This window comes from Myxocyprinus asiaticus, chromosome 31 (genome assembly GCF_019703515.2).
Source record: "Myxocyprinus asiaticus isolate MX2 ecotype Aquarium Trade chromosome 31, UBuf_Myxa_2, whole genome shotgun sequence".
Taxonomy (NCBI): Eukaryota; Metazoa; Chordata; class Actinopteri; order Cypriniformes; family Catostomidae; genus Myxocyprinus; species Myxocyprinus asiaticus.
Genome location: NC_059374.1, coordinates 32138361 through 32210449, shown reverse-complemented (window position 1 = coordinate 32210449; position 72089 = coordinate 32138361). Strand labels below are relative to the sequence as shown.

General features: G+C 39.4%; 3 protein-coding genes and 2 pseudogenes across 4 annotated transcripts in view; 2 read left to right on the top strand and 3 right to left on the bottom strand.

Moving 5' to 3' along the window:
- The window catches only part of LOC127422192 (olfactory receptor 2AT4-like), a gene marked incomplete at its 3' end in the record, with an annotated part of 6116 nt that extends 1191 nt beyond the window's left edge, over positions 1-4925 (bottom strand). The window contains exon 1 of the mRNA XM_051665522.1: positions 3986-4925. Within this exon, the coding sequence (XP_051521482.1) occupies positions 3986-4925 (940 nt within the window). The remainder of the gene's footprint in view (positions 1-3985) is intronic.
- A 24213-nt stretch (positions 4926-29138) lies between these two features.
- LOC127422153 (olfactory receptor 13-like) lies at positions 29139-38183 on the top strand (annotated as a pseudogene).
- Positions 38184-41074: 2891 nt separating this feature from the next.
- LOC127422061 (olfactory receptor 52K1-like) lies at positions 41075-45480 on the bottom strand. Its single transcript, XM_051665411.1, has 2 exons — positions 45467-45480; positions 41075-42065 (listed from the first exon to the last, which is right to left on the bottom strand). Exons 1-2 carry the CDS (start codon positions 45478-45480, stop codon positions 41075-41077), a joined length of 1005 nt encoding a protein of 334 aa, XP_051521371.1.
- A 9057-nt stretch (positions 45481-54537) lies between these two features.
- LOC127422380 (uncharacterized) lies at positions 54538-62406 on the top strand. 2 transcript variants are annotated; one of them, XM_051665859.1, is made up of 11 exons: positions 54538-54786; positions 56139-56236; positions 56398-56565; positions 56738-56856; positions 56992-57128; positions 57208-57301; positions 57460-57571; positions 57964-58187; positions 58333-58501; positions 59087-59214; positions 59501-62406. In XM_051665859.1, the coding sequence occupies exons 1-11, from the start codon at positions 54779-54781 to the stop codon at positions 59816-59818; spliced, it is 1575 nt and encodes a 524-aa protein (XP_051521819.1). In that variant the 5' UTR covers positions 54538-54778; the 3' UTR covers positions 59819-62406. The 2 variants fall into 2 exon arrangements, with proteins under 2 accessions (XP_051521819.1, XP_051521820.1); XM_051665860.1 differs by having other exon boundaries at positions 54539-54786; positions 56416-56565.
- A 6469-nt stretch (positions 62407-68875) lies between these two features.
- On the bottom strand, positions 68876-69810 carry LOC127422370 (olfactory receptor 52E8-like; annotated as a pseudogene).
- Between the last annotated feature and the right edge of the window lie 2279 nt (positions 69811-72089).

Below are 72089 nucleotides of genomic sequence, written 5' to 3'. Positions count from 1 at the left end.
CTGCGGTGGTCTCCACGCCAGGGCCGGGCCGAAGGGGCCTTTCAAAGTCCTCGACGGTGTCGCCAAATAGGCCCGCCTGGGAAATGGGGGCAGCAAGGAATCGTGTCTTGTCGGCCTCGCACATCTCGACCAGGTTGAGCAAAAGGTGGCGCTCCGGGACCACTAGTGTGGCCATCGTCCACCCGAGAGACCGCGCCGTGACCTCCATCACTCAGAGAGCGAGGTCGGTCGCCGAGCACAGTTCCTGCATCAATCCCGGGGTGGAACTACCCTCGTGCAGTTCCTTTAGCACCTTGGCGGACTTGCAGGAGAGCCATGGCGTGCAGGGCGGAGGCGGCTTGTCCAGCGGCACCATAGGCCTTGGCTGTCAGAGACAACATAAACCTACAGGCCTTGGACGGGGGCTTTGGGCACCCACGCCAGGTGGTGGCGCTCTGCGGGCATAGGTGCACCGCGAGCGCCTTTATCCACCGGGGGATCGCCGAATAACCCTTGGCCGCCCCACCTGCGAGGGTAGTGAGGGCGGGGAAGCTGAAAAGATCGGGACCGGGAAGTAAAAAGTGCCTCCCGCGACCTTGTCAGCTCTTCATGCACTTCCGGGAAGAAAGGAAGGGGGGCAGGGCATGGCTTTGAGCGGTGCCGCGAGCCCAGGAACCAATCACCGAGCCACGAGGGTTCAGGGAAGAGCAGTGAATCCACTCTAACCGACGCTCGCAGCTGCCCGGGAAAGCATGTCGTCATCTCCGCGTCAGCCTGTGACTGGGCGATCGACCCCGAAGGGAGGAGCCCAGCTGAGGCTTCCGACTGGACGAGCCCGCTCTCCGATGCTGCGCTCGAGAGCTCATCACTTTCGCGGACTCCGAATAAGAGGTCGAACTCGCCGTGAGACAAGCCGGCGGACTCATCCGGAAGCCCGATCGGGGCAGACAAGCGTGCTGGGGAATGGGAGGTCCGCGGGGGGATACCCGGCAGAGGCGGTCCCATTGGGGTCCCCAAATCGCCCCCACTGCTAGCCGTGCTGGCCTCAAACCCGTGGGTAAAAGGACCGAGGCGGGAGCCTGTGGGGTGGCTTGCTTTCTTACGAAGGCGAGCCGCGACCGCAACGTTGCCATGGACATATTCTCGCAATGAGAACATGACCATCCACGAACGCTGTCTCCGCGTGAGCAGTGCCCAGACACGAAAGACAGTGATCGTGACCGTTAGAAGGCGAGAGATAACGAGCACAACCAGGAATAACACACAATCGGAAAAGCATCTTTAAAAAGACGTTCCATGTGTGCGCTCTTTTAGAGAAATATATACTCTTTTAGAGGGGAAAAATGCTTTTTCAGAAAATATACTCTCTAGTTTTTCTGCCGAAATGCCCAGGGGCGTTCTCTGCAGTGCACCAGTGCAGAGGAGGGAGAAGCCGCTGAAATGCGCCATCAGATCCAGCAGAGGTGAATGAACAATGCTATTCAGCTCAATGAGCATGACCGTTCGGCTCCGAAGAGAAAATCTGAATGAGTGGTTGCATACCAGCTCCTTTTAAACCCGTACGTTCGGGGGAGTGGCATGCAAATACCACTCGCCAATTTTCATTGGCCTTTTATCAAAGACCAGAGGTGTCTCGGGCTTCCAAGAGTGACCCCTAGTGTCACTACATCGACACCAATGTCGAGTGAGTGACAGATAGGGAACTATAATCATTTAATAATTAGATCAATCACACACTGTTTTAATGTATAATTCATGTTTATTTGCTCACTTTTATTGTTTAGATACAGTTTAATATTATTGAAATTAATTGCAATTTTTCTGAACTGACTCTTTCTGAGTCTTTATCACAAACACACTCAAAATATCTAATAGTGCAGATCTGGAATGTTCTAACACACACACACACACACACACACACACACACACACTCACACACACACACACACACACCTTGACTCTCAATAGACAAACTTTATATTCTACCCCTTAACCCTAACCCTAAACCTAACCCTCACAGAAAACTTTCTGCATTTTTACATTTTCAAAAAACATCATTTAGTATGATTTATAAGCTTTTTTCCTCACGGGGACCAAATGATTGTCCCCACAATGTCGAAAATTTAAGGTTTTACTAACATTTTCATCGTACAATGTGGTCCCCACAACGTAGGGAATACCTGGACACACACACACACAAACTAAACCCCAGTATTCTGATTCTGACTCCAAAGCAGGTGTGGGTGTCTCATTGAACATTACAAAGCCTCTTCTGCTGTGTATAAGCAAGCATATTTATCATCATGAGCCATGACAGAAATCTAGGCAAAAGACCATGATTCATAATTCATTTTATAAATCAGTTACTCTCCCATATCAAATAATATACGAATACCTGTAGAATACATTAGAAAACTTAGAAAGCTATTAGTTCTACTTGTTTGCTAGCTAGCAGATTTAGAATATTTGAATATCTATGCTTCAAAATCTAAAAATACAAAGACCAGCAGTCATATATATTTTTTAATAATAATAATAATAATAATAATAATAATTAAATGGATATAGTCACAAAGGGGGAAAAATATTCTTGACAAAATTGAATAAATAAAAAATACATAAATAAATGCCAGGCATTTTGAGGCTTACATGGAATAAAGGAATTCAATGTGTGTGTTTTTATTATTATTATTATTATTATTATTATTTGACACCCTTTATGCATTTTAGGGTTAAGGGTATGGAAGTCAATCAGCTTTGTGTTGGTATTGCCTATTCTTCAGTCAGAGAGCCCACCAAAGCCCCAAGAATGCCTTGACTTATTTACTTTTTCTTTTCTATTTTTTCTTTTTTAAGAAATAACAATTAAAAATTATATATAATATGACAGGGATATAATTGGAAACACTTCTCTAAAATTCTTAATTGATCCTTATGCTGCTCTGTTTGAAAAAAGTCAAACATACATACACACATACATGAATACATCCATAGTATTTACAGTATAATGTATATATGTTGGGCTAGCTTAGTCATTCATTTATTTTTCTTGCTTAATTAAGCTTTCTGACTGAAAAAAATAAATAAATAAAAAATAAAATAAAAAAAAAGCTATCAAAACTCTAAAAAGAGCATTTGCTACCATGTTTCTCATGTCCAGGACTGTAGATAATGCGGTGAAAGGTGGTAATGATTCTACGGGTCCAAAGGGGGGCCCCACAACAAATTTTAAACTATATTTTTTAATATGAAAGGTGCCGTGACCAATATACAGTTAGGGGGCCTAGAATTCTTTGCTACTCTAGAAAATTTCTTAGATTTTGTAAATTGATTTAAAATACAAATTATATATTTTATTTATTTACAAATTTAGAATGAAAAAGTGTCTGTCAGTTACACAAATATATTGATAAAATATATTTATATGTGTAATAAAAAACTATATTTTGTCTTTAAGAGATTTAATTAAGATGCCTATACAACAGCCTATTATAAAATGTTGTTTAATTGTGTAATTATATCCCACAAAAGATTCAGCATGACCAAAATAATAAATTAGCTAAAATGTTCACCTTACCATACTATTTCCTAAAGTTCTTAAACATATTTTGTGTCTCTGATTTTTAGATTTGATGCTGTACATCATGTGCAATGTTACATGTGATTTACTTCATGGAAATTTAGTTTTTATACATTTATACTATTTATACATTAAAAGACTTTTTAGTGCACAAATATATATGGCCACACAAAGGTATTTAGGACAAAATGTCTTCTTCAGAAATGCATTAAAAATAAATTATCTTTGAAAGAGCAACTCAGTTAATGCTGGTTAGATTAATTTCTCTACACAGCATGTAGACAGGTCTAAATATGTGGGTGTGCACTAAATATGTGGGTGTGCAATGTGAAAAAAATAATAATAAACTTAAAATAAACATAAATCTAAAAAACTGCAGACAACATTAAATAGGCAGGGCACATCAGGGCAGCCTGGATTTATTGCCTATTTGTTTCCTTTGTACATGTCTTATTAAAACCTTTTTAACATCATCTGTTCTTAAACAATAAATGAGAGGATTGATCATGGGTGGAAGCAGGCTATAAATCATTATAATGACTAATCGCAAATCAGTGCTGAACTTAATGTTAATAATGCTTGATAAATAATTGAAACACCTGGGTAAGAAAAAGAGAGCAATTATGATGAGCTGAGGACTGCAGGTGGAGAAAGTCTTCAGTCTTCCTTGAGTACTTGATATACGCAGAACTGCCACAATGATTGCACAGTAAGAAAAAACAATAATGATAAGTGAGCCCAGTAGTACAACCATAGCAATAATGAAAGCTGGATAAAGATACTCTTCTCTGTCAGCACATGCCAGTGTTATAATGGCAATATGATCACAATAACAGTGCACAATGATGTTTCCTGCACAATAAGGGAGAGGGTATGCTCGAATGATTAACATCAAAGGGCCTACCAAACCCAAAATCCAAGAGCCAAGGATCAGAATGAGTAAATTTCTGTTTGTCATGATACTATGATATCGAAGCGGGAAACATATTGCTGCATAGCGATCTATAGCCATGACTGCCAACAGGCGTGCAGTGACTGAGCCAAAATAATGCACAAAGAACATTTGAAGAAAGCAGCCTAAGAATGAAATGGTGCCATCTTGGAACCAATACCTGCTGATTATCTTTGGCAATGTAGTGGTGCTGAATAGAACATCACACACAACAAGATTTATAATGCAATAATATACAGGTTTCTGAAGGCTCTTAGATGTTACAAACAATGCAAAAAATACAGCATTACCCACAATTGTACACACATAAACAAAGAACAGAACTGCAGATACAAGGCCATAGTAATGAGGCTGAAGTCCAGGAAAGCCGACAATGAAAAAATCCTTTACATAGCTTACATTTCTGGCTGGCATACTGTGGAATTTCCTTGGAGCAATTTTACAGCTCTGTATTCAAACAACATATAATTTCCAGTATTAATACACTACACAATTGGAATGCAAAAAATGTCAGATATTTTCAAAAAGACAAAAAAAAAAAAAAAAGCTGTATAATACTAACATCAGACAGTCACCGGATAGTGAAGAATTTAAATGAAAGGCACACAGAGCTTGCATACCTCTTTCATAGGGTCCTTCAAAGTGCATAAAGTTTCACACACACATGTCCCAAGTATCAGACAACTTTTTTATATCTTCAGTGAAGATATAGAAGAGCATGATGTAAAACACAGCTGACACAAAGGCTCTAGGGACAATAACAGCAATTCTTTCTATCTACAATGATTTGGGATGTAAATAACCTATTCCTGAGACAAACTAATTAAAAATCTAAAGTATTAAGTATTAAGATGTTATTTTTAGTGATAGTGTGTAAACTGAGAATATGTAAATGTTTATTTTGCACTGCTATTAATTTAGAACTTGCTGTTAATGCCAAAGAGAACATATAGCATACTGATGCTGCCATTAGTTGCACCGTAACACTTTGCAATAAGGTTCCATTTCTTAACATTAATGCATTAGGCATCATAAACTAACAATGAACAATATATTTTATACAGCATTTATTAATCTGTTAATGTTAGTTAATAAAAATTAAGTTTATTCAAACAGAGCAGCATAAGGATTGATTAAGATTTTTAGAGAGTTGAGGGGCCTAGGTAGCTCAACAAGCAAAGACGCTGATTACCACCCCTGGAATCGTGAGTTTGAATCCAGGGTGTGCTGAGTGACTCCAGCCAGGCTTCCAAAAATGCACTTTGTTAGTTTATAGTGCATTTCTGTAACTAATGTTAACATACAGTATACAATTTTTGATTTAAAACTTTTTTTATTACTATGTTGAATTTAACATTATCCAAGTTACTATGTTGAATTTACCCATGTAAAAGTATTGTTTGTTGTCAGTTTATGTTAACAAATGTTAATGTAGCATAGCAGCGTGAAGTGTGATATACCAAATTGAGTTTCTAAATTAGAGAAGAATAGGAATAAGTCAGACTATGCCACCTTGGGAATTTCACCCATGAATTAAATCCATGCACAAAAATGGGGACACTAGTCCAAAACAATTGTTTAATTTGTCACAAAAAAAAAAAAAAAAAAAAGATTTGGAGCTGCTGAAATTCACATCCAATAACAATCATACTAGAGCTGTCACAGAGACTGGTGAGATATCTCATGGTACTTATTTCAGTCATATCTTTCAGGGAGTAGGAACATTTTTTGCATACCTTTCCATGAAGAAAAAAAAAAAAAAAAAACCCCGTTTACAGCACCTTTAACGTTAAAATACAAACAGTTGGTATAAGAATGACACAGTGATGGGCTGAGACCCTCAATCAAAGCCCAGCACAGTTAGTACAGTACCCACACAAAAGTATGCATATATCCGTGTAATCATGTTTCAGAATCACTCAGAGAAAGGTAATCAGTCCATACCAAATTAATTCAACAAAATTAAAAGAAAACGTTTCTGGTTAAACATGTAACCTCGGTTCCCTGAGTTGAAGGAAACGAGACATTGCTGTAAGCACTATGGGGAGTCCATCTTAGACAACCTTGTTGAAATCCTTGTACAATCACGCCAATCCTCTGATTAGCAATGGTGTTTGAACCCTTTAGGCATGCAGTTGGCCTATATAAGCAGACGCTCACCATTTCTTCAGAATTTTCTAACTGAGGGACAAGAGTTAGTCACTTGTATTCTGAAACTCTGAAGTAGTATGGCGGGCAGCTTTCATAATGTCTCGTTCTCTTTCTCTCAGGGAACCGAGGTTACATGTGTAACTGGAGACGTTTCCTTTTGATTCAGTTCACTTGGCATTGCTGTAATCACTATAGAAATGTATCACATCACTGCGCACTACGAGACATCACGGCGCACTACATGACATCACACTCCCAGAGTTACGTATAACACTAAATAGAGATATTCATGAGGAGTCACAGGCCAAAGGCCGATGACTTATAATACACATCTAAGTGTATATGAACAGTCCCATGTAGCAGATGGCAGATGGAAATTAATGTAGTCTGGGAATCTATATGAACCATAAAGATATACACAGTATGGTTTATTAACCCTTTCACAACATGGTTGGGAATGTAGGTTTTATTTCTTTATTGGAGTGCTTATGACTTTTAAAGGGGCAGTTCAACAGCATATAAATAGGTGGCTGTGTTAATTTTAGATGGTAGCCCACCTGTAAAATGGCTTTGGCTCACCCGCTGAATGTAAGAAGCGCTCTATACAGAGAGGACTTGTGAGGAGATGGACACCATGTCCAGGTAATAAAACCTTGCAAAAGCACCCGTAGCTCAACAGATTCTAATGGCTCGAATGGGAGTTAGTGAGTGCCTTCAGCACCAGATTTAAGTCCCAAGCCGGCACCATAGCGGGACGAGGGGGGTTCAAACGCCTTGCTCCCCTAAGCAACTTTATGACTAGATCATGTTTGCCAATCGAGGAGCCAGCTTCTGGGGCATAGTATGCTGAGATAGTCGCTACATAAACCTTGAGCGTTAATGGGGTAAGACCAGCAACCAGCTGCTCTTGCAGGAATGTCAGAATCTCAGCTATGGGGCAATTCACCAGGTCTTTACCATTTGAAGAGCACCAATTTGCAAACATCGCCATTTAAGTGCATAGAGGTGTCTCGTGGATGGTGCTCTAGTCTGTAAAATGGTGTTCATCAGCGGCTGAGGCAATTCTGGCTAGTCCAATGTGCTCCATTCAGGGGCCACACGTGTAGGTTCCACAGCTCCAGCTGGGGATGCCAAATCATGCCTTATGCTTGAGGGAGGAGGTCTCTCCTCAGCAGAGTTTCCCACAAAGAGCCGTCTAGTATTTCCATCATCTCCAGAAACAGGACTGACTGGGCCATTTTGGTACAATTAACAGAACTGTTTCCTTGTCCACTTTGACTTTGCTGATTACAGAATGAAGGAGGCGAACCGGGGAACACATCCTTGCATTTTACCGGCCATTTGTGGGCCAGCGCGTCCAGGGCCAGCTGAGCTTGGGACATGGAGTACCAAAGGGGACAGTGGCTGTTCTCTGTGGAGGTGAATTGGTCGACTTCCGTTTTTCCGAATACTTCCCAAATCCTCATCACTGTCTAAGAATGAAGTCTCCATTCCCCTGGTGATGCTCCTTGGCGTGATAACAGATCTGCTCCACAGTTCAGACGGCCCGGGACATGTGTCACACGCAGTGAGAGGAGATGACACCCGATCCATTGGAGGAGGTATTGTGTCATGCTCATTAATTGTTGCGATTGGAATCTGCACTGGTGATTTATGTACGCCACTACTGTTGTGTTGTCCGAATGAATCAGAACGTGGTGATTCATAATGTCGGAATGAAAAACCCTCAAGGCTAGAAAGACAGCCAGTAGTTCTAGGCGGTTGATGTGCCATGCCTGTTTCACCCCTGTCCAGGTGCTGAAGTTGGGTATCCAGTGAACACCACACCCCAACCTGTGTTAGATGCGTCTGTGGTCACCACTTTCCTTCTGAAAATTTGACCCAGCATAACCTGTTGGTAGAAGGCCGGCACAGTCCATGGTGCTAGAGCAGCCAGGCAGAGGTGTGTTGCTGATATGCGCATGCACCCGTGGCTCCAGGAACACTGTGGTACATGTTGCTTGAGCTAGTACTGGAGAGGTCTTATGTGTAACAGATCTAATGGTATGATGGCGGATGCTGCCGCCATAAAACCCAGTATTCTCTGAAATGACTTCAGTGGCAATGTTTTCCCCAGTTTGAACTGATATAGACACCGAAGAATGGTCTGTACGCACTCGTTCGTGAGATGCACGTGCATGCTCACCAAGTCAAGGTGAACTCCTAAAAAAGAGATTTGCTGGCTGTGGAAAAGTGTGCTTTTAGCCCAGTTGACATACAGACCCAGACTTTTCAGATGGCAAAGCAGCAAGTCTCTGTGTTTACTCAGTAGTGCCTCGGATTGGGCTAGTAATAGCAAAATGTCGAGGTAATTCAAGACACGCACACCATTCGTTTTCAATGGGGTAAGCGCCACATATAAAGATTTCATGAATGTGAGGGGCAGTGTTGGGTGTAATGTGTTACAAAGTAATGCATTGCTGTAATTATATTACTTTTTCCTTGAAAAATTTAAGTAAGGGATTACTCTTAAATGTTTTTAGTAATTTAATTAGTTACTTATGATGTACTTGCGTTACATACTCTATAGACTTTCAATAATTCTATATAAAACAATACTGAATTGAAAATCTAAATTTAACGTGTAATGATAACATTTGTTTTCAAATTCAACGGCGCCCCTTTAAATGCATTAGCAATATGCCTGTGCGCTTGAGCTAGCGTCAGTATGTTGAGAAATCGCTCAAGTGAAAAGAGGTTGGAAGATATGAGTGGCTGTTTTACTAAATGGAAATATTCCCATTACTATGAGTTTATGACAAATGCAGATAAGAAGGCAAATGAAGATCTGAAGCACTTGACACAGCAACATAGATATACACTTTTGAGAGATCGCAGCTGTTCACACCGAACATGTTTTTGCACACATCTGCACTGTGTTTCAAATTATTTCTGATGTAATCAGATGGACGTCTTTGACTGCTGCAGCATGGCTTGCTGTTTCATTCAAGTATCACACAGAATAAATTATAAAGGGAGTGATTGATTTTAAGTTATATTTTTAGATTTTATTAACCATTTAGGAACAGTTTAAGAACAGTTCAAGAATAATTTATATGATGTTATAGGTTCCCTATCTGTCACTCACTCGATGTTGTGTCGATGTAGTGACACTAGGGGTCACTCTTAGGAGCCTGAGACACCTCTGGTCTTTGATAAAAGGCCAATGAAAATTGGCGAGTGGTATTTGCATGCCACTCCCCTGGACATACGGGTATAAAAGGAGCTGGTATTCAACCACTCATTCAGATTTTCTCTTCGGAGCCGAACGGTCATGCTCATTGAGCTGAATATTACTGTTCATTCACCTCTGCTGGATCTGACGGCTTCTTCCTCCTCTGCACTGGTGCACTGCAGAGAACGCCCCTGGGCACTTCGGCAGAAAAAACTAGAGAGTATATTTTCTGAAAGAGCTTTTCCCCTCTAAAAGAGTATATATTTCTCTAAAAGAGCGCACACACGGAACGTCTTTTTAAAGACGCGTCTTTTTAAAGATGCCTTTCCGATTGTGTGTTATTCCTGGTTGCGGTCGTTATCTCTCAACTTCGGATGGTCATGATAGCTATCTTTCGTGTCTGTGCACGACCCACACGGAGGCAGCGTTTGTGAATGGTTCATGTTCTCACTGCGAGAACATGACCATGGCAACGTTGCGGTCGCGGCTTGCTTTCGCCGCCTCGGTCCTTCTACCTACGGGTATGAGGCCAGCGCGTCTAGCACTGGGGGCGATTTGGGGACCCCAATGGGATCGTCTCCGCCAGGTATCCCCCTGTGCTGAATCCGCTCGTCTGCCCCAATCGGGCTTCCGGATGAGTTCGCCGGCTCGTCTCACGGCGAGTCTGGCTTCTTGTTCAGAAGATGATGAGCTCTCGAGCACAGCATCGGTGAGCGGGCTTGTCCAGTCGGATGCAGAAGCCTCAGCTGGGCTTCCCCCTTCGGGGACGATTGCCCAGTCACAGGCCGATGCCGAAATGAAGAAACATGCTTTCCCGGGCGGCCGCGAGTGTCGGGTTAGAGTGGAACCCTCCGCTCTCCCCTGAACCCTCGCGGCTTGATGACTGGTTTCTGGGCTTGCGGCGCCGCTCAAAGCATCCATGCCCTGCTCCAGTGCCATTCTTCCCGGAAGTGCATGAGGAGCTGACGAAGTTGTGGGAGGCACCTTTTACTGCCTGGCCCCGACTCCGCATTTCCCCCACTCTCACTAACTTCGATGGCGGGGCGGCCAAGGGATATACGACGATTCCCCGGTGGATAAGGCACTCGCGGTGCACCTATGCCCGCAGAGCGCCGCCACCTGGCACGGATGCCCTAAGCACCCGTCCAAGCCCTGTAGGCTCACGTCGTCCCTGACAGCTAAAGCCTACAGTGCTGCTGGACAAGCCGCCTCTGCCCTGCATGCCATGGCTCTCCTGCAGGTCCACCAAGCCAAGGCACTGAAAGAACTGCACGGGGGTAGTTCTGCCCCAGATTTGATGCAGGAACTACACTCGGCGACCGACCTTGCTCCCCGGGCAACGAAGGTCACGGTGCGGTCTCTCGGGCGGACGATGGCCACACTAGTGGTCCAGGAGCACCACCTTTGGCTCAACCTGGTCGAGATGGGTGAGGCCGACAAGACACGGTTCCTTGCTGCCCCCATTTCCCAGGCAGGCCTATTCGGCGACGCCGTCGAGTACTTTGCCCAGCAGTTCTCGGCGGTGAAGCAGCAACCGGAGGCAATCCAGCACATCCTGCCCTGGCACGGCTCAAGATCCCACGCCCTGTCTGCTCATCGCCAAGGGCATCCCCCTGCGCCGGCTCCGCCACTGCCCGCCCCTTCGGCCCGGCCCCGGCGTGGAGCCCACCGCAGGAAGCCAACGCCACCCATCTCACAGCCGGCGCCGAAGAACCCACGGAGGTCCTCGAAGCGCCCCTGAGACGGGCGACCCAGAGATGAGGGAACCCACTCACGTGGAGCTGGTAAGAAGACCACTCCATCCCCCGGTGGAGGGCCAGGTGGAAAATCTTTTGTTGCCTTTCTGTTTGATTTCACCACATGCCCAAGTGGCTGTGGTACCCAACAGTTCAGCAAAAGAGCGGCTTCCTTCCTCCCTGGGTCGCATACCCGGTGTGTACGGTCATCACCACGACTACCGTCCATGGGCTTTTTCTTGCAGAATTGGCGCTCCAGTGGTGGCCTTTCCGCCCCTGAGCGCCCAGCTGTGGCACTCAGCCGTCCCCGATGTGGCAGTCTCCACGGGTTACGAGGACAGGCCTCTTCCTCCCCCGTCCCAGGCTGTTCCGGGGGTGGTCACAAGGAGCCAGGTAAGTGCTTCAATGTCCCTAGACTCAGCACGGCCACGACGTGCTGTGGCAACTCGCGCTCCGCCCCACCGTGAGGCCCCACCTGCCGGTACATCTGATGACGTTGTCCCCTTGGTCCCCCTCGTGAGGAACTTGGACGCGTGGCTCGCGCTTTCTAATCCATCGCGATGGCTGATCCGGACCGTCCGACTCGGCTACGTGATTCAGTTCGCCAGGCGCCCGCCCAGGTTCAGCGGTATTCACTTCACCTTGGTCAAGGGCGAAAATGCTGCCACCCTGCGCGTGGCGATCACTACCCTCCTACGGAAGGACGCGATAGAACCTGTCCCTCCAGCCGAGATGAAGAAAAGGTTTTACAGCTCCTACTTCATCGTATCGAAAAAAGGTGGTGGGTTGCGGCCAATCTTGGACCTGCGAGTACTGAACCGGGCTTTACACAGACTCCCGTTCAAGATGCTGAAGCAAAAACGCATTCCGGCAAGCGACTGGCATCAAAATTGGTTCACGGCGGTAGACCTGAAGGATGTGTACTTCCACGTCTCGATCCTTCCTCGACACAGACCCTTCCTTCGGTTCGCGTTTGAGGGTCAGGTGTATCAGTACAAAGTCTTCCCTTTCGGCCTGTCCCTGTCTCCTCGCGTCTTTACGAAGAACGCAGAGGCTGTCCTTGCCCCGTTAAGGGAGGTGGGCATTCGCATTCTCAACTATCTCGACGACTGGCTAATCCTAGCTCACTCTTGGTACATGTTGTGCGCATATAGGGACCTGGTGCTCTCACACCTCAGCCGACTAGGGCTTTGGGTCAACTGGGAAAAGAACAAGCTCCTCCCGGTTCAGAGCATCTCTTTTCTCGGATTGGAGTTGGACTCAGTCTCCTTGATGGCGCGCCTTACGAAGGAGCGTGCCCAGTCGGTGCTGGCCTGTTTGAAGCCGTTCAAACAGGGAACAGCGGTTCCACTGAAACTTTTTCAGAGGCTCCTGGGGCATATGGCATCCTCGGCAGTGGCCACCCCGCTCGGGTTGATGCATATGAGGCCGCTTCAGCACTGGCTCCAGACTCGAGTCCCGAGATGGGCATGGTGCCACGGGACACATCGTGTGGCCATCACTTCAGTCTGTCACCATCTTTTCAGCCCATAATGCTGAACTACCCGCTGAAATGGCCGGACCTTATATCGGCTCCTCAGCATAAAACCTGAATGAGTGGTTGCATACCAGCTCCTTTTATACCCGTATGTCCGGGGGACTGGCATGCAAATACCACTCGCCAATTTTCATTGGCCTTTTATCAAAGACCAGAGGTGTCTCGGGCTCCCAAGATTGACCCCTAGTGTCACTACATCGATACAACATCGAGTGAGTGACAGATAGGGAACAAAAGATCGCAAATAATCATGCATTACACAGTGTCTTTTCTTCGCTTTCCTATCATGCTTTATTCTTTATTTCCCATCTTAATTTTGTGTATGGAGGTTTTGAGGATAGGCTCTTTAAATATTAATGGTGGGAGAGATAGTGTAAAGCGTGCTATAGTCTATGAAACAATTAAACAAAAAAAGCTTGAAATTGTCTTTCTCCAAGAAACTCATAGTGATTTAATGAATGAAGCTGAGTGGAATTTGTGGTGGAAAGGACATTAAATACTTAGTCATGGTACAAATTTAAGTAGAGGGTGGGCATCATTTTCTCTTCAACCATAAGGGTGGATATTATAAGTACAGAGGAATCAGTGAAGGGTCGTTTGTTGGTAGTTAAAGCTCAAATTCAAGGAATGCTTGTTTTCCTGATAAATATTTATGCACCAACAGTGGGACAGGAACACCTAAATTTTTTAAATATACTTAATGAGAGTCTTAAAAAGTGTTCTAGTGAAGGTAGTGTTGTCATTGGTGGAGACTGGAACTGCACTATAAATTTTACTATAGATCGTAATACTGAGGAACCTCATATACAGTTCTCAAGTGCATTGTCAAAACTCATAAAAGAATTCCAGCCCTTGGATATGTGGAGAATTAAACACCCTAATGATAGACAGTATACATGGATTAAGTCTTTTACTAATAGAGTTAGTGCTGCCCGATTAGATAGATTTTATGTGTCAAAATATTTTAATAGTAGAGTAATTGAATGTTGCAATTGTCCTGTAGGTTTTTCTGATCATCATTTAATTGTTATGACAATGACCTTGTCAAATGTACCTAGAAAATCGGTTTACTGGCATTTTAATGTTAAATTGCTGCAGGATGCTGCTTTTTGTGATAATTTTGTTTTCTTTTGGGAAAACTGGAAAAAGACAAAAAGTTATTTTGAAAACTTGAAACAGTGGTGGGATGTAGGCAAGACTCAAATAAAAAAAAAAATTGTCAGCAGTATACAGCCAACTGTAGTAGTAGAATAAAGAATGTGATTGAATCACTTGAAAAGCAAATTCATTCAATGGAATTGCAGTTGGTTGATGCACATAATTCTGTATTGTACAATGATTTACAAAAGAAAAAGAGTGAGCTAAGTCTGGTCCTAAATGAGAAAGTAAAGGGAGCTTTGATAAGGTCCCGTATCATGTCTTTAGCAGAAATGGATGCCCCAACTTCTTTTTTTTTAACCTGGAATATAAGGTGGCTCAACAAAAACAAATGCCTTGTCTTAAACTCCCTAATGGGAGGATAACGTCTAAGACTATAGAAATGAGAAACCATGCTGTGGATTTTTATTCAAGACTTTATGCTGCAGAAAACTGTGAAAATTATGACTGTATGACACAGCTTCTTCAGGGTCTTCCTCAGCTGGACTCTGGTTCTAAAACTGTCTTGGATGCTAGTATAACATTTAAGGAAATGACTGCTGTTGTGGGACAACTCAGTTCAGGACGATCCCCTGGAATAGATCGACTGCCAGCATTCTTTTATAAAAGGTTTTGGAACTGCATTGGACATGATTATTTTGATGTTTAATGCGAGTCTATAAGAGATGGTGTTTTACCTTCTACCTGTCAATATGCTGTTTTATCATTATTGCCAAAAAAGGGGGATTTAGCCTTTTTAAAGAACTGGCGTCCTGTTGCCCTTCTTACAACAGAATATAAACATTTTCAAAATGTCTGGCAAATAGATTAAAAATTACTTGGGTTTGGTTGTACACAAGGATCAATCATATTGCATTCCAAAGAGGTCTATTATGGATAATTTGTTTTTAGTGCGAGACATTGTAGATATTTGTAATGGTTTCAATGTGAATGTTGGATTAATTGCCCTGGATCAAGAAAAGGCTTTTGATCGTGTTGATCACAATTATCTTTTTAATGTATTGAAGGTTTTTGGTTTTGGTGAAACGTTTTTAAATTTGATACAGTTATTATATAATGGTGCATCATGTATGGTTAAGGTAGGGGGCGCTTTGAGTCATCCAATTCCTATTCTAAGGGGTATTAGGCAAGGCTGTCCATTGTCTGGTCAACTATATAGTTTAGCAATTGAGCCGCTGCTTTTTAAACTTCGAGAAAGATTGTCAGGTTTTAATGTGCCTGGTTTTTCTTTAGACTCAAGAATTTCTCTTTCTGCTTATGCTGATGATATCACAGTTTTTGTAAATCACACTGAGGATATTAAGTGTTTATCTGAGGTACTCATTCTTTATGAGAAAGCTTCATCAGCTAAAGTGAACTGGGCTAAAAGTGAAGCTTTTTGGGCCAGTAAAGGGGAGTTTGAGAGTCTCCCAAAGTTACCTGGGGACCTTAAGTGGGGTAGAGAGGGACTTCAATTGTTGGGAGTTTTTTGGGGGTCAAATGATTTTCAAAAGCTAAATTGGGTGGGTATAGTGGAGAAAGTGTGCAGCAAGTTGTCTAAATGGAAATGGTTGTTACCTCAGTTGTCCTATAGGGGAAGGATTTTAGTGACCAATAATTTGGTTGCTCCTACTTTGTGGGATAAATTAACTGTGTTACAGCCACCAGCTGGACTTATTGAGGAAATTCAAAGGAAACTTGTGAACTTTATTTGGTCTGGACAACACTGGATTTGTGCTGCTGCTTTATACCTTCCTGTTCAAGAGGGAGGTCAAGGATTGATAGACATCAGATCCAGAATTATGGCTTTCTAATTAAAAGCAGCTCAGAGACTGTTGTATCACACGGATGTATCATGGCTAAAGACAGCTTCTGCTCTTCTCGGGTGGGTCAGAAGTATGGGATTGGACAAACATTTGTTCTTAATGGAGCTCCAGAATGATGATCATGTGAATCTTACATCCTTCTATAAGTCAGTTCTGAAGGCATGGAAGGTGATTACCATTTCACGTTCATCAGATACACATGCTGGATTATGGCTTTTTGAAGAGCCACTTTTTCTTAATGACTTTCTACCTTCAAGACTTATGTCTGGTCCCAGTCTGTGTGCATGTTTAACTGCTGCTGAATGCACAAAGTTGGGACATATTTTGACTATAAGCTGAGTAAAAGGACTGGGGTGAGATCTTTGCGGCTGCTGAAACAAGCTACTACTGAAATATTTAAGTCTTTGCATGTGGATCATAAGACTTTGACAAATGATTCTGTAGCAATTGATCAATGAAGAAAGGGGGTTTCTTATGTTTTCCCCTCTCTTAATGTAACTATTGCTGTGGGAGAATGGCAAGATGACGGGAAGTGTCTTTTGTCTTTTAAAACCCCTCAGCTTGGAGTTTTTGAGGAAGTAGGGAGAAAAGCCCTCTATATTTCCTGTGTGAAGGCATCTAATGCTAATCTTTTAAGTGGACTTCCTTCAACAAAATGGATTGATTTTTTTGGAACTATTTCTTCCCCTAGAGGCTGCTGGCGGTCCTTATACAAACGCTCAATTGATAAAAGAACAGGCGACCTTCAGTGGAGGATTGAACATGGGGCGATAGCCACAAACAGATTTTATCTCAATGTTTTATCGAAATTGGTGAAACTTTCTCTTTTGAAATGTTTATATATAGTCCAAATTATACAGAAAAAAGAAAAAGTCAGTTGATTTTATTGAATTTTTTGTCTGGTACAGCAAAACTTGCTATTTGGAAATCTAGAAAAAATAAGTTGTCAGGACAGGGTTCTCTGGATGTGTTGAAGGTCTTCAAAGGCTTGGTGGCGGCTCAGCTTAGAATAGAGCATGCCTATTATAAAAAGGTTAAATGTGTAGGATGTTTCATGTACATTTGGGTGATAAATTAGGTCCTTTGTACAGTAGATGATGATGATGATTTAATGCTTGCTTTATAAAATGCTTTCTTTTTTTTATTTATTAATAGTATTTTTTTTTTTTTTTTGTGAACATGTAATATTATTGTTAACACCTTATTGTTTTAATAAAGGTGTATTTAAATTCAAAATTCTCTCTCTCTCTCTCTCTCTCTCTCTCTGTTTCTTTCTTTGTTGTTTATCTTTAGAAATTTGCATACTGTGCCATAAAAAACCTAATTATGTGCACCATTTCCCAACAGTGTTAATTAGCTACTTGTTTTTTTCTCTATTCCCTATGAGTGTGTGCCCTTGTGAATGTGCTGTCATTAGCAAACAGACTTATTCATAACTCTCTAAGGTCACACAGGTCATTAATAAAGAATTTCGTGGCACGCCGGTGTTGATCAGGTATACTGCTTGGAAATTTGTGCATGTATGCGTACACACGAGTTTATACGACATTCTTTTGGAAATTATTTTACATATACTGACAAAACTTCTATTTTCCTTAACACATATACACAAATAAAAAAAAAAAAAAAAAATATATATATATATATATATATATATATATATATATATATATATATATATATATATATATATATATATATATATATATATATATATATATATATTAGAGTTACAATTAGAAATAGAACTTGTTAAATGTGACTCTTCTGTCAATTTTATATAAAAGCTATGGTCGCATAGCTATTGTTCTTATATAAGTGCATATGAAATAGTAAACTGACATGATACTGTGACAAACACATTGTGATAAAATGATGATTCATCACTTGGTACACTTTAATACAATTAAAAAAAAAACACCCCAATAATACTTATTATTATTGGGCTAATATTATGAAAATGCATATACAAGACATATTTATTAATAGAAACTATAAATGTAAGAGTAACATTTAAAAATGGTAATTTCATGTAGTTTTGCTAATAGTTACTTCCGGTTTAAGCCCCGCCCACTCCCGGTTCTATCCGAATACAGAGACTGATATAGATAATTTTGTCATATGAACAGATACAGATACAAATACAGATAATGGCGCACACCCCTATCCTCCACTGAGAGCACCAAAGAATAATCAGTCATAAATATATTTTAAAAATTGCATGTAACAAAACATTTATATAATAACAATTTCAATTGTTATTGTAATGTTTTTATTTGTTTTTGGTAATATTACTCATTAAAACATATCAAATTAATATTAGGCTTATATAAAGGCTATGATATATATATATATATATATATATATATATATATATATATATATATATATATATATATATATATATATATTATTATTATTATTATTATTATTATTATTATTATTATTATTATTATTCTTTATTTATTTTATTTTTTTCACATTTTAGAATAATAGTAAAGTCATCAAAACTATGGAATAACATAAATGGAACTATGGGAATTATGTTGTGACAAAACAAAATCCAAAATAAATTAGAATGGTGTTATATTTTAGCATCTTCAAAATAGTCACCCTTTGCCTAGAATTTGCCGACATGTACTCTTGACATTTTCTCAACCAGCAACCGGATGCTTTTTAAACAGTATTGAAGTAGTTCCCATCTATATTGGGCACTTATTGGCTGCTTTTCTTTATTATTTGGTCCAAGTCATACATTTCAAAAACTTTTTTTTTTTAAATTACATTTTAGTTTTATAATGAAATAAATTAATATGGTGGCACAATTATATTTTTGTCTACAAAACTAATTTCAAACATTTAAGCATACGCCTTCAGATCAAAATATTTTTAAGATCATGAGAAACATTTCAGTCAAGTGTATCAAAACTTTTGACTGGTAGTGTATATCAGAAAGTGAATTCTCAACTGAGCTTAAGGGTTTGTGAAATTAATATTTCATTATCTGTTATCTCACATAATATCTCAGGATACTTTTACACTCCAGGGAGATTATTATAAAGGCCGCCTGGGACCAATAGTGTTATTAATAACACTAACACACAAACACACATATTTCCAATCCAGCCTTGATCTAACCATGGCATAAACTCTGCAACCACTTGATTATTTTTATCCACTTTAAAACAAAAGTTTTTTCATTTTGCTTAAAAATTATTTACACAGAAGTCCTATTCATTGGATGGCACGAGCAGCAGTTTCCTTCTCTGTGCTGAGCGCGGCATAAAGGACTAAAGCAAGCACAGTTATGTAGGCTGTGTTTTATAGCTAAACCAATCTCATTAAGCTAATAGACTAGCAGCAAATTGTTGTGAAGGAGCTGAAAATGAGCTGCAAAGTGACATGGGATTAAGGATAGACCAATGACTTATGTATTTTGGCATGTATTTGGTGACATGCTGTTGTGTTTATTTGTCCTTCATATTACCATTAAAAATAAATTTGATTTTGCATCAAAATTAATTTGAATATGTTATAAACACTAATTGCCTTCAAAAACATGGCACAAAAAACATTTGTCTGCAGTGATATGCCTGCATTACCTGCATAAAGTACTTACTTTGTGAGTATAAAACCACCTAATTTTGATTGTGTAGAGTTTTCTTTTTCTGGATACTCAAGTTTTGTGTTAAAATCATAGCAATGATTTATTTACAGTGCAACACTTTGATTTTCTGATGTTGCATCATAAATCATTGTATTTATTCCTGTCCTGGTTTCCAGATAGAGCTACAGTAAAGCAACCACCCAGGAAAGAGGAGAGGCCAGCTATCTCAGGTGCATTCCTTTCTCACACAAAGTATAAACCAGACTCACAGGAACAACATTACAAAGAGGAGGCGATAGCTCAATGGATAGGCCGGACAGCCCTCCCTCCACGGACAATGGAAGATGAGGGTTTCATCATGACGATGGAAAAAATTCATAAAAGACTGACTGTGCTGAAAAAAACTACAGTTTCAAACCTAGTGGACAAAATGTACCTCACCCATGGCACGCAAAATAACCATTGGCTTAGACGTATGGACTAAAAAGGGGCTCACAGCTTCCTTTCTTGCAGTCAGTGCTTGTTATTTTAACTCCTAGGATAATAAAGCTGAACACATTCTCCTGAACCTAAAGCAAATGCATCACCCACACACTGCTCAGTCTATCGTTACTCTTGTGGATGAGTGTACAGAAGAATGGGGGATCCCAAAAGAAAAAAATTCTTACCATTATTACTGATAATGGAAGCAACATTGTTGCCGCTTTTCATTGCAGTGAAGAGGACACCAGTTCTTCTGAGGAGGACGATCCCCAGGATAGTGATGAAGAATATTAGGGAGAAGGCGAAAGGTGCATGATGTTCGTCATTTAAATATTAATGTATTTTAGAATGCTTACACATGTGATGTGTGTGCCCAACACAAAACCCAATGCACAGCCCTCCCACATACTGTGACTATTCAATGTTTTTGATATTTTTCTTAAAATTGTATCTGCAGTCAGCATTTTATATATATATATATATATATATATATATATATATATTTATATAAAATATATATATATATATATATATATATATATATATATATATATATATATATATATATATATATATATTTCATGTGGTGATAAATTATGTGCTAATGTACACAATTAATTCTTCTTGGAGGATTTATGATAAGTCTGTGTGTTCAACTTTCCAGTAGTTATGGAACCTTGGAGAGGACCCACTGTGTGGTCCATACCCTTCAGATCCAGAAGGAACACACAATCAAACGACTCTGGTGAAACTGTTTTGCAAATCATCTGTTGCCACAGAGCGGTTGCTGCAACAGTGTGGACTCATCCTCATCAAAGACTGTCCAACCAGATGGTCCAGTTCTTATTTGATGATCTCTCATTTTCTTGAAGTGAAGGACTATCTTACATCGGTAGCTGACAACATGAACTGGGGACTGCCTGCTACCCAGTGAGTGGCAGAAAGTGGTTATCATACGAGACTTGCTCCTTTCATTTGCAGAACACACAAAGGTGTTTGAAAGTGGCACCAATTCCCTATCTCTTATTGTGCCTGCACTACTGGACTTGAGGAGTCACCTGTCTGAGTTCTCCCTAGCTCACGCCAGGAGCTACTGGAACATAGCTACACTGGCACAGAAGATGAGTGCAAATATGGATCAACGCTTCAGCTGTTTCCTTGATGTCATGGCCAACAAGTTCTCTCAAATTGCTGCGGCTGCATGTTTTCTTGACCCCAGTGTATTAGCTGAAGCCCTTATTGAAAATGGTGATGAGGAAATTCAGCATCTTCTAAAAAATGCGGAAAACCACATTACTCGCAGTGTGCCACCAAGACTGCAAGAGGAGGTGACTGATGAGGAAGAGGAAATTGTGGATACAGAGGCTTCAGAGTCAGAGACAACACATTTGCCAAAGCGGCCTAGATTTTGATTTTTCAGTGCCGATCATCCATCGAGGCCAAGCACCTCCAAGACCTCTATCAGGCAGGAGATGCAGAAATACAAAGAAGGGCTGTCCCATGCTAACACTGAGGAATCTGGGATGGTTTTTTGGGCATCTCAGATTAGCACTGTGTTTGCACATCTGAAACCTCTGGCCTTGGACCTTCTGGCAATGCCAGCATCACAAGCCTTTGCTGAGTGTCCCTTCAGTTTAACTGGGGACCTCACAGTTGGCCGCCGCAAAAGAGCAAGAGCCACATTGGAAAGAAGTGCTTTTCTCAAGCTGAACAAAATCTAAATAGTGTGATGGCTACCAGAGATTGTTTTGGTTGTAGTTTTCTTTTTCAGTTTTCACTTTCAACAACACAAGACACACAGACACATTTTTATTTGCACCTTATCATGGTTGTTGTTCTAACAAACCTTGCCTTGTTTAACCTTTAATATTGATGCAATGTGAACTAGCTTTCTAGACAGCATTTTTTTAACCTTAAGTTAACCTTATTAATATTAACATTATTGATTCATTATTAAGTCCATGTGGCACAATTTAAGTTTTACCTAAGATCTATTTTTTTTTTTTTTTTTTTTTAGTAGATTGCAATTGGTGTGTGTACAGAATTCTTTTCAATTTTATAAGGCTAACTACTTTTATTTCTGTTGTTCAGTACAGAAAGTTAAGTTTTTCATGTACTTTAGGCAACCAAAAAATAGTTTCAAAACATTTCATTGTCTGTACTGCTCTCATTGTTTTATAGTAGTTTTAAAGAGAGTTTTGGGCCCAAGTTGTTGAACCGTGTTGGTTCAAAATAAATATGCAAATCAGAACATGTTACATGTCTGGATGTATTCCTTAAATTGACACCATCAGACCTTTCTGCAAAGCTGCAGTGCATTCTTGATCATTCAACCTGTGTTTTAAATCTAATGTGAAATAAGTGAATTAATAACTAAAATGACAAAAAATTATTGGTTTTGGCTAGACTAGATTGACTGAAATGTTAATCAATAATAATCTTATGGTGAAAAATGTCTACAGTTTTAAGTGACTAAAATGTCAACATGACTAAATGTGACTAAAATATGACTAAATTCATTGACTAAAACTAGACTAAAATACTTTGGGTTCCCTATCTGTCACTCACTCGACGTTGTGTCGATGTAGTGACACTAGGGGTCACACTTGAGAGCCTTTTGAAAAAAGGCCAATGGGAATTGGCGAGTGGAATTTGCATGCCACTCCCCCGGACATACGGGTATAAAAGGAGCTGGCTCACAACCACTCATTCAGATTTTCTCTTCGGAGCCGAGCGGTTGTGTTCAGCGAGCTGAATTACTCTGCTGATCCATTCACCTCGAAAAGCTGTTGGATTTACGGCGCATTACAGCGGCTTCTCCCCCTCTTGCACTGGTGAAGTGCAGAGAACGCCCCTGGGTGCTTCAGCAGCTAAAAGAGCATATTCTTCCTACTGAAAGAGTATATTTTCCCTTCTAAAAGTGTGGCATTAATGGAAAGCGTCTTTTTAAAGATGCCTCTCTGTTTGTGTGTATTTCCTGGTTGCCGTCATTACTTCTCTGCTTCTGATGGCCACGATCGCGGTCTTACATGCTTGGGCACTGCCCACGCGGAGACAGCGTTCATGGATGGGTCATGTTCTCACTGCGAGAGCGTAACCATGGCAACGTTGCGGTCGCGGTTTTTCCATCGTTAGAGGGAAAGACCACCCTAGCGGCTCACAGGAACCCTCCACCCCCCCTTGAACTCTCGCAGCCTGATGATTGGTTCCTGGGCCCGGAGTGCCGCTCATGGCCCCCCTGCCCCTGCGCATCTAGCTGTGGCACAAACACGCCCACACCAGGTTGGTTTCGATGGACTGCGGGGATGATATTCCTCCTCCCCCCTCCCCGGCCAATCCTATGGTGGGTATCAGGAGCCAGGTAAGTGCTTCGATGTCCCTGGACTCAGCACAGCCACGGGGCTCGAGCCCACTCGACGTGGTTTTACAGCCCCTACTTCATCGTACCGAAGAAAGGCGGTGGTTGCGGCCAATCTTGGACCTGTGAGAACTGAACCGGGCTTTGCACAGACTCCCGTTCAAGATGCCGACGCAAAAAATGCATTCTAGTGAGTGTCCGGCATCAAGATTGGTTTGCGGCGGTAGACCTGAAGGACACATAATTCCATGTCTCGGTTTTACCTCGACACAGACCCTTCCTGTGGTTTGCTTTCGAGGGCCGGACGTACCAGTACAAGGTCCTCCCCTTCGGCCTGTCCTTGTCCCCTCGCATCTTCATGAAGTTCGCAGAGGCAGCTCTTGCCCCGCTAAGGGAAGTGGGCATCCGCATCCTCAACAATCTTGATGACTGGCTAATCCTAGCTCACTCTCGGGATGTGTTGTGTGTGCACAGGGACCTGGTGCTCACTCACCTCAGCCGGCTGGGGCTTTGGGTCAACTGGGAAAAGAGCAAGCTCTCCCCGGTTCAGAGCATCTCTTTTCTCGGTTTGGAGTTGGACTCAGACTCGATGACGGTGCGCCTCACAAAGGAGCGCACACAGTCGGTGCTGAACTGTCTGAAGGTATTCAGATGGAAAACAGCAGTCCCACTGAAACTTTTTCAGAGGCTCCTGGGGCATATGGCATCCTCAGCAGTGGCCACGCCGCTCGGGTTGATGCATATGAGACCGCTTCAGCACTGGTTTCAGACTCGAGTCCCGAGATGGGCATGGCGCCGCGGGACACATCGTGTGGTCGTTACGCCAATCTGTCGCCGCTTCTTCAGCCCTTGGACCGACCTAGCATTTCTACAGGCAGGGGTTCCCCTAGAGCAGGTCTCCAGGCACTTTGTGGTTACGATGGATGCTTCCGAGACAGGCTGGGGCAACGTATGCAACGGGCATGCAGCCGCCATCTCTTGGACTGGCCCACGACTACATTGGCACATCAACTGCCTCGAGTTGTTGGCAGTACTGCTCACCCTGCAGAGGCTCTGGCCATTGATCCAGGGCAAGCATGTGTTAGTCCGGACGGACAACATGGCGACGGTAGCGTACATCAACCACCAAGGCCTCAAGTCGCTGTGAGCCACTCATATCCCTGGCGACCTCAACACCACAGCGGACACGCTGTCACAACAGGTTATGCTTAGAGGAGAGTGGAGACTCCACCCCCAGGTGGTCCAGCTGATTTGGAGTCGATTCAGTCAAGCTCAGGTAGACCTGTTTGCTTCCCAGGAATCCTCCCACTGCCCGCTATGGTACACCCTGACCGAGGCACCCTCGGTATAGACATGCTGGAACATAGCTGGCCCCCGGGACTATGCAAATATGTGTTTCTCCCAGTGAGCCTACTTGCACAGACCCTGTGCAAGGTCAGGGAGGACGAGGAGCAAGTCATCCTAGTAGCACCCTACTGGCCCACCCAGATGTGGTTCTCAGACCTCACGCTCCTCGAGACAGTCTTTTGGGGTCTATGGGGATCTCCCTTCGAGTCCCTGGAGTCAGTTGAGCTCTTTGAAGACTGCCCTCCTGACTGCGCTCACTTCCATCAAGAGGGTAGGGGACCTGCAGGCATTCTCTGTCAGTGAAATGTGCCTGGAGTTCGGTCTGGGCTACTCTCACGTGATCCTGAGACCCTGACCAGGCTATGTGCCCAAGGTTCCCATGACCCCATTTAGGGATCAGGTGGTGAACCTGCAAGTGCTGCCCCAGGAGGAGGCAGACCCAGCCTTGGTGTTGCTGTGTCCGGTGCATGCTTTACACATCTATTTGGATTGCACGCAGAGCTTTAGAAGCTCCGAGCAGCTCTTTGTCTGCTTTGGCGGTCACTGGAAAGGGAGCGCTGTCTCCAAACAGAGGATCGCCCACTGGATCATTGACGCCATCATGATGGCATATCATGCTCAGGACGTGCTGCCCCCCATGGGGCTATGAGCCCACTCTACTAGGAGTGTGGCGGCCTCCTGGACCCTAACCAATGGCACCTCTTTAACAGACATCTGCAGAGCAGCGGGCTGGGCAACACCCAACACCTTTGCGAGGTTCTACAATCTCCGGGTTGAGCAGGTCTCCTCCCGTGTATTGTCAGGTATGAGCAGGTAAGTTCCGGGACAGTTGGCTGGGTGTACCACTTGCACATAGCGCCTTTCCCCTCCCCTGAGGTGAAGACGTGCACTTTGACTCCCAGTCGTTTTCACAAAGTTGTGATCCTTGGATGACTTTCCTCCTTAGCCCTGTGGCAGATGAGTTTGTGGAGAAACTCACTGCCAGCCCAGTACATGTGCTAACTAAGCCCTGTACTGGGGTAGGTGCTCCACATGTGCTGGTTCCCCATAGGTGACACCATGTGATATATCTTCCGCTAAATCGTTTCCCTGTCAGTAAACTGTGTCTTCCTTGGGCAGAGGTTCCTCTGCCCCCGGTCACCGTGTTTGTAGAGATCCTCCCCCCTCTGGTAGGAACTACCATGGGACTACCCCTCATGACATACTTCCGACAAGACTTGTAAGACCATGTGATGTATTTCCACTCAAAATACCTTCCCCCTCTCTGGGCGGGGTGTGGTCTCCGCGGTGTCTCCCCCTGGGAGTGACGTAGACACTTATGGCCCCCAGTGGGTAAAAACCCGAAGGGACCGTTCGACATTCATAAGAGCATTGGAGGAGGTTACGTGATGGCCTGGTGCGTTGGCTACGAGGCACAAAGCAGTCTGCCCGTCTCACCCCACCAGTCCACGTAACACAGTTCAGCTTATTGTGGCGTTTCGTATAGGGACCCCTAGTGTCACTACATCAACACAACGTCAAGTGAGTGACAGATAGGGAATGTCCTGGTTACTTTCGTAACCTCCGTTCCCTGATGGAGGGAATGAGACATTGTGTCCCTCTTGCCACAATACTGAACTACCCGCTGAAATGTCTGGGACCTTGTCTCAGCTCCTCAGCACAAAACCTGAATGAGTGGTTGCGAGCCAGCTCCTTTTATACCTGTATGTCCAGGGGAGTGGCATGCAAATTCCACTCACCAATTCCCTTTGGCCTTTTTTCAAAATCAGAGGTATTTGGGGCTCCCAAGAGTGACCCCTAGTGTCACTACATCGACACAACATCTCGTTCCCTCCATCAGGAAACAGAGGTTACGAAAGTAACCAGGACGTTTTCTTTGACTAAGATAAGACTAAAATGCCCAGATTTTTAGTCAACTAAAACTTGGCTAAAAAAAAAGGATAAGGGTGACTAAATATGATAAAAACTAACAAGGACATTTGACACAGGACTAAGACTAAGTTAAAAAATAGCTGACAAAATTTACAATACTGCAACCCCAGGTTAACAAAGCATGAAAGGTACCAACGCATGGATCACCCATTGGTAACTGGTACTTCAGCCATTTAAATTTGAGGTGATCCACAGACCGGGGATGCATATGGCTGAGGCTGACTTTATCTCCAGAAATGTGTGTGTGGGGGGGGGGGGGGGGGTTGTCAGGCCGGATGTTGCCCTGGCCTGAGTTGGATGGTGGGGGTATGAGGGGATGGGGTGTGGTCATGTATCTGTCTGCGGGAGAGGGAGAACAGTAAGGCTTGTCACCTGGGCTGTCATTATCTCTAACACCTGTGTCTTGTTATAGTAATGGTGGAGGGAGACCTGAAAAGGCAGACAGACGCATCAGTATGCAGAGAGAGACAAGAGAGAGACTGTTCCTGCATGTGTGACAGAATTACGACTTGTTTGTGTGTATACTTGGCCACTAAGAGCCCTATTTGTTTATGTTTTTGTGAGTCACGCTGAAGAGTAATAAAATACTCACTTTGACAGTTCGCTGCCTCCTGACTCCTCCATTGCTCAGATTATGAACTTCTTACAATCTCCTACAATGGTTGTTTGGTAAACATGTTTTTTGTTTACATCTTCATATCATGGTCTCGGTGAGTCCACTGGTTTGTTCCATTGTGTTTATGTTCTCTTCATGTGTTTCAGGTGCCGCTGGCATGCAGAATCAGCATTTCCATGGGAACCTTGATTGTTTCTATGGGAACGCTGATCATGGCAACTTTTAGCTTGCGAGCGGCACCTGACCGTTGTTTGTTTTCTGCCTATATTTACCCCACTCTGTTTCATGTTCATTGCTAGATTGTTGATGTGTGTTTAGTTACTCACCACTCTCTTTCTGCCCTAGTCGGTCCTGTTGCATGTTTTCTGGATTGGTTGCCGGTCTTCACCATACTGCCCGGATTGTGGTTACATTTCTGCTGGTTGCATCGCTCGCCTTGACACTTCACCTGAGTATTCCTCATCAGTTATCCCTCTACACTGGATCTGCTCTTCACACTACCATAATACACACACAAAGCAACGAACACACTGTCCTCCAGAGGATTCCTCATGGATCTGTGCTCCACACTACCACAACGCACACAAGCATATGAACACACTCTCCATCTCCACGCTGCAGTCCATGCCGGGTCTTCATCAAACGTTTCACCAGCTCTGCTGTGTTTGATATTTAATAAAGTCTGTTACTTTGCCTACGCACTTGAATCTCTGGTCTCATCCTTGACACTTCAATACAATACAGTGTGTCAGCCTTGTAGTCTTGGCATTTGATCGTTGTATTGCAATTTGCCTGCCACTAATATACCATGCCATTGTAAATAACACAGCTATGTTTTCTGTTTTCTCAGCAATGTGGATGCTTAGCATTTTTCTGGTGGGCCTGATCTTTGATTACCTGACATTCATTCTGCAAATCCAATGTGATAGATATTTTTGTGACCATGGACCAGTGGATAGGTTGGCATGTAATGACAAAAGCATACATTCATTTTTGGCAAAACTCAACACCACTGTCTACTTTGCAGAACCACTGACAATATTTCTGTCTTACCTTTGCACTTTTTGACCTTAAGTAAAATTGCAACCTGGGAGGGGTGTGTTAAAGCCCTGAAGTCCTGTGTTTCTCACCTGTTGTTAATAGGAGTATGTTTCCTCCCCATTATCTGCACGAACACTGCTTCATTCATGTTTTCCCTCTCTCTCAATGCCAGGATCATCAGCAAATCCTTGGCATATGCTGTTCCACCAATGCTAAATCTGATTATTTATGTTTTAAACACAGCTGAAGTTAAGGACTTCATTCAAACAGCATTTTAAAAGAAGTCTTCACCCGTATTGGGCACTCAAAGCTGTGAAAGGCAGAGCCAAGGGAGGTGGAGCCATGAGAGGCTTGAGGGGCAGAGCCATGGAAGGTGGAGCCGTGAGAGGCTCGAGGGGTGGAACTGGAGAGTAGCCGAAGGCTCGAAGGACCATGGTGGAGCCAGAGGCTCAGAGGACCAAGGCGGAGCTGGGGGATCGGAGGACTGAGGTGGAGCCGGTGGGACTGAGGACCAAGACGGAGCCGGAGGGAAGGAGGTCCTTGGTGGAGCCGAAGGCGGAGCCAGGTGACCGACGGACCAAGGTGGAGCTGGAGGGATGAGGGACCCCGGTGATGCCAATAGGCTGATGGCCCACGGTGGAGATGAGGGGACATAGAGCCGAGGTGTTGATGAGGGATCGGAGGGCCAAGGCGGTGTCCAGTGCTCAGAGAGTCAAGGCAGAGTCGGAGGGTCAACAGATCCCCTTGCCTGTGAAATCACCGGGGCCAATGGTCGAGCTGGTGAAGTTGAAGGAGCTGGAAGACCAGGAGGAGGAGGAGGAGGAGGAGGAAATGTCTTGAGTGGAGCCAGCAGAGGAGGAAGGGCCAGGGCACTGGATGAAACCAGGGTGTCCATTATGCTGGCTTGAACCAGCGGAGGATGAAGGGTAGTCAGGGTGGGAATCAGGGCAGGAATCAAGTCTAGGTCTATAAGCTCCACAAGAGCTGGCTCTGGGACAGATGGGGCTACAGGCACTGGCTCTGGGATGGTCGAGGCTAAAGGCACTGGCTCTGGGACGGTCGAGGCTAAAGGCACTGGCTCTGGGACAGTCAAGGCTACAGGCATGGGCTCTGGCTCATTAACCATGGCAGGCGTGGGCGCTGGCTCGTTAACCGTGGCAGGCTTGGGCACTGGCTCATTAACTGTGGCAGGTGTGGGTGCTGGCTCATTAACCTTGGCAGGCATGGGCGCTGGCTCATTAACCGTGGCAGGCATCGAGGGAGGAGCCATGGCAGGCTTCGAGGGAGGAGCCGTGGAAGGCTTCGAAGGAGGAGCCGTGGGAGGCTTTGAGGGAGGAGCCGTGGGAGGCTTCGAGGAAGGAGCTGTGGAAGGTTTTGAGGAAGGAGCCATAGAAGGCTTCGAGGGAGGGGCTGTGGAAGGCTGAATGATGTCCACTGTGGAGGAGTTTCAAAGTCCTCATCCTCCACACGCACAGTGAATGGTAAGCCGCAAAGTTGTAAAGCCACCTCCACGAACCCGAGTAGCGTCCAGTGAGGATCCGCTGGAGGCATTAGTGGGAATCAAGTCTAGGTCTATTAGCTCCGCAAGAGCTGGCTCTGGGATAGATGGGGCTACAGGCGCTGGCTCTGGGACGGTTGAGGCTACAGGCACTGGCTTTGGGGCGGTCGAGGCTACAGGCACTGGCTCTGGGACGGTCGAGGCTACAGACATGGGCACTGGCTCGTTAATCATGGCAGGCGTGGGCGCTGGCTAGTTAACTGTGGCAGGCGTGGGCGCTGGCTCATTAACTGTGGCAGGCATGGGGGCACTGGCTCATTAACCTTGGCAGTCGTGGGCGTTGGCTCATTAACCGTGGCAGGCATCGAGGGATGAGTCGTGGCAGGCTTCGAGGGAGGAGCCGTGGGAGGCTTCGAGGGAGGAGCCGTGGAAGGCTTCGAGGGAGGAGCCGTGGAAGGCTTCGAGGGAGGGGCTGTGGAAGGCTGGATGATGTTCACTGTGGAGGAGATTCAAAGTCCTCATCCTCCACACCCACAGTGAATGGTGAGCCGCAAAGTTAAAGCCGCCTCCACGAACTCGAGTAGCATCCAGTGAGGATCCACCGGAGGCATTAGCTCCCTTAGTGCACTATTAAGACCAGTCCTGAAGAATACCACCAGAAAGTGGTCATTAAAGTGTAATAAATTCGCCAGTTGTAAAAACTCTCGGACGTGATCCTCAACTGGACAGTCCCCTTATTCGAGGAGGAGGAGCCTGATGCCAGTGGGTATCTCCATCTGGTTCTGGTCAGTCCTTCTGTAATTCTGGGTACGTGGAGTGGAAGAGGAAGAGAGGAGACACAGGAGTTGATACCTTTCACTCTTTTAGTAGTAAACGCAGGAGTGGAACAAATGCAGGAGTGGAACAAACACAGGAGTGGAACAAACTATAAAGCTTAACATCACAAAATCACAACACAACGTAACACTTCAAGGACTGACAATGGATGAACAAAACAGGAGGGTATTTATACAAACGAGGGCAGATAATGAAATGGAGGACAGGTGAGGATGATAGGGAACAGATGGAAGTGATGAGGGCTGAGAATTGTGGGAAATATAGTCTGGGGAAAATCTTCAAAATAAGAGTCCTTGGAAAACATGAGGGAGACAGACTGTGACACCCGGAAGGGGCTGTGGAGAGAGAAGGGGGGGGGGGGGGGGGGGGAGGTTGTTGTGTTTTTCTTTGTTATATATCTACGAATCAATAAAAAATGTTAATCGGAAAAAAGAAGTCTTCATCCATTGCCCATGGTATTACAGATTGACTCCAAAATGTGTAGGCTACTTTATGTTTATCTGCAGTTTTGGGTGGTTTCTTTATTCCAGATTAAATAGATAATTTGAGAGAAGCTATTTCATTGTAAATAAGCAAGATACAACAGTACTTGTATGGTAAATATGAATGCATTTATTTATTAAAGAGAAAAATAACAACTGCAAGTGGGGCATAGCGGGTCTTTTTCATTCATTCTTTCATGATATAATCCCCAAATTACTGAAGTACTGTTTGTATGCCGGACAAAATAAATAAATAATTTAATCATGGGCTTAATGCTGTGTTTTCTGGCAATCTGAAAAAAAAAAAATGAATTACCTACCACTGTAAAGCAACATTAAGCTGTACTGTATGTACTTCTATAAAACTGCTGTGTGCTGCTGTTACTTTTAGCTCTCCATAGTTTTCTATTGGGAATAATCAAGTATTTTGTGTTTCAAAATGAATATCCGAATGAAAGCCTTATGTATCTTATGATGATGACACATCTGTTCATCTATGAAACAGGGTAGTATAGGGAACATTTTGTTGTAACATGAGGGTTCAAAATAGACATGCCTTTTGTTACAACAAAATTTTCATATACTGCACAGTATGTATCAGTTCTATCACTGAAAGATAAAGAACTTAACACCTTAATTTGCTGACAAATTTCTGTTATATTTGTTTCTTTTTTACTTTAGGGGTTGGTGAAATATGTGGGTGGACTCTGGGTTAGGTTTTGGCACCAGCATTAAATTGAAGCCTAAAACATTTTTATGGCCAATAAACAGAGATATTAGTGACTCAAAATCACCGGTTTTCAGACCTAACATGAAATCGCTCACTCTATTTTTATTTATTCTCTAAATGACTAGACCCAGATGCATAGATTTTCACAGGCTCTGAATCAAAAATGAAGAAGTGTACATGCATGCATGTTTTTTATTTATTCATATATTGTATGTTGTTTTGGTTGTGAATGGTCAGAGTGACCAGTTAAAACAAAACTTGCTGTTGATATGAATCTCCAGTAATGTAAATCTTTTTTGTGCCATGAAATTATTTATTTTTTTAATGTAAAAGAATGATACAAAGTTTTTTAATTGGTTTTAATTGGTTTAAAGCATCTTTGATATTTTTTCTCAACAAAGTCTTATGGTACAAGAAAATGTCTGTTTTCAGTTTTGTATTCTCCCAAAGTCAAAGAGGACACTTCTTGTGCTTGTCTCAACCAGTAAGGAAAATTATTTGTTTTGTTTAAAAAGTATTCAGTTTGTGTCTTCAGTGACAAAATATCTCTTTTAGAATATGGCACACCCTGCCAATATTCCATTTATAAGAAGTAATAGCATTCAGATGTAAACTACCAGTAAAAAGATTGGACACAAGTACTAAAACTATGAAATGATACAAATTGAATTATTATAATTATATAGACAAAAAATAAAAAAATAAAAACAAAAAATTATTAATAAAAATTAAATAATTATTATTATAAATTATTCAAAGTAGCCACTCTTTGTCTATTGCAGCTCTGCACACAGGACATTATCTGAGCCAACTTCATCAGGTGTCACCTGGCATGCTTTAAACACTATTTAATGAGTTACAATGTATGCTGGCCATTTGTTTGCTGCTTTTCCTTCGCTATCCATAAAAAAATGTACTCATATTTATATTTAGCTCAATTTATATTTGTCTACAAAACTAATTTCAATAATTTAAACCTTTAAATCAATAAGTTTTTAAATCATGAGGAGCATACTGTATATTCAATGTGTCCAAATTTTGACTTACAGAGTATATTGGTGTGCTCTGCCGGCTATTTCTGAGATAGTTTCCCCCTCCATTCCACATCTGGGTGATGTGAAGTTGTTAGTATGGTCTTAAAATATCTTTTGAAATTATTACCACAAGTATTATTTTAGGGTTAGTATATACTGCCAGAAATATAGCAGAAATATAATATGGTGAAGAAATGCATTTCCGCTTAAGTCACAGGAAAGGAACTTTCAAATAAAAAAAAGCACCACACGAGATCTGAAATGTACTTAAATGAACTTGGAAAAAATATGTAGGGTTATGCAATACTTTAAATTGTTTCTCATGCCAGGTGGCTCTGTATCCATAGTTTGTGTTATCATCACAATACTCTTCCTCTAGAACAGTGCTTCCAAAATCTCAAGGGTGCGTAAGAAAATATTACTATGGCAGAAAATGTATCTCATTATAAATGTACATGTTTGACATAGGCTACTTGATGACACATACAGTATTTCACTGTTTACTGAACAATTCGAATGCACAGGAATGTTTATCCACACCATGGTGAAACACACACATACACACACACACACACACACACACAAACACACAAACATTAGAACAGAAGGCAAAATTAAAGTGGACCAGAGAGGCCTGGAGACTCTCTTAATGAATTCTCCACAGAGAATATTTAGACGTCCCCAGGTCAAATCCCACAAGTATTATTCAGCTAATAATTTAAGTTAATTACACACATTCCCAATGCTCTTTTTGAGTGCCCTTACATCTCCGCACAGTATTAATGAACTCTTACTTAACTTCACTAAAGCTTAAGCTCAGCAGAATGTTTCATTGTACCTCAGACTTTAAAATGTATGAAGTAAAATGTAAATAATATACATGCAATGTACATGACTGTATACATTAATAATAATTATTTTAATGGCTTTGCAATGTAAGCAACATAACACAATACAGTAGTTCATGCATTAACATGATATATGCATCTTTTTATACATCAGTCTTGAAGTGCAACATTACATTTTATATAATGGGGGTGCCTACTCCATGCCAATCAAACCATAAAAAAGCCATAAAAAGCACACACAAATAAGTCTTGTTTCCCCAAAGTCTTCATTTGCATGTTCCCATCTCTCTCTCTCTCTCTCTCTCTCTCTCTCTCTCTCTCTCTCTCTCACTTGATGAGTTGAAGCCTTGTAATAACCCCCTTCAGAGTTCATTATTACAGAACTGATATTTGTTTGTTCACCAACGCACACAATTAGCACTAATTTTTTTCCGTTCATTGTTTCTATTAAAGGAGAAGCTGCCAATAAAATAAAAGTCTAGTTTCTATGGATAAGAGAGGTATATATATATATATATATATATATATATATATATATATATATATATATATATATGTATATATGTATATATGTATATATATATATATATATATATATATATATATATATATATATATATATATATATATATATATATATATATATATATATATATATACAGTATATGACCTACCTAAATCTTACATTTCCATACTGAAATCTGGGAAAACCATGAGATGAGAAGCCAGAATGCAATTTTACCAACAATTTTGAAGCAAACCAGGTGACAGACCTACAGTAGAATAACCATCTGAAAAGAAGCCTTGTACACCTTTTGGTAATTGAAAACAAAAAGACCAGAGCAGGACTTTGGGCAAAGTAAAAGTTGTGGAATGGTGGAGGACATTAAAGAATGTTTTATTCAGTCGATCAGATTAGATCAATGTGCATACACTGTTTATTTCCATTTTTGTTTGATTATTTGGTTGGTTAGTTGGTTATTAATGTCATAATTATTACTGTAATTATACAAATACTGTAACTGTAATATTGTAATTTCCAACAGAGGACCATCATCTCAAAATATCTCAGCAAAAATCATTTCTGAATTTAATATTTTGGGATTGGTACATTGTGCACTGAAAACTGGCCATTGGAGTTGTTTTGCTGGTTGTGTATATTCTAGTGTTGCTTGCTAATACTACAGATATATGCTTAATGCCATGGATAAGCATTTTCAACAGCCCATGTACATCTTCATTTGCAACCTGGCTTTGATGGACATTTGATGAACAGCAGCAGTGCCTGTCCAAGTATGATAGGTCAAGTCAAGTGTCAAGTGGCTTTTATTGTCATTTCAACCATATACAGCTAGTACAGTACACAGTGAAATGAAACCAGGTTCCACCAGGACCATGGTGCTACATAAAAACAACATTACATGAGACTACACAGAACTAAATAAGACCTACACATTTCTACATAAAGTGTATGTGCAAATGTGTGCAAACGGTACAAGACAGTATAATAACTGCTGAAACAGGACAATAGGCACAGTAAGAGACAGTGCAGCGCCGACCAGTACACAGTTCTAGTGTGAAAGTGTCAGAAAAACAGGTAGTGCAAAAATAAATTACAATATAATAGAAAATGCTATGAATGTAAACATAACATACTATGACATACAGCAGATAAGCTTACACTATTTATGGACATAATAGTTATTGAGGAAGCAGCCAGGTAGAAGTGACAAGAAATTAAGTACAATATTTTATGAATACAGTAGCAGCAAAAAAATTCCAGGTAGATAATACAGAAATGTGCAAAATTGCAAAGGGAGTCGGATGGTGTTCAGTTGAGTGTGTGTGTGTGTGTGTGTGTGTGTTGTCAGTCCAGTCTCTGAGTGTTGAGGAGTCTTGGGGGAAAAAACTGTTACACAGTCTGGCCGTGAGGGCCCGAATGCTTCGGTACCTTCTGCCAGATGGTAGGAGGGTGAAGAATTTGTGTGAGGTGTGCGTGGGTTCATCCACAATGCTAGTGGCTTTGCGGATGCAGCGTGTGGTGTAAATGTCTATGATGGAGGGAAGAGAGACCCCGATGATCATCTCAGCTGTCCTCACTATCCTCTGCAGGGTCTTGCGATCCGAAACAGTGCAATTTCCAAACCAGGCAGTGATGCAGCTGCTCAGGATGCTCTCAATAGTCCCTCTGTAGAATGTGGTGAGGATGGGAGATGAGCTTTTCTCAGCCTTCACAGAAAGTAGAGACGCTGCTTGGCTTTCTTGGTTATGGAGCTGGTGTTGAGGGACCAGGTGAGTTTCTCCACCAGGTGAACACCAAGGAATTTGGTGCTCTTGACAAACTCCACAGAGGAGCCGTCGATGTTCAGCGGAGAGTGGTCTCTCCATGCTCTCCTGAAGTCAGCACCATCTCTTTTTTTTTGTCCACGTTCAGAGACAGGTTGTTGGCTATGCACCAGTCCGTTAGCCACTGCACCTCCTCTCTGTATGCTGACTCGTCATTCTTCCTGATGAGACCCACCACGGTCGTGTCATCGGCGAACTTGATGATGTGATTCGTGAGTCAGCAGAGTGAACAGCAGTGGACTGAGCACACGGCCCTTGGGGGCCCCAGTGCTCAGTGTGGTGGTGGTGGTGGAGATACTGCTCCCGATCCAGACTGACTGAGGTCTCCCAGTCAGGAAGTCCAGGATCCAGTTGCAGAGGGAGGTGTTCAGGCCCAGCAGGTTCAGCTTTCCAATCAGGTGATGAGGAATGATTGTGTTGCATGCTGAACTGAAGTCTATGAATAGCATATGAACATACGTTTCATTTTTGTCCAGGTGGGTGAGGGCCAGATGGAGGGTGGTGGCGATGGCGTCGTCTGTTGAGTGGCTGGGACGATATGCAAACTGCAGGGGGTCCAGTGAGGAGGGTAGCTGGGTCTTGATGTGCCTCATGAGCCTCTCGAAGCACTTCATGATGATGGGTGTGAGTGCAATGGGACAGTAGTCATTGAGGCAGGACCCTGAAGACTTCTTCGGCATGGGGACGATGGTGGTGGCCTTGAAGCACGTTGGAACGACGGCGCTGCTCAGGGAGATGTTGAGATGTCAGTAAGAACATCCACCAGCTGGTCTGCACATCCTCTGAGCACTCTGCCAGGAATGTTGTCTGGTCCAGCAGCCATCCGTGGGTTGACTCTGCATAGAGTTTTCCTCACATCAGCCGTGGTAAGACATAGAAACTGGTCGTTGGGGGGAGGGGTGGTCTTCCTCGCTGCCACGTCATTCTGCGCCTCAAACCTAGTGTAGAAGTCATTCAGCGCATCTGGAAGGGAGGCATCACTGTCACAAGCAGCTGACGTTGTCCTGGAATTGGTGATGGCCCTGCCACATGCGCCGCGCTGTCCTGGAAGTGGCTATGGATTCTCTGGGCGTGTGCGTGCTTTGCCTTTCTGATGGCCTGGGACAGTTTGGCCCTCGCTGTTCTTAGGGCCGCCTTGTCATCTGCTCTGAAGGCGGAGTCTCGGGTCCTCAGCAGTCACGCACCTCCGCAGTCATCCACGGTTAGGTGTCCTTATAGTTGGTTATAAAGCCATACCCTATATCCCTTGTGTTCTTCAAATGTGTGCTTTCCATTTAGGTGGCATTATGGAGATGTTTGCAATTGTCATCTTGGCGTTAGATCGTTTGATTGCCAAAAACAATCCTTTACGTTACCATGCCATTTTAAACACCACTCGTACTGTTGTCATTTCTGTGTTGCTGTGGTTGGTCGCCTGTGCTATTTTGGCTGTCATCCCAGCTACTGTGCTTCCTTTGCCCTTCTGTTCGTCAAGTATCCAGTAAATTTTTTGTGAGTATGCATCTCTCATCAGGGCCACATTCCTGAATCCAAATCCATATTTTAATATGATATCCACTCTGACCTTTGTACTACTGTTTGGAACATTCGCTTTCATCTGCCTGTCCTGTAGGAATAATAATTGCTGTCATGAGAATGACCTCAAAGGGTGACAAGAGAAAACTGTTTCATATATGCTTTAGTCACTTGATAGTAATAGTTTGCTTTTATGCTCCGATGTTTGTACGAATAGTCTTGACCCAAATTGGTGTGGTTTTAAAAGTTAGAAGAACGCAATGGACTAATGATAGGGGCCATGCTTGGCCCTTCTTTAGTCAATACTTTCATATACTGTTTTAGAACAAAGGAAATCAGAAACAAAATATTTAGAATTATATCAAAAATTGCACCTGATTTGTTGAAGTATTATTAAAGCACATATATGATCAGTGGATTATTTGTTTCTCTTTCTCACTGTCTTTCTCCCTGCAAAACACACACATGTACAAAATGGAACAGATTTTTATATGTGTAAAAATCTTGCATAATAAATATAAGGTCAAAAGTTCAGTTACACAAATTCTTTTCTTTCTTTTTTTTATCTAACAATGGTTTTGTATGTTGGTTTGAAAAACCTATTCCAAGCTGTTTGAATTTGAATATTTTTTGTGAATTCTAACCTTCAAACTATAAAACATCCAATTTCATCATATTTAGCAGTATAATTTACAATAAAGTTCCATTTGTTAACATTAGTTAACAACATTAACATGAACTAACAATGAACTATACTTTTACAGCATTTACCAATCTTGGTTAATGTTAGTTACAACATATACAGATATATTTTAAAAATGAAAAGTTGTATTAGTTAACATTAGTTAATGCACTATGAACTAAAAATGAACAATTGTACTTTTATAAACTAACATTAACAAAGATTAATAAATGCTGTAAAAAAATATATTGTTCATTGTTTGTTCATGATACCTAATGCATTAACTAATGTAAACTAATTAAATCTTATTGTAAAATGTTACCTGTTTAGCTTTTGGATAAACAAGTAAAATCACACTATAGCATTTTCAAGTAGGGTCAATTATTTAATCAATTATATAACTTATAGAAAGTTAGTATTTTTCTGAAAGGTTGAACTGTGTTCTCAGAACAAGGGTATTTGTCATAAATGTCAGATCTAATCAAATTTAGCAGATATTGTTTCACCAAATTAGCTCACAGCATACCTACAGGAACAGTCCCTCTGAAATAATCTAGAGGTTACACATACCTTCCTCATGGACACAATGATAACACTTGAAACTGTGTGTTACAGTGCTTTTATCAGAGTTAAGTGTGTTTATGTCAGTCAGTTTTGTGTTGGTATTGTCTACTTTGTAGCCAAGAGGTCCAACCCGAGCCCCAAGAATTAAACCAATGGCTTTGGTAAGCTGTTTATTGAGAAACAACAATAGAAGTATATTTAATATGGCAGGGATGTAATTGGAACAATATTTTACAAGCTATAAAATTCTTAACCTTCTCTTGATCCTTTAGCTGCTCTTAAAAAAATAAAAAAATAAATAAATCTAAGAGCTCCTCTCATAGCATTATAATAGAGTTACCTGAGATTTATAAAACCATTACATGCTTTCCTGAATGTTTTCATTTGATTTGAATTTCCTTTGCCTAAGAAACCATTCAGCACTTAATTGCCAACTACTGAATTTTAATTTTGGCCATTTGGCAAGCTATTTTACTAACTTTCATTTTTCATTCACTTGTGTTTCTTTAGCATAGCATATATACACTTTGAAGTTTATATGTAAAAAGTGCATATGTGCTTTAATTCTGTAAATCTGCAATGCAGACATTGTTTTCCTGTCTTTTGCTTCCATCTAATGGGCATGTGAGAGTATGCATCTTTCTGATTACACACTGCAAGGTCTAATAAATTGCACTGCATTCTTTTTCAGGGTGTTTTATATTAGTTGTAGGGGCGTGTCCAGGATGAAGTCTTGAAGCCCATGATATTACAGATTGACTCCAAAATGTGTACTTTATGTTTATCTGCAGTTTTGTGTGGTTTCTTTATTCCAGATTGAATAGATACTTTGAGAGAAGAAATTTCATTGTAAATAAGCAAGATACAACAGTACTTGTACAGTAAATACAAAAGCATTTATTTGGGGGGGCGGGGGGGTATTTGTCTACTGTGGTGGAACGCTGTGTCCTCCCAGACTCGGGCAGAATGTTGTTATGAACCATGCGCGACACAGACAGTTAAGCCATTGTGCACCATCTCCAGGATGCGAGCGGGTCCGATTTGGGGTGACAAGTGGGGTGGCAAAGCTAATTTTTAGGGTGGCAGCTGCTACCCTGTGCCACCCTTCTGGCCCCGCCCCTGATTAGTTATTTTTATGATTCAATGTTCATATGAGCAGTCAATGTTCTCTAGTGTGGAATCTTATTCAATATCTACACTGAAGATGCTCACAATTGTTTCTGTGCACCAGGATCCAGGAAAGGACCATATATTACTATTTTAAAAATGTATTGTGGAAGAAAATGTATATCTGAATACTTCATGCACTGTAAAAGGTGAAACTTTTATTTCTACCTGTTCTGACCTTTAAAAATGGCCTCCTTTAGTGTAACCAACTGTGTATATTAGCTTGACTCAGTTACATTAAATAATAAACAAGTCAATTGTGTACCACATGAAGTAATGTACATTTTAGGCTAACTGACAAAAACATTTTTTTACAATGTGAGTACAGCTTTAATGTGTATGTTGCTGCAGGCTCCTCTCATTTTAAAAAGTCTGTCAAAGTTTCACTTAGACTGATTTTCTATGAACAATAGGTCTTACAGTGACATCTTAATTTAAAGTATGATGTAGTTATTATTTTGATTCACATTAAATGTTTGTGAATGTCTGAATTAAAAAAAAAAATCTAGATATGCAGATTCACAGTTAACTGCCAAAACCAACCCAACCAACTCAAAAGTCCGTTTTTTGAGTTGGAGAGTTACGTAACACTGATGTTAAAGGGCAAGAATTAAGTGAATATGAAAATAATGATGCATCTGGGCCTTGAGAGAAAATTAATTGTGCAAGCATTTAGTACAACTGGAGAGGATTTAATAAATGCATACATTCAAAATTAATTCAATGCAATATTCATACACAATGCATTTAAAAACATTAGATCTAACAGAAATTATTTACAAATGTATTCTGCTTAATGTGGCTTCTTAATGTGAAGTGATGCCTTTAACAATAAAAGTACCTTCTTCTTCAGAAAATTATTTTTAACCATTTGTCTAATTGTTAATTATCTGCTGTGCCACTTTTGACTTTCCCAGAAACTTAACTACCTTTTCATGCAGCTCATCAGTTTTTAAGCTGTAGATGATGGGGTTAAGCATTGGGGGGAGGGTGACAGATACAGTCAGAACAGCCGTGAACAGATCCAAATACTGAGCTATTCGCAGGTTCCCTAGTACATATGTGAGGATGACAGGGATGTAATAGAGCAGAACCAACAGCAAGTGAGTGAGACAAGTGTGAAAGGCCTTCCAGCGCTGTGATGGGGATGCTATCCGCAGCACAGTGACCACCACAATCACATAAGTTAAAATAATAAAAGTCAATGGGCCCAGCAAAGTAACCAGTGTCTTAGAAGTAGCCAGTTTCTTGTTGTAAGAAGTATCTGCACAAGCCAATCTATAGACTGCTCCATGCTCACAGCAGCAGCTTTGCACCTCTCTAGAGCCACAGTATGGGAGCCTGGCAGCAAGATAGACTGGGAAAATATCCAGCAGAAAAACCAGAGACCAAATCCCAGCTATTATGAGCCCCATCTTCAGGTTGGAGTTTATAGTTGGGTAACGCAGGGGCCAGCAGATCGCGATCAGGCGGTCATAGGCCAGAAGAGCAAGGGAAAAAGATTCCATGTCGCCAAAAAAATGCATGAAAAACATTTGAGAAAAGCATGCTTCAAATGAGAGATGGTTCTGGTTGAACACAAAGATGGGCACCATTTGAGGAATGATAACACTGTTAATTGAAATGTCAACAATGGCTAGATTACACACAGCAAGGTACTTGGGGTTCTGTAGGCTGGAATTCATGAGTACAACAGCAAGCAGGACAAAATTACCCAGTAAACTGATTATGTAGATAATTGACAAGCCCAAAATGAGGTAGTTTTTGTTGGCCAAAGTACGGAAGGCAGTTAGATAAAATCCCACATCAAAAGTATTGGTTCCATTGCTGAAGGCAGTTGAAAAATTCATTGGAACTCCTGCAAATCTGGATAAAAAAGAAAGATTGTTACACAATTACTTAGTTTTTATGTTTAAAATATTTAATACGAATGAAATTCTTTAAGAATTCTTTCATAATTTGCTCAACATCATGTCTTAAACCCTAGGACTTCCTTTTTTTTTATTTTTGGTGGAACATAAAAGATGTTAGACACAATGTTAGCCTTACTCACCCTTCAATTTCATTGTGTAGCAAAAAGATGCATAACATCTCCTTTTGTGTTCCACAGAAGAAGGAAACGCATTCGGGTTTGAAACAACATGAGAGTAAATAATAACATAATTTTTATTTTTGGGAGAACTATCTCTTTTAGGACATATTCAAAGTGGTAGGTTTGCCCATCATTAGCTATATCATCATACATTTTTCTCCCACACTGCATTTGTTAACACAAAATAAACAGAACTGTTGAGTAAATTAACACTGAAGTGCTAGATAAAATTTTTCCATTTCAGTGGTATAAAATCAACCTCACAATCATACATATGTTCATACAATCATAAAAAGATGTACCAGGACAACACATTACTGTAACAGACATCACAGAGACAATAAACATCAGGAGTAAAGTGACTCTTCAAAGAACAAACAAATAAATAAAATCCCCACCAATCTCTCGAAATCTTGCTTTGTGTTGAAATCCTGCAGTACTAAAGGAAAAGAGATTTATAAAGGGCTTTAAAACTGATGCACAGTCATCAGGGTCTAATTAAGCACTGTTGTACAAACAAAGAAAAAGTTTACTTTATTGAAGTTTCGCTAATTAACAAAAAAGTTTCTGGTGTGTACTTAATTAGTAGTGTTATTATGTTTAAATACAGCTTTTGTTTAACGTCTGTGGGTGTAATTAGGGATGACAAAATGTGGCCCATAGAGGCAAACATGGTCAAAACAATATATTTTGTGCTCAGTAATTTACGATGTCGTCATCCTCCAATCAAATTTCACATTTCAGCAGTTTAATGTCCATTGACTGCAGAAGCAGATAATGCTTTGCTATTTTTGTTTTGTGTTATGAATATGTTCTCTATCACTTTTAACATTATAACAAATAACATTTGTTTTGGAAAACATCCATATATTGTCACACTTCCATGCAAGGCCAGCCCTAGCATGTTTGGGGCCCTATGCAGATTTTTAAAATCCCCCCCACCCCCCCAACCCACCCCCCTTCCTACTGGTACACCTGACTAAACACACCTTACATCAGTAACTAAGCAAGCTTAAACTGTGCAAACAAGCAAATAAATGTATTTGTAAAAAGTACTCAGACTACATTTTGTTCACATTTTGTTATGTTGCAGCCTTATGCTAAATTGCTTTAAAAAAATAATAATTTCACATCAATCTACAATCCATACCCCATAAAGACAAAGCAAAAACCAGATTTTTGATAACATTGCAAATTTAAAAAAAATAAAAAACTGAAATGTCACGTTGACATACAGTAAGTATTCAGAACCTAAACTCATTACTTAGTTGAAGCACCTTTGGCAGCGATTACAGCCTCAAGTCTTTTTGGGTATGATGCAACAAGCTTTGCACACCTGGATTTGGGGATTTTCTGCCATTCTTCTCCGCAGATCCTCTCAAGCTCTGTCAGGTTGGATGGGGACCGTCGATGGACAGCCATTTTCAGGTCTCTCCAGAGATGTTTGATTGGGTTCAAGTCTGGGCTGTGGCTGGGCAACTCAAGGACATTCACAGAGTTGTCCCTAAGCCACTCTTGCGTTGTCTTGGCTGTGTGTTTAGGGTCATTTTCCTGTTGGAAAGTGAACCTTTGACCCAGTCTGAGGTCCTGAATGCTCTGGATCAGGTTTTAATTAGGGATATCTCTGTATTTTGCTGTGTTCAGCTTTCCTTCAACCCTGACCAGTTCCCCAGTCCCTGCCACCGAAAAAAAAAAAACCCACAGCATGATGCTACTACCACCATGTTTCACAGTGGTGACTGGTTTCCTCCAGACATGATGCTTGGAATTGAGGCCAAACAGTTCAATCTTCGTTTCATCAGACCAGAGAATTTTGTTTCTCACAGTCTGAGAGTCCTTTAGGCACTTATTTGTTTTCTTGCACTGAGGAGAGGCTTCCGTCTGGCCACTCTGCCATAAAGCCCAGATCAGTTGAGTGTTGCAGTGATGGTTGTCCTTCTTCAAGTTTCTCCCATCTCCACACATGATCTCTGGAGCTCAACCAGAGTGACCAGGTTCTTGGTCACCTCTCTTACAAAGGCCCTTCTCCCCCGATTGCTCAGTTTGGCCGGGCGGCCAGCTCTAGGTAGAGTCCTGATTGTTCCAAACTTCTTCCATTTAAGAATTATGGAGGTAACTGTGTTCTTGGGAATCTTAAATGCAGCCAAAAAAAATTGTAGCCTTCCCCAGATCTGTGCCTCGACAAAATCCTGTCTCTGAGATCTGCAGGCAGTTCCTTTGACCTCATGGCTTGGTTTTTGCTCTGATATGCATTTTCAGCTGTGAGACCTTATATAGACAGGTGTGTTCCTTTTTCAAATCATGTCCAATCAATTGAATTTGCCACCGGTGGACTGCAGTCAAAGTGTAGAAACATCTAAAAGATTATCCAGAGAAATGGGATGCAGCTGAGCTAAATTTCAAGTGTCATTGCAAAGGGTCTGAATACTTATGTAAAACCAGGTCATTCACAGTGGTAGCGACAACAGAACACAACACAACTGCACACAAAACAGAAAACAGGACTTACTAAATATGTCTGAAGAGTTTGTAGTTGAAGACTTGATGCACTTCTATGCCCAGCCTTATCTTTTTGAACGGAGTACTCGGAAATCAAACAGAAACATAGAGGAGGCTTCAGGCAGCCACAGTCACACCATGTCCTAAACTGATGGCAAACGACACACATTTTATTTAACGATAAAGTTTTTGTCCTAAACAGCAGTGACGAGCGACGGTAAATTCTATCAATCGCTTGTTTTCTATTTTCGGGATCTCGTGGGTAACTCTGTCCGCTGTGAACTGGTACCGGTCCAAAAATGTTCAAAAAAGTTAGGCTTGAAGCTTGAAGAGGTGGTCACCATAAACTGTCATTTTATGACACTGAGCATAAAATTTCACAATTTCTCCCTTTGTGTTAAGAAAAAAATGAAAGTCATATAACAACATTGGACGAGTAAACAATGACAGAATTCTTAATAATTACCTTCCAAGATTGTGCAAACAAATAAGAAATCATTTAAATTACCAAATTAATGTAAGGTAGATGCTATTTACACTTATTTAGAATAGTGGCATATACTTTTTGCCCCCTAGTGCAAATTGTGGCAGATACAATTTGCACAGCAGTGTATTGTAGTGTATTCTAAAACAGTATAGAATATTTTTTTTAAATCAGTGCATGTAGTATTGTTACGAACTTAAATACATCGCTGGCAGCGAGACAAAACGCACCTGATTTGTTGTATGGGTGAGATACCATTCTCTTCCCCATGCTCGCATCATGACCCACGCTCTTGGCCGGCCCATGAGATGCCGAACCACTGAAGAAAGCCGCCACCCACTCACCATACCTAAACAAAAACCTTCTATGCGTAGCCCAAATTTTAGTGAGCCCTGAGATCACTGCGAGGACATCGCGTTTACTTTCAGTTATATCACATTCTCCTTAGACATTTTACTTACACATTTTGTGGTCATTTTTATTTAAAATAGATAGGCGTACAGACACTGCCTGTTTTCACTTACATGGGATGAATATGGGGAAAAGAATACAATTGGAAAAAAGTGGATTTTAACCCCAGTCTCCCATACTAATTACCACAATACTTCTTATGGAAACAGAAGTCAAATGTACATACTTGTGCCTTTATGCTTTTTCTTTGATGATTACAGTATATAATATTGGTAACATTTTACATAAACATTCCCTTTGTAAAGGGTTTATAAATGGGTTCATTAATAATTAATAAATCATTTACAAATGCATAATTAATCATTTGTGTGCAGTTATAACAACATGATTAAAAAGGGAGACTTTCATGCAATACCTGCCAAATAGTGAGCCAATTTTAACTCACAATTTATAAATGCTTAATAAAGGTACTTGCTCATACTTATTTTAATCAAAATAATGAAATGTCATAATTCATCATTTATGTAATGATCCAGCAAAAATAGACCCGCATAGAGATTAAAAGTTGTTGTGTCTATATTCATTATTATAATGTCGATGACTGTGATAGTAATGTTAATGTAAAAATAATGGTGCTACTCCAAGTGGTGTCTTACACAGTTCTCTGCTGGTCTTCATGCTCACATACAGTATTGTTTGACAATTCTAATTTCTTTAGTTTATAAAACAATTGTTCATGAATATTTAATTTTATTGGCTATTTATAAACTAAATTTAATCATACCTTATGAAGGTTTAAGATAAAAATATCAAGCTTGTAACCTCAGAAAGAGTACCTTAATACAAAATGAACACCTATGTTGTTTATTCATGAGTTAACCATGAACCATTTATTACCAACATTATTAACCTATGAAAATATACTTTATATATTAATAAGGTACCAACATTAATAAGATGAAAGTGTACCTTAAGGTAAGGTGAACACCTGTGAACACTTTATTAATGAGTTACAAACATTAGTAAATGAAAATGTGTACTTTAATGTAAAGTGAACACCTGTGAACCATTTATTACTGAGTTACAAACTTTAGTAAATTAAAGTGTGTAGTTTAATGTAACGTGAACACCTGTGAGCCATTTATTAATGAGTTACAAACGTTAGTAAATGAAAATGCGCAGTTTAATGTAAAGTGAACACCTGTGAACCATTTATTATTGAGTTACAAACGTTAGTAAATTAAAATGTGTACCTTAGTGACATTTATTCATGTCTTTCCAACATAAGTAACCTCTGAGAGTAAAACTTATTGTAAAGTGCACAATAAAGAAACCTTTATTAAACAAGTCTCCAAATCATGCACTACATTGATTAATGAGTGACTTTTAATGCTTCAAGATTACATAATTTATCATACATATTATTCCATTCATAAATGAACATACATCATGTAATATAGTCTGATGAACATTAAGCCATTCTGAACTTTACATAAAGCAAATAAACAGCATAACAGAAATGTATTAACATTGACACTCAATATAGAAAAATAGACATAAAATATAATTAGAAAAAAAAATAAACGCATACATATGTATATACTGTATGCTAAGGCTTTATTATTACATTAGCCTAGCCTATATGTACTATAAATAATAGACTATTATAAGCAACAACAACAACAACAACAACAAAAAAAAAAAAAAAAAAAACATAAATAAATACATTTATAAAGAAAGTTCAGAACACATTTCAATCAGGTCATTGTTTATCTAAAACATTATTAACAAATACCATTTGACAACTTTTACAGGATGCATTAAGAGTAATTAAATAAATATACATCCCATTTTGTTTCCAATTACCTGCACTCCTCCAAAAGAGTGACAAGTTGCCCTTTCTATACTGTAGCATTAGCATTAGCATTAGCATTGCTCTTTCCAGTACAGCAGTTACATTTGCACACATCATTGCATTTTCATTCTCTTTCACAATCCGAGCACTTCCATATTAAAATAAACATCCAGCAAAGTATTATATTTCACTTAGTTTGTTCATGCATACCACATGTCTTTTCACAATTTTCCTTGCTTCTCAATGGCAGTTCCAAAGCCCCGCATTTCTATTACTTGTCCCTAGGAATGGGCGGATCTATCCTAAAGTATTGATACTTCTGATACTGATGTTGTATCAATCCTCACACAAAAATATCGAATCTAAAAAATAAAAAATTAGGGATATTATTATTTTGTGTAGGAATTTAGCGACTTTGGGCAGGGTATATTTACAACTGCCAGCATTCATCACAATATGTAAGAATTGTATAATGTAACTCTAAATATAATGGGCACATTTAAACATACCTGCATTTATCCACCAATAATATGTAGGATTTATATGTAAATTAGTTTAGGAATCTTGGCTGCGTTCAACCACTATTATATGAAGGATAAATTGCAAAAGATAAGATTAGAAATCTGAATAAAAATTACCACCATTAAATATGTAATACAACAGGCTCATTGTATCTGCTCACAATTTATATATGAGGAATTTTAGCTCAAGAAGGGAATTATGATTACGCTGAGTTGATATAATGCATCTGTTAACTCTTTAGAGTAATATTATTCTCATGGCCATCGAAAATAATATCACAAATACAACCCCAGTTCCAAAAAAGTAGGGAAAGTATGAAAAATGCTAATAAAAACAAAAAAGAGTGATTTGTAAATTATATTCACCCTTTGCTATATTGAAAGGATTACAACTACACATTATATGATCTTTTACCTTGTGAATTTCCTTGTTTTTTGAAAATGTATAGTAATTTCAAATCAGATGATTGCAACACGCTCCAAAAAAGTTGAGACTGGGGCAATTTAAGACTAATAACAATTTGACGTGTTGAAATAACAAGGCGATGTGAAACAGGAGATAAACATGCGAGGCAATCATGTCATAGTATATAAGGAGCCTCCAAAAACAGCCTAGTCCTTCAAGAGCAAGGATCATTCAAGACTTGTCAATTTGCCAACAGATGCTTCATCAAATAATCCAGCACTTTGAGAACAATGTTCCCCAAAGACAAATTGGAAGGATTTGGGGCATTTCACTCTCTACAATGCACAATATAGTTAAAAGATTCAAGGAATCTGGTCAAATCTCGGTGCGTAAAGGGCAAGACAAAAACCATTTCTGAATGCGCATGATCTCTGATCCCTCAGATGTCACTGTCTTAAAAAAAACTGCATTCATCTGTAATGCATATCATGAACATGGGCTTGGGATACCTTTAGTAAACCTTTGTTAGTCAACACCATTCGCCACTGCATCTACAGATGTAAGTTAAGATTTTACTATGCAAATCAGAAGCCCTACATCAACACTGTCCAGAAGCGCTGCTGAATTCTATGGGCTCAGTCTCATCTTAGATGGAAAGTAGAAAAGTGGAACTGTGTGTTTTGGTCTAAAGAGTCCACATTTCAAAAAGTCTTTGAAAAACAAAGCCATCGTGTTATCCGAGCCGAAGAGGAAAAGGACCATCCAAGCTGTTATTAGCATCAGGTCCAAAAACCAGTGTCTGTATGGGCCAGGGGTGTGTCAGTGCCCATGGCATGGGTAACTCATACATCTGTGAGAACACCATGAATGCAGACAGTTATGTACAAATTTTGGAGCAACATATACTGCCATCCAGCACTGTCTTTTCCAGGGACATCCCTGCAACACCAGTACAAGAGCAAGATTGAAGGACAGTTTAACACCACCAACTCTAGAAGCATGTGGCAGGGAATTAACATCATCATGGACTTTAAAGGGAATAACAACTCCACCATGAACACTGCTGCCTCACTCCCGGATGAGCTAAATACTTTTTATGCTCGTTTTGAGGGAAATAACACCGCCCTCACGGAGAGAGCTCTCGCAGCTGAAGCTACAGAGGTTAGTTCACTCTCCGTCTCTGTATAACCCGGTCCTTCCGACGGGTGAATATCCGCAAAGCCGCGGGCCCAGACGGCATTCCGGGCCGCGTCATCAGAGCATGCGCGAACCAGCTGGCTGGTGTTTTTACGGACATTTTCAACCTTTCCCTTTCTTTGTCTGTAGTCCCCACATGCTTTAAACATCCACCATTGTGCCTGTTCCAAAGCAACCAAAAATAACTTGCTTAAATGACTGGCGTCCTGTTGCTCTGACCCCCATCATCAGCAAATGCTTTGAGAGACTAATCAGAGATTACATCTGCTCTGTGCTGCCTCTCTCTCTTGACCCGTTGCAGTTTGTTTACCGCAACAACCGCTCCACTGATGATGCCATTGCATCTACAATACACACTGCTCTCTCCCACCTGGAAAAAAAGAAAACTTATGTGAGAATGCTGTTTGTAGACTACAGCTCAGCATTCAACACCATAGTGCCCTCCAAGCTAGATGAGAAACTCCGGGCTCTGGGCTTAAACAGCTCGCTGTGCAGCTGGATCCTGGACTTCCTGTCAAGCAGACGCCAGGTGGTTAGAATAGGCAGCAACATCTCCTCATCACTGACCCTCAACACTGGAGCCCTGCAGGGCTGTGTTCTCAGCCCACTACTGTATTCCTTGTACACACATGACTGTGTGGCAACACATAGCTCCAACGCCATCATTAAGTTTGCTGATGACACGACGGTGGTAGGTCCGATCACTGACAATGATGAAACAGCCTACAGAGAGGAGGTGCACACTCTGACACACTGGTGTCAGGAGCACAACCTCTCCCTCAACGTCAGTAAGACAAAGGAGCTTGTGGTGGACTTCAGAAGAAAAGACAGAGAACACAGTCCCATCACCATCAATGGAGCACCAGTGGAGAGAGTCAGTAGCTTCAAGTTCCTGGGTGTCCACATCACTGAGGAACTCACATGGTTCATCCACACTGAAGTCGTTGTGAAGAAGGCTCATCAGCGCCTCTTCTTCCTGAGACGGCTGAGGAAGTTTGGAATGAACCGCCACATCCTCACACGGTTCTACACCTGCACTGTAGAGAGCATCCTGACTGGCTGCATCTCCACCTGGTACGGCAATAGCACCGCCCACAACAGCAAAGCACTGCAAAGGGTGGTGCGAACTGCCAGACACATCATCGGAGGTGAGCTTCCCTCCCTCCAGGAAATATATACAAGGCGGTGTGTGAAAAAAGCTCGGAGGATCATCAGAGACTCCAGCCACCCGAGCCATGGGCTGTTCTCACTGCTACCATCAGGTAGGCGGTATCGCAGCATCAGGACCCGCACCAGCCGACTCCATGACAGCTTCTTCCCCCAAGCGATCAGACTTCTGAACTCTTGATCTCCCACGATCAAAATACATCAGCACTGCACTTTGTTACCCTTACTATTATATCTCACATCAGAGTTTCCTGAACTCTACAGTGTGTGGAACCTGGGCAGAGGGGTGCCGAAGCAAAGCCAGCCGAAGAAGGGCTAAGAGAAGAGCAAGAGCCAAGAGCCAACAGAGAGGAGAGAGTTAGTTCGTCATAGGCAGGGATTTTTTGTTGATTTGAGGTTGGCCGCACACCAAAGGTGTCTTGAGCCAATCAGAAGTGTATTTACGATTTCACATGATCCCCTCTTTCCCTCCTTTTTCAAAGTTGATTTTGATTTTGTGTAAAGGCCTCTTAAAATTCCAGCTCATAAAAGTATATTTTTAATTATACATTTTATATCTTAAATAAAACAAATTATAACAACAAAATTAATTCACTCATTGCTCTCCTCGTGTAAAGGAAACCTTTACATACCAGACACGATATATTTGCTCTGAAAATTAGTGAACTAACTATTTCAACATGGGTAATACAAATTTAATAATCACCAATTTATCAATTATAAAAGTGATTACAAGTCACTACACATATTTTAAAGGTTACATCAGGCTATAATCATTTAAGATACATTTTTACTATCAAAAATAGACTGTGCATTGTGCAGTGTAGAATGATGATACAATTGAGTCTTTTGATAGTGTTGTAGTTCATAATACATGTATATGCATTGTAAAACCCCAAGAAAAGTTAGTTTAGTGCCTTTGGAGATGATGAAAAGCACTAGTTTTGGTCCGGGTAAAGAGAGTTTTCAAAGGGATCCTTCCAAAGACAGTTTTCAAGCACTCTCTTGTCTTGTACAGAGTTTCTTAGGATGTGACAATCATGCTTCCAGAAAATATCTCATGTTCCCTTATTAGTCTATTTTCTAAGTGTAGAAAATTTGTTAAATCGAAGGACAAAGACTGGTTCTGAGTGGAGTTTTGGGGGAAGGTTGTTCCTTCAGCTGAGAGAGTTAAAATCGTTCTTTTGTTCTGGAAGACAGTTGACACACAACAGAGCAGTTTTCTGGATTCTTTTCAGGCCTCTAGCTCATTTACACCTGATTCTGGTAGACTGTTGGGCGTCAGAAGGGCAGAGTCTTTCATTTATGATGTTGAGGAATTTTGGGGGCCTCTCTGTGTCTTAGTTTTAATAACTAGGAAGGAAATACCAGTGTAAATCCTGGATTTACTGTAAGTCGTTCTGTGTAGAAATTGTTAATTCTTCTGCCCATAACATTCTACATTGGTTACCATGAACATGAACAATAATCATAAGCTTCAAAGTGAAATAAAAAGGATTAGCAAATACTTGTGCAGGATGGGAACTATTTCTTCTTCCACTCATCTTAACATGCATGCTGAATGACACAAGGAGACAAGCGCTTGCGCCGTCAAAAGGCTCGTTCAAAAAGATGGATCAGTGCCTTGTAGATGTGATGATAGAAAATCAGAGAAACAGCTTCTGGACAGTAGTGTAGTCTAGGGCATATGCAGGCATATGCCATATGCTCACCTATCTTTCTTAGGATTTTGCATATGCCCACCTGAAATAAGTGATGATACGTATGGTCACCAGAACAATGAGTAGGTTTTTGACCCGGAACTTTTTCAATCTACTTGTTCTGTTACAGTAATTCAGAAAGTTAATAGTAATTAAAAAGTAAATATTTGTTTGCTTAGTAGTGTATCTCCCCCTAGTGGTTGTTCTCAGAATATCCCTTTATATTGTTCAGAATATCATGTGACTAGTCAGGTGATCGATAAGGAAGTTAATGCTCTCCATGCTGTCCGCTCTGTACACATGTAGCAATGAATCAGCATCCATCTGCATTCATCTTTGGCCTTTGGTAGCTTCGTCAGTATTGTTTATACATCTTCAATAGTTTTTGATTATTTTAAGTATTCATAACTTATGCAGTTAGTTTTACATGTCGTCTGAATTTGCTCATTGGATTGCTTGGAAGCTATAGTGTGTTCATTGTTGCTTTATCATTATTCTTATTTGCTCGCATATTTAATTTCATATGTTATTTATAAGTAAAGCAGCGTCTTTAAGAGTTAAATTCATTATTTGATAGTTTACAAGACATTTGTGAAAGTATTTATTTCAAGTACATATTGTGAATGGAAATTCATATTGTTTATTGTATTTCTTTATTTTATAGTTTTACCTATCCTCATTAAACTTTGGAAAGAGACATTCCGTGTCTGTGAAGTCTTGATGAAGGTGGAGTTTAGCTTGCTGTCAAAATATACAATGAACGTAAATAGAGGACAGTACACTACTAATACAATGGCACAGCACCATTGAGTGAACTGTGTGTGTGTGTGTGTGTGTGTGTGTGTGTGTGTGTGTGTGTGTATGCAGTATATATTTTTTTAAAGTGTACAGAGATTCTCTCTAAACGTGCACAGAACTGCGGGAGTGCAACTGATGGCACGGGCAAGACAGACAGTCTAAGCTGATCCACCAATCAGAATGTTCATTTCAGACATGACTGGATATTTGCTAACCAATCATATTTTCTGTTTCAGTAAAGGGTGGGATATTTCCAGCATCTGATGCACAAGCGTCTCTGGAGTAACCATAATTTGCACTGTAAAATTATTTCCCTGCTAAACGTAAATATTTGTATATACATTTAAGACTTTGTGAATTGTGAATTGTGAATGAACTTTATACAGTTATTTTTTTTTTTTTTTTACTTCTGTCGGTGGTGCCTTTTTCTCATGATATCAAATCATTTCAGTTTATAGGAAAACAATTTCACTATACACAGAAAAGCACATAATAGTACACAAATAACCATTACTTTTTATGTAGGCTGTATATGGTAATACAAGAGGACGTGTTAACGTGAACATTACTACATATTAGCTACAGTGCTTAACAGTTTATTGTGTATTATGAATTGGTTTATTAGTTAGAGTAATAATAATGTGTTAACAATTTTCAATGTAGCATAATAAAAGGAACATTAATGACACCTATTATTTAAATACATATTTAACATCAAATTAACATACCATTGTTCTTAGTAGTGTACTCTACACCATGCAAGAAACTTACCCTGATATACATAGTTTATGTGGAACTATAATTACAACAGTCTTTTTTTTTATGGAAAAAATAAATTTCTTACACTTTTTACATATGTACTGTATATAAATGTAAATTAATTTTAGAGATCAGGTGCATGTGTTTTTTTGTCATGTGTCTTTCATAAATTCACAGTACGTCCACCTCTTCAGACACTACTACACAACTGCTTCTGGAGTAAATTCACGCTAAAATAACATATCTAAAGGTGAAGTTTCTTATTTCTTATAATTGTGTAATTGTTGTTAATAAGTAACTAAAAAATAGTTAACCATGGTTTTACTAAAGTAATATTGTAGTAGCCATGTTGTTGTTTTTTTTTTTTTTTTTTTTTTGGCTGAAACCATGGTTTTACTACAGTTATATTGTAACATTAACCATGGTTAATTGTGTGATAACTACACAGGAAAAATGGCAGAGTAGTTTTTCCAGAGTTAATTTTTTTCCCCTCAAAAATAGTTGTTTTTGCTCTATTTTGAGTGTACAGAGTAAAATGTGTCAGTAGAGTGGGAGCGAAATTAAAGAGTAACTGTGACTCCTCCCCAAAATTATCCTCCCAAAGTTTAGTTTATCCGCCATTACTGTTCGTCACGGCCATCGCGATCGCTGCCGTTTGTGGGTTTAGAAGAGAAGTTGCGCTTCTACTGGATGTTAAAGTAAGTAAAGTTTCAAAGTCTTATTCATTTTCATAATATTCGCCTCTGTTTTGAGATCAGTTTGCCACGTTTTTTGAATATTATAGAGATAGCTTTCTCATGTTAACTTGATGCGAAGTTTAACGTGAACGTTAGTGCTCGACACAATGCTAGCTAATGAGGAAAATTCACTAATCACTTGTTAGATGCTGTGGTGCACCAAAACTTTACTAAAACCTACTTTAGCTAATTTAATGTTAGCTTCACTGTGGAGGCAAACACATAGCCTAACCTTAATTTAAGCTGGCCTCAAGAACTAAGTTAAGCAAAGTTATATTGAAAGCAAAAAGCTAACATATAGATTACATGAACATTAATTGACAACAGTGAAACTAGCTAGCTGCCTATCAAATGTTTGTCCACTAAACTATTGTGACTAGCGGCTCGAGTTGTGCACCACATGTACTTGACTCTGTAAAGAGTTAAGTTAACGTTAGCCTTAATTGGATTGCTGGAGGCAATTTTTATGTGGGTGAGCATTGAGCACCATGCCTTAACAGAACTATTAGACAGTTATTACAAATTAAAAACACATTAGTGAACAAAGATAATTCATGTTGTGTAGTGCACTAATGCCTGTTCGGTAACACTTTAGAATACTGTTCCGTCATTAATGAATAATGGGAAACACAGGAACAAATAACCCACTAGTAATGACTCAAGTATTACCAAATCCTTCAGAAGGAATTACTAATTATTTTGATCAGTATTCTAAAGTGAAAAGCATGATAACTCCCTAATATTGACTGAAGTCACTGTAAACTTTTGAGTCTTTTGTAAGGTTTTGGATAGTAATGACTCAAGTGTTACCCTACTACATCCTTCAGAAGGAACTACTTATTATTTGGATCAGTATTATAAAGTGAAAAGCATGATAACCCCCTAGTAATGACTGAAGTTTTTGAGATTTTAGTAAGATTTTGAATAGTAATTCTTTCAGATGGATTTGGTAATACTTGAGTCATTACTAGTGGGTTACCATTACCTTATATTATACATTATTCACATTAATTATGAACTTGTATACAGTAGTTCTTAGTAGTCCTCTGGGAGGTATGAAAAAATAGTTATTGAGTAGCTAATAGTGAACTACCTCATTCAACTGAACGCTATTTCTTACTAATTCGTTAATCAGAATTTCTTGTTAGTTAATAGTAGTTACTAGAATGTTAATAGTGCATTACTCATTTGTTCCTGTGTAGTTATTCATTAATGACCGAACAGTATTCTAAAGGGTTAACGAATGTTCTTTTTTTCATCTGATTGTGAGTGTTATCGCCTTTTGTTTAACTTTGTCTTTTTGGTTCCTTCAGGATGCAAACCAACAATGTTGTCAGAGTGAAGTTCAAAGATAGCAAGAAATATATTTTTTCTCCAACACCTTTTACATTTCAGATGTTTTTGGAATGTGGTGAGAAATAACAAACTTTAACATTGTTAAAATCTTTAATAATTTTCCCTCTGAAAAAATAGTTTTTAATAGTAATAAAATAAGTGTATGATTGTATCTTATGGGGTATAAAAATAACTGTTTGTGTTTTTTGGCATTGCTGTCCTTTGTCAATTTGCCAGTGGTTTGTCTTCCTTCAGTTGCCAAGAAATTTGATCTTCCTACAATGGACGTTAAAGTCTTTGATGACTCGAAGACAGAAGTTGATGAGGAAGCATTTGAATATCTGCTGACACGACCAGACCTTGGTGTTCTAGAAATTTTCATCCCAGGCACAGCAAGTTTTGATGGTAAGTTGTTTGACATGCTTATTATGTTTTGTGTTTATTCTCAGCAATATTTACCAATTCACTGATTTGCACAGGCTAATATGTCTATTGGACTAATTCTTAATAGCTGTGTAGCATGCTATCAAAGTAGTATGAACAGATAATTAGACCATTGATATGGTTTATATTGAAGATTCTTTAAGCTCAAGCTCATTAGGAGATGCTGGGGGCACATCAGAGTCTGATGACACAGCAATGTTGATTAGAAGTCCTCCTGAAAAAAATCGAGCTGAGGAACGTCGTCTTGCCCAAGTAAGGATCACCAATCTTGCCTCTGAATTACATCTATATAGAATTACTTAAATAGTAAAGATATTTGGAACTATATACTCTTGTCAGTTGTTAATTTCTCATCTCTGCTCAATATTACATCATTTCCCTCTCCAGATGGTCGAAGATATCCTAAAGAGCAGCCCTGGAGGCGAGAAGGTCATAAATGAATACGCTCGCACTAAAAGTCTGTCAGATGGCAGAAGACGTGACGTGGTGGAAATCTTGGTAGCACATTTGACAAATGAACATGGGTAGGTTGTTCATACAGTAATTTGTAAATTGATGTTTATGATGTTATGGGTTGTAATTGGTTTATGTTTTTGTGTGTAGAACAAGCCCTTCCCGACGTTTGAAGGAAGAATATGCGAAGGGAATCATCTCCCTATTCCCATACTTGGCTGACCCCAGGAGCAAACTTGGTTATGTAAGTAGCTTTTGCCTCTCAATCTTTTTGATTTACAGGAGGAGGATATACTCTGTATATTTCAGAGTAAAGATTATCTACATTATAATTGATACGGCATTTATTTCCTTAGTCGTGTAATGTATAACAACTAGGTCTGTGTATTGTTCTGGTCATAGGAGCATTATTACAATGCAGAAGATGGAAGTGGATATTTGGCATGGAGAATTAAAACGCTGCAGAAAGAAGGATCAGAGGGACGGATGAAACGCCCACGGCAACCACAGACAGGTGCAATATTTGATGTTTAGTCAGTGCTTTTATTAGCTTGGCTGCAAGGCTAGAATAACTTTTTTTTTTTTTTCAAATGAACATACAACTTGATTATTTTACTCATCTTAACATTTGTGACTTGTCTTTGAAGTATTCTTTTGTTCCAAATTGGTCTGTCATTAAGTCATATTGTGAATGAGGTCAAGAGTTACATAGTATATAAGCGCTTTTCTTTTTAAATGCAAACATGCTTTGCATAATCATCAGCGTTGGGCAAATGTAAATGTCACTCTAGGATATATGCATGTTTTCCATGTTATTTCCTGTCATGTATCTAGTGTTGGTATGTTGTGCTTTGGAAAGAAAAGGGACTACAAATGTGGTTTTCATATTGTCTTAAACACTTTCAGGTGGGCCAACTGCTGACAGGGATCCCTACAAAGAAGACAGCTGGTTGAATGATGAACGTCAGTGTCAGGAAGCAATTGCCCTGATGAAGCATACAGGTGATGAGGCAGTGGTAAAGGAAAAGATGAGGTTAACACTGGCCTATCGCCAGAAGATGCTGCACGACCCTAAAGAGGCACCTGATATTCTATCCATTTTCCTGCGATTCATGGATATACCAGGCTTGGTATGTGAGACTTCAATTGTTTAAACAAACAAACAAATATGAAATCAAGTGCTATTGTTGTTCTGCAGTAACACAGACTCGTTAGGTAAACAAAGTGAGTTCCTACTGTGGTACCTACTTTAATTATCTTTGTTATTTTGTACAGATTGATCAAGATTTTGGACTTCTATTTGGTGATGCGACCTCTGCAAAGTTGTTGGAGAAGTGGTCTACCAACATAAAACCACAGGTTATTGCACAGAGCCGTGGCCTCACACAGACTAGTGAGCTCCAAGACCTCATCCAAAATGCTGAAGCCACTGAAGTTGAAGAAGGTAACTATTGTGCTATACCCTAAATTGTTTTAGAGGAAGTTATGCATTCATGAAAAGCATAGCTTTATTCAGATATATAGAGTTTCAATTTTGGTCACAACTTTACCCATTAGACATGCATGATTCATATGCAAGTTATGCAACACAGACTTGCAATGGGTAAACTGTTAGAATGATAATTACCTGTTTCTCTAACATTTCTACCCTGATCTTTTCTCAAAGGCCTAGTACAGGAGTTGCAGATTTACAGTTTGAAATTGTTTTCATTTGGGACGCATGGTTGACATGTTGTAGATAAAGTTTAACTGTATGACCGCATTTCAGTATCTGTAGAGGTTTCACCTTAATTCATCCACACATCTGTTGTCATCAAGACTTGGCCATGAATGTGCTGTTAATACTGAATCTGTGTGCAGTATAAACTAAGGTACTGGAGTGGTTAATGTATTTATACCAGCACATCATCCAAGTTGAAGTTAAGTTAAAATGAGTAGGAGGGTATGTTCAACCCCTTCTACCTAAAAACCAAACCTAAAAGCCTATTTTTTATTATTTTTTTGTTTATTTTGTTTTCCGTGTCTCCAGGTTGGGACAGCGATATGTCTTCCATTCTGATGCTGGTTCACCTTTTGCCACCCTCAAGTCAAGGCCGCAAAAGACCGGGAAAAATCTCAGCTAGACAAGCATGTGATTGTCTTGTGAAATTCATCAAGGTGAAGCTACTGATGAAGCTGATCAAATGACACTAGTTCATAATGTCGTGTTACTATGTGACCTTGAACATGCTTACTTCTCATACAGGTTCTTAAAGATCACCTGTCCTTTAAATTATTGTTCTTGTGCTATTATTTTCTACTTAACACATACTTAGTAACAATCTGTTGGAAGTATGTAATAGAGAAACTTTGGTGGAAGACATCACTGTATCTTTATTCATGCTGTATATTGACTTTATCTGTTAAGTCACATTGGCACTAATGTGTTTTCATTCTTTTACAGACCGGAACCAGTATCCAAGGGCACTTGGATAGCATTGGAGAGAGTCTCCAGCCATATCTACTTGTTGTTGGGCCGAAGAGAAGTAGGGTCCAGTCTTGTTTTATTGTAATTGACCAACATGCTCTACCCTGTAAGGCCTCTAATTCACTGGCCTGTGTTGATGAGCTTTTCAAAGCTCACTTTGTCTTTGGCACCTCATACTGTCAGGAATTGACCAATGTGTATAGCTTTCTGCAAACCACTGTCTATGACATAGATGTTGAAACCACCAAGGTGAATCCCAGAGTGGCTGAGTTGAGAGCTAGAATGCTCCAGTGAGCAGATGAATTGTTTCATTTGTAAAAGGGGGCATGCTAGTGCCAATGCCCTTATAAGGCACTTTAAGTTAGTTCATGGCCTTTGTCCAGGAAAAAGTCTGAAGTTAAAATGTGCTCTAAGAGGTTGTTCACATGTTTACCATAGTTTTTCTGGATTACGAAAGCATCTCAGCAAGTGTTGTGCAATTGACAGTTCACGCACCGATTATGGTGAAAGCTCATCCACCACCAACTCCATTTCATTAGGGGATGTAGGTGTTTTACCAAACCAAAATTCACCTTGTGAGTCTGTACTCTTAAAAACAAATATAGTAAACAGTTGTGCAACAGTGGTAGCTGAACTTAAAGTTGCTGGTGTCGCAGAGACAACTATTAACTATGTTGTTAGTGCTCTAGAAGAAGTGATTGGAGACATTCATAGTCAAACTCAAGAATCTGTGAAAAATCTTTAGAGGAGCCCATAAAGAGTGCTGTTGAGTCTCAAATTGATCAGTGTTTTGAAAAAATGCAAAATCCTTTTGTGGCATTAAACACTGAGAGCAAGAGAATGCAGTACTTTTCAGAGAAATGGGGAAAAAATATATCCTGTTGAATATGTTCTCGGAACAAGATTTGCTACACGGCGTAACAGAACAACTGGAACTTATGCCCAAACCATTGTTAAGGATAAATTTGTATATATACCAATTCTTGAGACATTACAGTCCATTTATAAGCACCCTAACATTAAAGATATGATGACGAGAGATTCACAACAAAGACCAAATTGTCTTTATGACATACACGATGGAGAATTCTTTAAGAATCATGCGCTCTTCTCAAAACAAAGACATGCAGTTCAGATCCAGCTTTTTTTTTGATGAATTTGAATGCTCAAACCCCCTTGGATCAAAACGAGGAATACTTAAGTTAGGAGCTATCTATTTTACCCTTAGAAATATTTCCCCTAAATACAACTCGAGTTTACTAAATATCCATTTAGTTGCTTTATTTCATGCACAAGATATCAAAACTTATGGGTTTGATAAAATACTAGGGCCGCTTGTCCAGGATATCTCAACACTGGAAACCAATGGAATTCAGATTCCTTTATTTGATCATACAGTTTATGGAACCATTGTCCAAGTTACTGGTGACAACCTTGGTGTTCATTCTTTATTTGGTTTTGTGGAATCGTTTAGTGCTAGGTACTGTTGCCGCTTTTGCCTACTAGAGAAAGAAGACTTTCAGACAGAGTTCAGTGAAGATAGTCCAAAGATGTCAGTGCGAACTAAAGAACTTCATGCTGAACACTGTCAGAATATGCAGAGCAATCCCAGTCTACCTTATGTAATGGGAGTAAAAAAGTCTTGCCTTTTAAATTCTTTGCAATATTTCCACACCACTGCAAATTTTTCGGTTGATATCATGCATGATATATTAGAGGGGGTTGCACAATATGAGATGAAATTACTTATTCAGCACCTGATTGACAATTACACCACATCAGCAGAAGTACACAGACGAATTCAGAGTTTTAATTATGGCTTCATGGAACAAAACAACAAACCTCCTGGTGTAGCATTAAGAGAGGGTTCCAATGACCTGGGCTTAAATGCCACTCAGAGCTGGTGTTTACTGCGTCATCTACCCATTATGTTTGGAGATCTTGTGCGTCCTAATGATCAGCACTGGTATTGTTCATTTTTATTGCTTCAGATAGTCAATATAGTGTTTTCTTCAGTTATATCCACTGGTATCACCATTTATTTGAAACACCTGATTGCAGAGCACCACAGTTTGTTTAAGCATTTGTTTCCTGATAAGAACTTGTTGCCAAAGCATCATTTTATGGTGCATTACCCCAGTTGTATGCAGAAAATTGGACCACTGCTACATTGTTGGTGCATGCGTTACGAAGCGAAGCATAACTTTTTTAAAAAGCAGTTGAAAAGCTTTAAAAACATAACGAAAACATTAGCAAAGAAACACCAGTGCCAAATGGCTTACATTTGGCAAACATTTGATCCAAATGACATGAAATTAGGTCCTGGGAAAATGGCCCCCTTGAATGAAATGGAAGTTGGTGCTGAGATGGCTGAGAAACTTAATGTACCTATGTGGACTAAGGTCCTAAATGTGAAATGGGTCAAGCGCTGTGGAAATACTTATCGGTTAGGGTTAGCGGTTTGTGTTCAAGTTCAGAATGACATGCCTGTATTTCATGTAATCCAGAATATTGTTATCAAAGATGAGCAGGTCCTTTTGATAACAACTGCACTGAAAACGTTTTGTTTAGCTGAACATATCCATGCTTACAAAGTTGCACATACCACAGAAGCACCTTCTGTTTTGGAGATTACGGATATTTTGCACAAGTTGTTTGACATTCTGATGTCTTATGGTTGTGATTCTGATTTGTATATTGTACCATATTGTTTCATGTAATTCTTCTTCGTCTTCTCCCTTACATTATCACTATCACAATTTATTTATTTATTTTTTTGTATTATTGTTTTCATTATTTATTTTTTTATGATCACAAGTGAATTAAGTGTAAGTGTAATATTGTTTAAACAGGTACTTGAAAAATAAAATTGTGAGACATGAGTATACAGTTTGTTGTTGATTTTATTTTCAGACTGAAAAGCAAGTTTTTCATTTATATTTTAGGGCTTTTTGAGGGTAAAACATGAATGTTGTAATTCAGAAGAATAACTCTGGATAGAGTTATTCTTTGTAGTTCACTCATAATTGATGATAAACAACTCTGGAGGGGAAGTAAATTGTGGCAGAGTAAATTTGAAGATCCTCTGAACAGAGTTAAAAAGTAGCAGAGTCAATTTCTTTTAGCTCTGAACTGAGTAAAATTGTACGAGAGTTGATTAAAAAAAACACTAAATAGAGTCAAATATCACAGGAAAGAGTCAAATATTATCACTAAATTGAGCATAATTAACTCTGGAAAAACAGCTCTATCAAAAGAGAAACTTTTACTCTTTTCAGAGAGGGACCAAATGTTATCTGGCATAGAGTAAAATTTTCTTCAATTTGAGTAAATTTTACTCTGACAAATTTACTGTGTATGCTTTAACTAAATCCCATGGTTAAACTATAGTTACTGTAGTGAAACCATGGTTTTGTAAGAGTAAACAAAACAGAAGTCTAATAATTTTCTGTTTAGACTCACAAATTAAAAATAATAATAATAATAATAATAATAATAATAATAATGACTTGAATTATGACTAAAAATTAAATTTAAATATACCCATTTTATTCCAAGAAATCGAAGGAAAAAAAATCAGTTTAATAGAAGTATCGGTATTGGTATTGGTATCGGTATCGACGTTATTGGACTTGAAATGATTGGTTTCAGATCGAAAAGAAAATAAGTGGTATCGCCCATCCCTACCTGTTCCACCTCCTAACCACAGCTTTGAAGTCAAATGATGCTCCATTTACCAATCAAGTTTCCCGTACAATATATTTTTGCTCTCCCAGCAGTATGATTTAAAGAATAGACCTTTTTCACAGACTGTGATGACGCGTTTACAACATATTTATAAGCGTAAATCTCTAATTATTTTTCAAATTTTTAAATATTGAGTGTAAATTTATAACATTATACTTTGTGTTTGTAATGATGCTGGCAATGATAGGCAGACGATGAAGACGATGATGTGTGATGAACCCAAGTAACTCCCAATGTGAACAAAAATACAAAAACATGAACTTGACTTAAACTTGACTTGACTTGGCTAAACTTGACTTGACATGACATGACATGACATGAACAATCCAACAAAGTTACATTCACAATACCTGACAATGGACTATGGCAAACATGAGGCTTAAATACATGGACAAGGGAGAAACTTAGAAAGACAATAAACCAATGGAAACAAGACACATGAACATGGAGGGAAACATGAAATCACATGACCAAGGAAACAGGAACACACATGGCATGGAAACACTTTTCAAAATAAAAGACATGAACAAAAACACATATAGACGTGACATATCCCCCCCTCTAGGGGCATGGTGACTTGACGTGGCTACATGGCATGACGTGGTAACATGGTACGGCAGTATCCTGACTTGGCCATGGTAGGCATGGATGCTGACTCATTGGCCATGGCAGGTGTGAGCGCTGGCTCGTAGAGCAGAGGCCAGCCTGGACCGGAGTCAAATTTACATACATACCATGATATTTACACCATAAAATTATTTTGTAGGATTTCTATTTAGGCAGTGGATACAGTACTCCTTAAAAGTTCTCTGAGCCAATGGAATCGCTATGATGTCAGATTGGTACTCAATTTCACAGGCAGACTCATTTGATCACGACACCGGCACTGCTTGCTTTAAAAAAATATGCATGGGTAACCACATGCTAAAGTTTGACATTTAATTTCATGGTCATAACATAATAACGTAATATTGAATTAATATATATTTAATCGTATATAGGCTATTAAAGGCTTTTAATACATACCTTGACCTTTTAAACATTTAAAATTTAAAGCAGATTGTAGGTAACAGCCTACAGAGAGGAGGTGCACACTCTGACACACTGGTGTCAGGAGCACAACCTCTCCCTCAACGTCAGTAAGACAAAGGAGCTTGTGGTGGACTTCAGAAGAAAAGACAGAGAACACAGTCCCATCACCATCAATGGGGCACCAGTGGAGAGAGTCAGCAGCTTCAAGTTCCTGGGTGTCCACATCACTGAGGAACTCACATGGTCCGTCCACACTGAAGTCGTTGTGAAGAAGGCTCATCAGCGCCTTTTCTTCCTGAGACGGCTGAGGAAGTTTGGAATGAACCGCCACATCCTCACACGGTTCTACACCTGCACTGTGGAGAGCATCCTGACTGGCTGCATCTCCGCCTGGTACGGCAATAGCACTGCCCACAACCGCAAAGCACTGCAAAGGGTGGTGCGAACTGCCAAACACATCATCGGAGGTGAGCTTCCCTCCCTCCAGGAAATATATACAAGGCGGTGTGTGAAAAAAGCTCGGAGGATCATCAGAGACTCCAGCCACCCGAGCCATGGGCTGTTCTCACTGCTACCATCAGGTAGGCGGTATCGCAGCATCAGGACACGCACCAGCCGACTCCATGATAGCTTCTTCCCCCAAGCAATCAGACTTCTGAACTCTTGATCTCCCACGATCAAAATACATCATCCCTGCACTTTATTACTCTTTTATCTCACACCGGACTGTCATAAATTATATTACTGTCATTATATTATGTCTCTCTTAACAACTGACTATCAACCGACAGCCTGAATGTCAATACAGTACAATACTGTACATTCTATATATATACTTTTTTCATATATATTTTAATTTTTATTGAATAATGTGTATCTATATAGTATCTATATAGTAAAAAACAAAACAAAAAAAAAAAAAAAAAAACAAAAACAGCATATTGTATACTGTGCAATGTATGTTATTATTGTATATTGTTGAGTGTAATTGTGTATAACAGATGTTTAAATTGTGTTGTGTTAATTTGATGTTTTAAGTTGTGTAATTATGTATAACAGATGTTTAAATTGTGCTGTGTTAATTTGATGTTTTAAGTCGAGTTTAATTATGTATAACAGATGTTTAAATTGTGCTGTGTTAATTTGATGTTTTAAGTCGAGTTTAATTATGTATAACAGATGTTTAAATTGTGTTGTGTTAATTTGATGTTTTAAGTCGAGTTTAATTATGTATAACAGATGTTTAAATTGTGTTGTGTTAATTTGATGTTTATTGTAGATTGGCGTATGTCTCATCACTGTCACGACTGCTATGTTGATCGGAACTGCACCCAAGAATTTCACACACCATTGCACTTGTGTATATGGCTGTGTGACAATAAAGTGATTTGATTTGATTTGATTTGATTTGTAACTAAAGGCTTTAACCTATTAAACACAGTACATTCCCCTTACGGTAATATGGTTCCTATTTGTTTATTTTTTGGGAACCTATTTCTAACATTCTAGGAGCATTCTTAGTAGGTTTTATTTTTTAAAACCATAGACTAATATTCTTTATTATCACATATTTGATTAGTTGTTATAAATATTGCATAGACAATAGATGGCAATAACTGACAATACAAAAGAAACTTGGGCCACATCTGGCTTATAAATTTCAAAAGACATGTTCTACCCCAGTTAAAGTTATACTATGAGAGGTCTTCAGTCAAACAAACACCAGAAAAACAACTGAAATTGTTTAATGCTTAAAAAGTCTCTATGATCTTGAATATGGCAGCATTGGGTCTATATGGCTTACTACCCATAATGCACTTTTAAAGGCCAAATGACTGCTTTCACAATAGACATTACAAACCATTCACATTACCATCTCAGATACAACAAAAACATTTTGGTAATATGAAAATACCCCATGCTCCTAATGTAACTCATGAAACCTAATGAAACTCTTCATGCATATTCCTAAAAGACTCATTATCTTGTTTTCCCAAGAGAGAAGTCAGAAACAAACAATAACTAATGTAAATGTCTTACATTCATTAAACTAATGAACAACAAGTGGTGCCAATATATCACAGTTGCTACATCATACAAATGGTTGACATGCAAGACTAACATCTAACAGGTCTCCAGGCAATACAGTAAGGTGAGCTATATTGATGACACAATATTTTGACAACCATTAAGAGCAAAGTCTGCTGTGACATGTCACTGCCTAACAGGATAATTGTGCAGGTGGTCTTGGTTAGTACAGTATGTTGTGACATCATGTTACACAGCACACTATTGTTCAAGATAATCCAATGTTCTTTAGTGTACACACCTTTGGAATAATAATTAAATGCAAGAAGTAAATATATATAGCCTCACACCAACCTCATAAAACACTGCATGGCAAATATTGCCCAATATTATCTGTACAAATTACATTTATATCTGTTTGATCCATGTGTATTCTAAGCCTTTACTCTTGGTTGTAAAACTTATTTAATGATTATAAAAATTAAAAATAGATAATTATAGTAAAGAAATAATGTTAAGATAGCAAGAAAAGGGATAACAAAACAAAACAAAACAAAAAAAACATCTATTTACAGCCCTGCTATTTTAAGTACTGCTTGTGCAGTAAGGTTGCATGAAATTACTTAAATTTTAAAAGAATAAAACATACCTTTCTTGTTCTACTTTTTACATTTTTATTTTACATACAACTTAGAATCATGCTTGAAAGCAAAATAGATCAAATTAAACACTAGATTTGCCAATATGTAAAACAAAGCCAGTGAAGTTTGTTTCACACTAAGCATTTTTCCTTTGTTAGGGACACAGTATGGTCACTAAATGGTTTGAGAGGAATTCATATATAAACAAAGAATTCATATTTAAACCTCATGCTACAATCATGCAGTCACCAGATCTCAACTCAATAATATTGGAGCAGATCCTAAAATATAATTTTTATAGTCAAAGTTAATAAAGGACAGAGAATGACACATCAACATCATGAATAATAACAACCATTAATAAATAATCCTATAGATATTATTGTATTTATTATTCTAAAAAACATTTTAAATGGGGTTATTGAGAAACTAATTCTGTGTCCAAAAACAGATTCTGTGATTTTAATTATCCTTTTATTTTATTTTTTCTGTAATTACAATTTCTATTATTTTAACTGTTTCTTTACTTTACAGAAAGATGCTTGTTATAAAAATTATCACAGAGGTTTTAAGAAAAACTGTAAAAATACACAATGCCTGTGTGTACTGCATTTTATTGAGATAAAAATGTGATGTTTATTAAAGGAGAAAAGTATCATATTTTATGTGTTTGTGTTGAATTAGACATGCTGAGGTGTCCTATGAAATATCTAAATCAACTAACTTTGGAAACACACTTTGAAATCACCCTTTATGAAGCCACTGGTTAACTAGTTACATAAAATGTCATTCATATATAAACATGTGTTCTCTAACGTGGAACCATTGAAAAATTGGTTTAGGTTTTCATATTGTGGTCAGGAACCACAATTGCAGTGTTTTAATTTAGAAAAACCATCTACAGGTTTTTGTACAGTTACAGATACATTCTCAGTGGATGAGCCTAATCCTCTATCTGTGGGGGTCAGAGTTCAAATAAAAATGCTAGGCAAACCTTCCTTTTCAAACATGAATTGATTTTTTATTTTGATTAATTAAATCAGGGTTCTTGAGGTGAATCAGAAGTAAGAAAAATGATATTTTTATATTAGAATCTTAGTGGAACTATCACTTAAAAAAAAATTTCAGTCTATTTTTAAGATGTCACATTTCATAAATATATATATATATATATATATATATATATATATATATATATATATATATATATATATAATTCCATCAAACTGATTTGAGTAATCTTTGAATAATGGACATATTATGAATTCAAAATAAATGTAAAGAATTTAATTAAACTTGACGAGGAGTATGAGTGTAGTAAACAAAATTCAAAACAATACAGTCTTTTAAAAAGCAAAACAACTGTTTGCTTTGACATTAATTTAACTAATTTTATACTTAGCAAAGTTATGCATATTTAAATAAATCTAATTTTAAACATTTTATTTAAATCCTACTATTGCCAGGAATCATTTTTTGAAAAAAGCTCACAACAAAAAGAGCCCCTGGGCCTTTTAAACATAATACAAATTGATCATATATAAACTGTACATAAAATACATTATGTCAGATTTACAGAAGAAAGGGTTGGACATGAAATTGAGATATACAATTACATCTTAATTGATTCATATGAATGCATTCAGTTAAATCATATAAGAAAATCTGCAGAAAAGTCTTTCCATCCATGAACAGGGAGACTTTTCTATAGATTTTCTTACCTGTCTTTATGATTTAAAACATATATCAACATAAAAGCAAGCTTTTCAATCGAGTATTTTTTAAGGAAACAATATATAAATTATCCCCTTTCTGAAGCATAAACATATATCAATCAGTACAGGAGAAAGCTAGCATTTATTAATTACAGTACTGTATTCCCTAAAGTGTTATTCATTGCTCTTTATGATGTGAAAACCTTTTGCTTGAAAAATGTTAACCCTTTGACCCTGATTTCTTTCGTTTTCAGCCCATATATAATAGGATTCAGTGTTGGTGGCAATATTATTGCAGCTACCCCACTGAATTTCCTTAAGTGTGGAGAAATATGATTTATTCTGTATGAGATTACTGTGAAGTGACCCAAACACTCAAACAAGAGAAAGACAATTAGATGTGTGTCACACATCTGTAGAGCTTTATTTCTTGTCTCAGGGCATTTGTTTCATAAACAAGGTAACAGGATCCAGAGGTATGTGTACAAAATCAGTCCCACTGTCAACAACTGACAGATAGCTGTGATTAGTAGTCCATAAATGTTATTAATGGTTGTGTCTGCATACACCAGCTGCAGCAGGGAGGGGTTGTCACAGTATGTGTAAGTAAGGTAAGATCTACATCGAGGCAAACGTAGTAGGAGAATGTAAAGCACTTCCATCAGAGCCCAATTAGAAAGCCAAACTAATGATATGATCTTCATGACATGACCATTGCTCATAATAGTGGTGAATCTCATTGGCTGGCAGATGGCGACATATCTGTCATATGCCATAGCAGTTAGGATGAATACAGCAGCTACAGTGTATACATGTATAAAGAAAGCCTGAGTAACGGGAAGAGAACGGTATGGTCCTGGTGTCAAACAGGAGCTCCTGCATGATATGTGGGAACAGAGCTGTGGTGGTCATTAATGGGCAAATTTAACAGCAGAATGTGCATAGGTTGACGAAGACCCTTATTGCTTATAATAGTGAACAGGAGGAAGGAGTTGCAGAATAATATGATCATATAATTCAGAGCGGCAAAGACAAGTGCTGCGATGGCCCTCTCCGGGGGTAGATCGAAGCCCTGAAGTGACAGTATAAATGAGACATTGTAGACGTTGCCAGCTGAAGACATGTTAAACTCTTGCTCAGAACTGTAAAAAAAAAGCAAACATAATAATCATACTATCACTCAGGTATATTGTGATAAAATTGGTAAATGTGTCATATTTAAAATGCTTACAACAAATTTTGTACATTTAGAAATCCTTTACACTCCTACATGTATCACAGTGACAGTTTTTGTGAACTGCAGATAACTTGACAATTAATATACATTTATATTTTAGCAGCCATGCAGTAACCTGACCTGTTTTAACTGGTGTGTAAGTTTAAATTTTTGGCCTTAAATAATGTCAATAAGGTATTCTGCCCTCATGAGGGGAAAAACACACTATGATTATGTCAGTGTCAACAAGTCCTTTTTTAATCAGGTGGGTCAATGGAAAAGCAACAGTGATTATGATAACCTTACAATTAGACTGTGTTATCAAGTGACAATATCAGTAACTCTTTACATCAATGTTCACTGTGTAAAGGGTTTATAAAGGGGTTCATTAATGACTAATAAGCCATTTACAAATGCATTATATGTCATTGATATGCGGTTATAACAACATGAATAAAAAGGGCAACTTTCATTTTATGTTAAATGTTATAAATGCTTAATAAATACACTTATTCATACTTACATTTATTTAAAAACATAAATTGCCCTTCTTCATAATTTATGTCACAATGGAGAAAAGAAATACTATTATAGTGAGATTAAAAGGAGGGTTTATGTCTTTTTTGCCTTGTGTTTATATTAAATTGATTCAATTACATTGTCATTTTCCTTGTCAAGTTGATGTCAAAAGAATGTTTTTTTACTTATATTGTAGTCCTAGTTACCTAAAGTCTTCTGCAAAAAACACTTTTCAGGTCTTTTCATAGATTACTAGTTTTGAATAAGTGTTACCACGCATTTATAACATGTGAGGTAAAATGGCTCACTATTTGGAAAAGTACTGTATGAAAGTCTCAATTGTTATTCATTTTGTTATAACTGTGTATTAATGATTTATAATGCATTTTTAAATGGTTTATTAGCCATTAATAAACCCCTTTATACACCCTTAACCAAGATAACATTAACATTAAGTGTTACCAGAATATCCATTGCTATAAAAGATAGCAAAAATAGCTGGAGAACTTTGTTGTTGCCTTTATTGAATGATCAGTTTGTTAATTGGCAATTTTGTTGCCTTGTTAAATTTGAAACCCTTTAAATAATAAAAAATAAAAATAATCCTCCTAAACTTTGCCTTCTTTTGTAATTCAGACATGCTCCCTGATAGCACGTATGTCATAGAGACATCTATGTATTCTTTAGTTTATTGCTGAGACATTCTCCATCAGTTGTTAGAATTACATTCAGCCAATGTTTTTGCAACATTTCATTATCAGAATGTGTTGGGCGCTTCATTCAGGAGCAGGTTTGGTTATTAGCAATAATTAATAATTATCAAACATAATTATTAATTATTAAAATCATTAGGACATTGATTAGAATCAACATTAGCTTTTTAATCCTTTAAATCAACAATCATCAAAGATAACCATCAATTATCAAATTCAATATAATATTAATTATTATAAAAGATAATTATTAATGATTAAAATCAATAGAACATTGATTAGAATTAACATCAGCTTATTTGTCCTTCAAATCAACAATCATCAAAGATAATTATCAATTATCAAAATCATTAGAATATTAATATGGATTAATATCACTGGGGCACCACCATGGAATCAGGGACTAACAACCAGACAGTATAGCAGTCTCACTATAGGATTGTTCTCTTAGGAAAGTCAATGTCCAGAGAACATCGACATTCAAAAGGAAAACAATGAAGGCTTGAATCTGAGCACTGACATCCCTTACCAGCCCTGGACACAGGTGCATGCAGAACAATACCAAAACACTTCTCTTTAAAGTATAACAAAATTTATTAATGCAGTAATATCAATTAATAATCAATACAATGCAGTCAATTAACTTCTGACTTCCAACTACAAACTAAACAGTAGCATGATATGGTAACAAATAAACCTATAATACATGAGAGGAGATTATGTGTGTGTGTGTGTGTGTGTAAGGAGAGAAGGAGGGCACAAATGGCGGTCATGGCTCTCGTGGAAATGTAGGCAGAGAGACTGGTTAATGGTTCTGCACATTTAACGCATGTCTCCGCTGGTACGATAACTTAGGGACAAAGATGGACTCTATCGCCAAGTTATCTGCTCGCCAAATGTGTGTGCGGGTATGTTTGTGAGGGGTTGTGTGTGTGTGTGCGGTTAGTATGAGAG

Bases quoted from the DNA above. Each gene is read 5' to 3' on its own strand.
- LOC127422380 (XM_051665859.1), top strand. The intron at 58,502-59,086 runs GTAACTATTGTG...CCGTGTCTCCAG, and splicing joins AGCCACTGAAGTTGAAGAAG to GTTGGGACAGCGATATGTCT. The intron at 59,215-59,500 runs GTGAAGCTACTG...ATTCTTTTACAG, and splicing joins GTCTTGTGAAATTCATCAAG to ACCGGAACCAGTATCCAAGG.